Consider the following 60,948-nt stretch of genomic DNA (forward strand, 5'->3'; position numbering starts at 1 on the left):
ACAACAATATCACCTGGAACTCTTATTGTTCCTTTTGTCTTTTGGAAAATTGCTTTTCGTTCGGCTTGTTTATGTTACATGTCCTCCATTGTTATACATCAGGGTTGCACATTTCTGCTTTTCTCCTTAGCACTGTTTAACATTAGAATTACATCGGCTCGTAGGCGTAGGGAAGTTGTGTGTGCATGCCTGGCTTGTTTTCTATTTAGCTGCAGCAGAGGAAAGTTGAAGCTAATGCGAAGCAAGAGGTCAAGCGAGGTCAGGGTTTTGCTTGCAGCCGTGCGATACAATCTTGCACATGTTATACACGTGTATCATAAGACATAATCTGGTTTGGTGGTTCACTTCAGGACGCTGGTCATCACTTACTAAAAGATTGAAAACTTCCCATGCATCAGACACCGAATGATGTTCACCACAACACTGTCAATGCACATGTTAGTCTAAACCAGGGATATTCAATTGGCGGCCCGCGGCCCGCGGGCCACATGCGGCCCGCCAGGAGGTTTTATGTGGCCCCTGGTCATATTTAAAAAAAGGGGGTGTTTGTTGAAATTTTTTTTTTTTTTTTTTTTTTTTTTTTTAATAATATTTTTATAACTGGCTACTATGGACTAAAATGGTTGTGCTCAATGCTTAATATAATATTCAAATAAGGAAGTCTTGGTGGAAAGTGGTGCTTTGTCATTATGGCGTGTTTTATTAAAAGTAGGTCAATATCAATTTCATTAAGTTTGCACAATGCATGGTTTCAAAATGAACTTGCATTCAAAATAATATTTCTTTATCTGAATATTATATTTAACATTCACAATTACTAAATCTGGAGACAATTAATACATAATTCATATGTAAACTAGATATATTCAAATGTATAATACAAATGTATTATATATACATAAGTCTTCGTCTTTGAGTGCAAAATACATTTTGAAAACCCCCACATTTTCAAATTGTGCGGCCCTCTCCATACAGTCCTTTTGCAGATGTGGCCCCCGGCCGAATCTAGTTGAATACCCCTGGTCTAAACTATACACAGGGCTGGGACAACTTTATGAGCTCATGTTTGACAGATGGACTCAAGTCAATAATACACGGTGCAAATGAGAAGTGTATTCTCATTATTATGAAGTGAATAATTAGCTGTGGAATTTTTGAGGCTCAGCCAAAACCATGCAGGTTGACTTGCTCATGGTCAGGAAGAGCTGCAAAAAAGCTGCAACATGTTGAACCTTTCTCGAATCAGCTAAAAGCATCTAACTTTCTAGAATATTTGTATGTTTACACATGAAACCCACATCTGCAAGCTGCTTTAAGACGTTCTTCTCTTTCTGTCCCACAGCATCTTGAGCAGGTAAGCCTCTGAGGGACATTCACATTTTTATGCATATGTTGTGTGCACTTGCACTGATGCTTGCAACATGTTTAGGAGACAGATGTGTTTATGCAGATGCATTTTGAGGGTCCACCTCTTTCATAGGGGAAAAAGCAAATGAGTAAGATTCATTTCAAGGTGCACTTGCTATTCAGTAAATGTAAGAATCCAAAAATGTGTTCATGGAAAAATGGATGTGATATGTGTCTTTATTCAGTGCAGAAAAGAGGACATCTGCTGCTGTGCACAGCAAAAGCATCACACACACACACACACACACACACACACACACACACACACACACACACACACACACACACACACACACACACACACACACACAAAAGCTCCAGGAATGGTTTATATAAACACAAGTAGGAACACATCCCTTGGCCCTCTGTTTTCTGATTCTTTTCTTATTTTTAATCATCTCGCTCATTCCTTCAATTGTTCACCCGAGAGATAAAAGTCATACTTTTTGCACAATTAACTCAATGTAGCTACAGGCAAAAACCAATGACTGCTTTGGAAGATGACTTAGGCTCTGACCACACATTAGAAAAATGATGTCAGAAGCAGAAAAGGTCAGGTGGGAGAATAGTTCTGGGACCACCAAGGACGAAATTGCGCTGCCAGGCAACTGCACACAACAGTGAGTGCACAAAGCCTGCCTTTCAAACTAAAAGCATCAAATATGTACTGATTCTATATGAGGTATTGAATATTTAACGATAGGGCTGTGGGGCTCTCACAATAGAGGCATTTTAAGAGACAGTTGGTCATATTTCTGTTAGGTTATACAAATAAAGCTAAAATAAGCTAGCACTCTGATGAAAACTGTTACAGATCGATATCACATGGAGGACACGTGATATAGCACACAATAAGGAATGTGCACTATACAGTAAATGAGGTCAAATCTGTCTGCTTTCACATATTTGTGGCCTTTTTGGTCAGCAAAGACTCGGATCTGACAAGTCTTTACTGATCCTTTAAATCGGAATAAACAAATGTAGAAATCCTGCTCGTGAAACAGAAACCCATTGTCTCAATCTATAGGCATATATATTCAAAGTTAATAACTAATGTATACCTATAGAAAAGCAGGTATAGTGAAGTTGATCTGTATGAAATACCAATGCACACTATTAATAGACACTTATCTTGATCAAATACTCTGAATTATAAAATCTCTGTCTAAAGTCGAAATATGGTTTCTGACCATCATGTTTGTGAGGATATGAACCTCAATCAAGCTTAAACACTGAAGATTGAGAATCATGCTCCTGAGTCCAGATTTAACTGTGGCAGTATAATATGACTCTAATCTAGACCGATTTTGAATCTGAAACTTTGTGAGTCTGTAGATTCAGAGTGTTTCTCGCTCACTCCTCTTTCTGTGGCAAAACCAAGATTCAGCTTTGATTTGTGGATGTGCGTGTCCCATCATGTGGTTGATCCATAGACATCACTAAGCTTAAGGGATTGTTTTAAGAAACTCATTGAAATGAAGGGATCATTGAGGTTTTTCTGAAGTGCTGTTTTGTAAAAATTGTCAACAGCTAGAAAACATCATTCATTTTACACAAACATTAATATGAATAAATAAACATTACATATACTGATACATCGGACAAAGCTCCCTTTTTTCTCTTATTTGCATATGTCAAAGTACAGGACTGTACAGAAGAAAACGAGCAGTTACAAGAAACAAGGTGAACCAAGTGATTGACTCTGCCCTTTTACATTCAGGGTCTCCTTGACTGGTAGGTCTGTGAACCCAGGTGAGTCTGTGAACCCAGGTGAGTCTGTGAACCCAGGTGAGTCTGTGAACCCAGGTGAGTCTGTGAACCCAGGTGAGTCTGTGAACACGGGTCATGATTTGTCAACTTTGATCAGCCATTCAAAAAGCCAATAGCACGTTAGCACACCTGAAACACTATTGGTTTGGGATTTGTAAATCTCAAATATAAATATGTAACTTATATTTTTGGGGGGATGAAAGATAGATAAACATACACTAGTTAAATTATATCAAGTGACTGACTTAGGCCCAGTCCCAATACTCCCACTACCCCTCGTTTTCATCCCTACCCCTAAATTTTGCGCGTTCCTGTGAGGGTAGTGGTGTCCCAATCTCTCTTTTCATCTAGGGGGAGTCTACATATCGAGGGCTAGTGAGTATCAATCTAGCCCTACAGAGCAAGTTTTTTCAGATGCCCACTAGCTGACCGAGGGCTAGAAAAATTTCCCAGAATGCTTTTTGTCGTCATTTGCGGACTGAATAAAACAAAAAAACATGGCAGACATTTCTTATTTTTTAGTGAATAAAATCAATATTTTGAGTTAGTCTCTGCATAAAAATGTGTTTTGATTACATTTCTAGCGAGAAATATATATTTTACTTTCATAATATTCACTCAGTGGATGTACATAATCACTCGCTTGCTCGTTTTTCAGATCTCGCCACAATAAAGGCTGATTTATGGTTCCGTGTTACACCAACGCAGAGCCTACGGCGAAGGTTACGCAGCGATGCTGCGTACGGTGCGCGATGCCGCGTACCCTACGCCGTAGGCTCTGCGTCGATTTAAAGCGGAACCATAAATCAGCTCCGAGCCGGCGGCTCTAGATACCCCCTGAAAACATCGGATCAAATTTCTTAACAAGCGTTATTTGGATAAACTGAGCCCAGGTTGGGGATCTTAACTTTTACACCTGAAAAAATATTAAAACTTAATAAAGTGGCATATTAACAGCGCTACAGCGGAAATTAAAACCTGCTTTTAGCTCTCGGCTTCCTGATATTGTGTGACGTATGTGCAAACGTAACTACGCAGTCGCTTACGTACCTGAACGTAAACCACGCAGTGACGTAGCAAGCAAAATGTAGGGGTAGTGCTGAAAAGTAGGGGTAGTGGGTGTTTTGGGACTGGGCCTAGGGAAGATTACAAGCGCCCTAAAATTTGTGGCGTCATTTTTAGGGGTAGTGGTAGTGAGTGAGGGCTGGTGGTAGAAAGTAGGGGGTGTATTGGTATTGGCCCTTAGACTGCCTCACAGGTTAAAAAGAAGAAAAATCTTTTTATAGTTTCACCTGTTCTCTATTTGAATGAATGAAGCTTATTTTAACATATTCCAACTAGAGTTTTAGATGTCATGATTTCTGGCCTGGTGTGACTGATTCAGAAAGCCTATTATTTGTAACTTGACAGGTAAAAACTCTCAGCCTCGACCCATCCCTACCATCCTTCCCATTTATTTTACCTTGTAATTTAATTCAACCTTTTTCCTCTCTCATTCAAAGTCACTTTCCCTATTTCTGTCCCCCAACATAGTGACACATGGTTGCTTGGGCTTATGTCTTTTTTCTCAGTGGTGCAGGACTCAGCAGAGTTCAGAAGTCAAGCATCATGTGGTTCGGACGTTTAATACACACTGACATCCTGCCTAAGCTGCTCAGGAACGAAAGCGTGAGGTCATGGGATCTGCCAAACACATTAATACAATGCACTCACACACAGACACCCAAGCCTTGATTAGATGTGAGCTGCACGTGAGGATTTCGGCTGTAGCCGGCTTAAAGGCATTTGCCGAGTGGTGACACACGTAAGAGTAAACACTTGTGCTTACGCACCAGTGGGCACTGCTGTTTCAAAAGGTCCATAAATGAAAAAGGTCATTTATTTTACTTCTTAACTGTTGATAACTAATGATCACATCTCTAAACAAATCAGGAAAGGTACATTTGTCAATCCTGTAGCACCACCTCTGCTCCACGCAACAGCTTTTATGTTCAAACAAGACCTCTGGTCTCTTTGTCTGAGGGATGTTTTCAGCTCGTATCGTTATACGACAGAGGGAAACGGGTTCATGGCTTTCCTGCCATTCAACACAGTGGGAGACTTTGCATGACAAACGATAAAAGCATCAATTATTATTCACACTCTCTCATGGCAGGGAGGCTCAGACCGCGGGGGAAAGGAACGTCACAGGGATCCAAAAATAGTTCAACTGCAGCTTCAATCTTCTTCTCTGTTTCTGACAAGCCCAAGTCTTACCTTCCATTTAAAGTAGTGAACACTTATGCAATGCTTCTTTTGAAATAAGGTCACAATCCTGAGCCTTGAAATATTCATTGTGCATTAAAACTGCACAAATGTGCAACTTACACAAAAGCTGATCAAGGGTAGATTGCAAACTGATTACAATTAGAGGATTGTGTGTAAACAGCTCGATCACATGACTAAAAATATAATACCTATTTCAGTTCACGGAGCAAAGTATTTAAAAATAAGCGGTCTAAACCTGTAAAATGTCTACACTTGATGGGCTATGACTGCGTTGAAAATCTTAGCATGGCTATGTTTTGCAACTAAGTTATAGCCAATACTTCGAAAAGAAATAAGAGTGGGTGGAAGATGATGAGCGCAGTTCTAGCATTGTCCAAGGACTTTCCACTCTTCTGTCAGTTACGGTTAGTGTAAGAGATAAAATATGTATGGTAAGGCTGGACTGAAATTACAATTTTTTAACATTTACCATAACGCCACCATGTTCTGGACTTGAGAGCAAAATAACCTGTTACGTGTTGTCCTGTGAGGGTTAGGGTTTGTGGGTTTTCATGGGATATGATGACTCTCTGAGGAAACTATTTGACATGAACAGCTCTCAAGTACCCATGGCCCCCTGTGTCGAGCCTGGGTCTCAGTGCGTGACTAATTATGTAAGCGCCAACAATAGTCACATGCTGCAAATGCTAAAACGGTAATACACAGGCACAGGTGCAAGACAGCTAGACCGAAAACACCCAAAACAGAGATGATAAATAAAAATACATAGCTTTTATGTTTTGTATGGGAAATATAATGATTGCTTTGTCTGTAATATTTGATGGTATTTAAAATTTAGAAATGTATCCATGTAATTGCATGTAATGAATGTAATCCCCAGAAACAATGTGATTCCTAAGTGAAAGATATGCTGCAAAGGTAAAGGAGGAGGCTATAAGGAATTATCACTCAATTGTGAGTTTCCTTTGCAAAACTATTCTTGTGAACTCTACAAGCAGCAATTAGCAGGAAAGAAATAAAAAAATGTTTCTACAAGACCACAGAAAGAGCTAAAAGAGTGGGAATACTGGAAGACATATCTGCAAATGAATGATAATCTTGCTCCACGTCAGCTGGATCAATAAACAAGCTCCTGCCAGCTAAAAGGGTAACCACATCAACCATATGAAAAAAACAATTTGTTGTCCATAGCGGTGATAAAACACAGGGTTTTTTTCTTGTTGTTTAAATGTTAAAGCTTTTTATTTCTTGAATTGATCATAGGTCGTTTTTTTTATTTATTTTTTTATTTTATTTTAAGCACTGACTGTAGAAAAGAGCCATATTTGTTACTGAAAATAATTATATAAATAATAGAGAATACCCACCCCGGGTATGTCTTTTCATGGTAACTTAATCTTTTTAATATTCAGGATCACTACAAAAAAACACACTAAAAGACACACAGCCTTCATTTCTTTTCAGTTAAAATGTAGATGAGAAACATCGCCAGGGATGTGTTGTCTGCAGCCCTCATCACAAGCTCAGTTTGGCATTGCTCAGTGTTCTTCACTCTGATTCACAACGATTTAACCTTAAAGTGGAAACTCAAAGTCAACAAACATCGTGCAGATGACTAACTATGTTGGTCTTCCACTCTTTTTGAAAGCCAGCAGTCTAATACTCCCCCCAGTGTCTGCAGAGCTGCACAGCTTTTCAGGAGAGGCTTTCATCCGCCGGTCCCTCTGGTACCACAGCAACAGGGAAGTCACTGCAGCTGTGAGGCTATTTCCAGTCGCTCTGTAGCCGCGTGCTCCATCACTGTGATGAAACTCATGGATATTCTTGACTAACAAATATAGGCTGACTTCATTAAATTGCTTGTGTAAATCATGTCAGAAAATAATGAAAAATGATTTGTCCTTTCTAACATATTACACTTTAGGCTGCAAAGAAAAAGAAGACTAAATAGATTTAGTCTTTTTCAGTTGCTAAATATATATATTTTTTGTCATTTGAATATATTAGATTCAACAAAAAATGCACCATTACAAAACATGGTTGTTGATTTTAAATCAGCTCTTCAAATATCTGTATATTAAATCTTAAATGTGCTGGTTTAATTTCCTCTAAGTACTAATTATTTAGTACTAATTTATTTAGTCTAATGGGACTTTCTCGTTCTCCATCAGTGAAGATGGGACAAGATGCAGCATCACACATACACACAATCCCACGGTATTATGATACCCCAGCATCAGTACCAGTCTGCTGAAAAACGAACCCTTAACTGCCCTTACAGTTACAAGTCACGTTATAAATGTCTTTATCTGTAACTTGTTGTAACTTCACATTGCAGCTTACCTCAAAGTCAGCCTTATTAGTTCAGTCTTAAGAGTGCACATTTGTGAAACGGGACAAAAGAAGGATCAGAATGTTTTTCTTTTCTAGTTTTGTGGGGGTTTTTTCTATGCATGTTTTTTTCTTTAATTTCAAGACTCTTGTCAAAAGTGATCATTTCAGTGTCATTTAAAGCTCCTCTCCTCCCCAGCCCTTCTCTAGAGTTTTCCTCTCTCTTTTCGCATGCGGTCAGTCACATCCACGGTGGAGCTGATCCCGGCTGCTGTTCTGCTGGGTCACTCTAGGACAACAGTCCTTGTACCAAAAAAAGAAACAATGTGAAATCCCCAAACAGCTCTTTGTGATGTTGGCTTCAGATTGGAACATTTTGTCCCAAGCACCCCTTTATCTCAGCACCCTCCCTCTTTCTCTTTTCTTTGGCCCCTCCCCCCCTGTGCTTGCTCCCCTCCCTCCCCTCTATCTCTCTCTCTGGTGTCAGTTGTTGCTTCTCTCTATCCTTCCCCGTTTGACTGCACTGGGGACAAACACCCAATTTTACTTTGCAACCTGCCACACACATTTATGCTTATCTAGATTCCTATGGCAGATCAAAGTAACGGTGTGTGTGTGTGTGTGTGTGTGTGTGTGTGTGTGTGTGTGTGTGTGTGTGTGTGTGTGTGTGTGTGTGTGTGTGTGTGTGTGTGTGTCTGGATCAGCAAGTGTTACGCGATTCAAAACCAGACTGGTGGTGTGACATTTAATTAAAGAGACAGTTTCACTCCTTTCTATGGCATCAGCATATTGAAACTTCACAAACTGAACACCTCAGTAATTGTTTGGAGGGAATAAAGAAGAAAGGAAGATTCGGGAACATGAAATTCCAGCTGATGTTTAACCCCTCAGTATTTGTAGCTGCTCTGCTTTTATAATCTGAGCTGAAAATGATAATCTGCTATTCATTTTTTAACACAAAGTGATTTTATAGCAATATTATACATTCATATACGGGAAATTAAATACAACGTGGAGTCATCTGGATGCCATGCATGTTTAACAGTAAGCAGTGATCAATTTTATACCATACTGTGTTATTTCTGTAGTGTTTCTTCCAATTGTATTTATTCATAAGATGTAACCAGTTTAGCATCAACCAGGTTATCTTCCAAGCAGCCTGTTTATATAATTTTTCATTTCATTTCATTTATCAAGTTTTCTTATCACCATCATAAGAATCCTGTTTCAGATGTTTTAATTTAACTCCAACAGAATCTATTTATCTTGGAATAGTGAGAGAGAGTAAGAGGGGTAACAGGCTCCTCGTCTTCTCCCCCAATTAAAACACAATGAAATATGTCATGCTATGATACAACTTCTTAATTCACTGGGTAATACTTATTAGAGTTGCACTAGATCTTACGTATGTACGGATTTTGTGGCGCAGAAAATAGTTATTGTATAATGTTGTGCCTTTTACTCTGAAACTACAAGCTTTGTAGAGGTCGTCTGTGTCCAGCACCCAGACTGGGAGGTTCAAATGTCCACCTCCCACTCCAGTCCTAAAAATTCTGCGAAACACAAGCAGGCCTGCAGTCTGAGAGTGAAGAGTTCATGAGAGGTCATGAGAGGGACAATAATATCTTTATGCCAGGACGGAGCTGCACCATTAACGTCTTTTTATGTGATTTTAAACTCAATTCAAATCTTTTTCAGACAACAATATAGGGAGATTGATATGTAAGAAAGGGCATTTTTTTCCCAACAGTCCCAGTTAGTCCTCTTGACACAGTATTGGATCAACTGAGAGGATTTTATCTCATTTAGACACACAGCTAAAATAGCATTTGTGGAATCAGGTACTACTGTAGATGGGATAAATGTTTGTACCAGACTGTCAGTGTCATGTTGTAAATGGACACTTTAAAAACTCTAAAGGTTTACTGTTAAATATCAGTGTAAAAAAACTGCTTCTCCAAACACATTACATTGATCCTTGTGCTCATACTATGCATACGATGATTTACATACACAGGGTATGTGAATGGAGTGTGCTGTAATTCCACTGTTTACTCTGATCATCCATGACTTTCTGTCTTTGTGGCTGTTTCTTTGTTTTCTTTCAATATGGCAAATATTAGTCTGCAAAAAGGGGAGATGAACCTCAAAAAACTTCTAATGTGTGAAGGAAATTCATCTTAGAGCCAGGTTACTGTACACATAAGAAAGAAGTCATTTCATATACATAGTTTTGTCTGCCATGCTGGTCCCTTGTTTAAAGAAAAAAAGAAACGAAATCAGTGACAATAAAAAGTCATGCAGTCTCAAACATGCACTGACATGTTTATGTTATCTACCTACGGTATTTGTGATGTCCTGTGCTGCCACCAAGTGGACAAATCTGTTCATTGCACAAAGTCTCAGCTAATGATTAATCATTGTGACTGTAGGCTTCCTGACGTCATAGTCTCTACATGCGCTACAATGCACCATACGCTCAGCTCTAATGACACCCAATGTAAAATCCCAAAATATTTTCTTATTATATGTTCAACCGTTTGACTCTTAATGGCATTAACTATGCCACTATGTCTGAGGGGAGTTTAAATTTAATTCTGTATAGGCTATATATACATTTGCCCCAGTTCACAACGGCATCTCAAGCTAGTTTAAAAATTAAGTAAAATTCAATGACACGCAGCCTAATCCGGTTAAATTATCGGTAATATGTAAAGCAACCAAGATTATTCTTATTTTACAGACAGACCCAAGAGTATTTGGCTTTTTTTTATCATATTTCCTTCATAAACCACCATGATGCAGTTAAAAACAGAAAAAACAAAACTATCAAAATATGATCAAAGCGTAGACTTTTGGCTTTTAGAGGTTTCATTAAAAAAAATGTAGCATTTGCTCTTTAGGAATTACATCTATTGTAAGGAAAGTACCTGCATTTTCAGAGGCTCAAAAGTAATTAGAAAAAGGGACATAATTGCAAAAAAAAGATAATACATTTTAATACTTATACTTTGTAGTAAGTGATTGCCTCAAGTCTATCAGGAGGATGTCATCACTGAGGCCATCTGTTGGGGTGATATCAGGAGATTTGACTTGAGCATTGAAGTACATATATATATATATATATATATATATATATATATATATATATATATATATATATATATATATATATATTGCTTTAATATCACGTTTAAGGTCATTATCCGTGTCTCCTGTGAAGTGCCGTTCTGCCTGAATGTGAGAGTAAAGCTATTTACCTCACATGCCCCTACCATAACACTTCCTCCACCATGTTTGACACAGGATCTGGTATTCTTTGGATCATGACTTGTTTCTTTCCTTTTCCATTTTTTTCTCTTCCCATTATTCTGATCGGGGGTCATGTTCTGGGGGTCATGTTCTGGGTCTCTGGAAAGCGTCTAGAGACAACATCTGTTGTATTAGATGCTATACAAATAAAATTGAATTGAATTGAATTGAATTGATACTACTTCCTATTGGTTCATCTTGGTTTCAGCTGTCTAAAGAGTCAGAGTCCAGAACATGGGAGGCTTTTTTTCATGTCTTCTGGCAAAGGTAAACTTTGCTTTTCTGTTCTAGAATCAAACCAGTGGTTACCATCTTGTTGTAAATCCTCTGTATTTACATGTATGAAGAGGTTTCTTGATTGTGGGTATTGGAATGACACACACTTTCTCCAGACTATTCTTTACCTCTATTTATGCTGTTAATGAGCTTCTTATGTCACCAAGCACAGGATCCTAGAAGTCTGTGGTTTTTTGATGCTGTTGAGCTCACCAGTTCCTTCTTTCTTTTTAGGTACGAACTAAATGGCTGATTTAACCACACTTAAGGTTGCTCTCTTCTATAAATTCATTGTTTATTTGGTTTTTTTTTTTTTTAGCTTAATGATGTTTTCCTTCACTCGCATTGAGCTCCTTTTATTTCATATGCATTGCTCCAGTCAAAACACTGACCAACCCAATACACGATATCAACTCTAGACCTTTAATCTGCTTCATTTATCATGAAGAAATTAGCCACATCTGGCTTATTTACTTACTTTCAGTCAATTGTCCAATTACTTATGAAGGCCTGGTGTTTTCAATTTACCATTATAGGAATCACAACCATTTTAATTTTTTTTACTCTTTGATCACACCTCAATTGCTTTATTTAAATCCATTATTGTGGTGGCGTTTAAAGACAAAGCCATGAAAACTCTCTTAGCGTCCGAATACATCTGGACACTTGCACGTCTAGGCTGATGCATACATCACATGTACGTTATTTTGTTTGTTTTTTGTATAAACGTCTGTTCTTATTTACCATACTGTGTGCACACTCCAGCTTATCAACATGTTAGCCGGGTCAGCTCCCTCCTTTTCTTCTCTGCTTTGTCTCCATTGGTTATGGTAAACCTCAAAGGTTTAAAGGTTCACAGAAGGGACGTCTGAACTGATTTAAATTCAAATGGACATTCTTAGAAAGCCAGTTTCCCTGACTCTTTTTTTTCCCTTTAATTCTACCTTACTATGTTTTTTTTAATGTAAAGTATCTGTGAAAGAGTATTGTTATAGGTTTTCTGAAGGAGCTAAAAAGACTTTGCTATTTGCTTTTTTTTAGATGATGAGCGGTTGGTTATGTATACATAACAAGCTTTTTGAAAACCATGCAACCATGTAAAATGAGTATTTTTGCGTTGCGGTTATCTGGAAGGAAAGTAAAGCAGCTCTCTGAAGTCCATCATTGCTGTGTCAGTGAGGGCATTGTGCTCCTGCCTCGTACCTGCGGCTGTCTGCCTTGTTATTCTGCTCTGTCTGACAGGCTGCCTGGGTGGTGGTCTTCGTGTGAACTTGATACTGAAATCAGCAGCCAGCTGCGACATGTAGAACCTCATGGAGGCTGTGTGGAGCTCAGTCTGGAGTGCAGCCAGTCTCTTTAACGCTTGTCAACAGTTCTAATGAAAGTGACCTTTTCCTCAGAGGCCTCTTTTTCATTAGCAGGGTCAGAGGTCGCCACCCAAGGCTGGTTGTCTGTCGATCCGAGAGGGAGAAGCAGTTGAGAAAGTAGGAAAGGGTGAAAACTTCTCGCCGGCTGCTTTTATTTTGTGTACTATCAGCTGGTCGTTGAGGGCAAGCTTTTAAATCAGGTCTGTTACAGCTTTATTGTCACCCTTAAAGTTGATTCCCAACCAGTGTCGTCAGTGTTGGAGTCTTCAAACATGCTGATAATGTCACGAATTGAGCCATGCTAAAGATGTAAAACCTGTTTAGAATGCATGTTGCAATGCATTGGAGACAATTAAAGATTGAAGCTCATGTCTTGCTCAAGTCGCAGATTACTATTCCCTTATCCCCACATAACTTTTTACTCCCTCTGCTTTTCCGCTCTCTGTTTTCTATTATGTCTCCAAAACGCAGATGTGGCCAACAGTGAGTGAAAGAGAGAGAGATAACAAGCCAGCATCCCTCTCCTCCTCCTCTCTCCCTTCACCCCGGCCTCTTGCACATGAAAGGGGCCGCGCGAGGCCAATGGATGGCCGGCGGGGTGTGTGCTATGCGAGGGCCCCAGACCCAGACACAACACAACCCACAGCTCTGCAGGCCACCACAGCTGGGCTGGAATGTGACCTGCTTCAGACGTTAATGCCAGACGAGGCCTTGTGTGTGTGTGTGTGTGCGTGTGTGTGTGTGTGTGTGTGTGTGTGTGTGTGTGTGTGTGTGTGTGTGTGTGTGTGTGTGTGTGTGTGTGTGTGTGTGTGTGTGTGTGTGTGTGTGTGTGTGTGTGTGTGTGTGTGTGTGTGTGTGAATTACAAGTAGAAGGAGGAGGACATGGATGGAGGGACGTCAACTAGAAAACAAGTACGCTCTGACTGCCAGAGCCTTCGGACAAATTCGGACAAAATCCGAAGGCTCTGGTATTTTTCCTCCAGCAGAGGATAGAGATTGAGAAAGAGCCGGAAGTACTTTCAGAATCATCTTTATTCATCAAATGATATAAGGCTATCATGGGAAAAAAAAGGTTTGTCCTGTAACATATGATTAGATTCACTGAGATACATTCTGTCTATAGGTAAGACCTAAGGAAGAGATAAAGAAAAATAAATATGAAATACAATAAGTCCACATACATATTCATTACTGTAAATGAAAACAGATTCCACAAAAAAGTGGAACCAAAGAGCTTATTTGATTCTGGTAGACAAACTGAGGCGTCACATTGCTTTGCTGTGAGCTCAAGTGCTCGGGACACTTGTCACACGCGTCAACTTTGAGATGTACATCACAATATTAAGCACATACTAATAATATTAGAACACATAGCTAAATGAATATTAGTGTATTCAAGGTAACATTTTATAGAGGAAAAATAATATTAAATAATTAGCATAGGATATACACTTTTTTGACAAAAAGTTCTTCTGAGAGCTTGTGAGTGTTGTACGAAACATGAGAGGATTGAAAACAAAACCCCTGTGAAACAGACAGCAAAGTTTCCAACAATACTGATGAGTTATTTTGGTGTTCCTGAATAGTGAGGTTGCCGGAGTTTTCTGAAACTGACGGAGTCTTGCTGACTTTTTCGTGAGTAAGTTTCCAACAATACTGATGAGTTAGTTTGGTGTTCCTGAATAGTGAGGTTGCCGGAGTTTTCTGAAACTGACGGAGTCTTGCTGACTTTTTCGTGAGTAAGTTTCCAACAATACTGATGAGTTAGTTTGGTGTTCCTGAATAGTGAGGTTGCCGGAGTTTTCTGAAACTGACGGAGTCTGGCTGACTTTTCGTGAGTACGAGAGTTTACTGGGCTGCAGAGAAATCTTTGAGGAAATCACAGGTTTTCTTCTGGACAACCTCGCGCAGCTTCCGGATCCTGCGGGTGCTGGAGGAGCCCACGAAGCTGTCGGGCTGCAGGACGGCCATCCCGTTGTGAACGTCCCCCATGATGATGAGCTGCCCTTCAGCTACGGTGATATTGGGGCAGGGGCAGTTCCAGTCCATGTTCAGAAGAGTCATCTCTAGTGGTTCCTTGCCAAAGAACCTCAGGCCCATTTTCTCATCCTTCAAGATCTCCTCCACTGTCACCAAAGCATGGCCAGACTCTTGCTCCTCCGTCAGCTCGGTCACACGCCCAAGGATCACAAAATCACTCTTGCAGAAACTGGTGACCATCTTGCCTCGGGGTTTGCATATCTTGCAGTTGTGGTTTTTTGGAAAAGGACACATCTCCTCACAGGCCTCTTTGGACTCAAAGTTGTTCTCATTGCCACCGCAGCCTCCATACACAAAGGACTGGCACTTCTTGAGGGTGTTGCTATACGCCCAGCGAGGCTCATAGGCCTTGCAGGGACCCTGTAGGCTTGGTAGGCTGCAGGGTGCCGCCAGCTCTCCTCCACATGACAGCATACAGGCTTCATAGGTGTCGAAGTGGTTTTGGTTCCTATTACACTGACTGTAGGTAAAGGTGAAACAATTGTTCCGCTTTGGCTCGTAGTACCAGCTTATGCTCTCTTCTCCACAGTCGTCTGTGTCCGGACTCTTGAGGCACTCTGCAGCTGGAAAAGGCAGGTTGGTATTGTTTCCTTCTGCGTTTTTTCCGTTTGGCTCTCTCTTGATGACCGCCAAGGGAAAGTGTGACGACACACTCCCTCCAACATTTCTGGCCGTGCAGGTATAGATTCCAGCATCCTGAAGTTGGGCGTTGTAAATCACCAGCTGGCCGATGTTGGTGACCACGACATTCCCTTGTACGTGATTCGGTCTCATTACGACATTCTCTTTGCCTTTCAGCTGTTTCTCCCAGGTGATTTCCGGTTGTGGCTTTCCAGACACTTCGCACAAGAAACTAGCGGTCTCCCCGACAAAAACGGTCTGTCTGGTGGGTCCGCTGTGTATGGCAGGGAGCTGAATGTCAGTTGGGATGGTGGTCTGGAGGGCGGTGGTGGGATGTAAGGTGGTCTCTGCAGGAACTGGACTGGTGTTGGGCCATGTCAAGTGATACCTGTAAGTGGTCCAAAGAAGACAGCAATTAATCCTTGACACACAATGTCAAAAGCATAATTACTATATTACCAATTACACTCAGAATGCATTTATTTTGCAGCGCTGTAGCCAGGTAATTGTCTTGATTTAGAAGATTGAAAGAGGAAAACTTTACCTCATCACAGCAAAATCAAATAGAAAACATCTAAAATACTTAACATGTTACCTGCAGGTGACCTCAGTGATTGAGATACCCTTGGAACAAGCCTCCGCATCCATGTAGCACTTGTTATAATAAGTCATGCCATCAGACGCACACGTGAAGTGGGGTTCTCTCTCACAGCGGTCTCGGCACTTACAAACGGGCTGGCTGTCCCAGATGTCGCACTCGGAGCCTTGCTGGGAGCACATGAACTTGTCACAGCTGGCTCCCTTTGGCATTCCAATCGGACCCTTGTTGCCCTTAATGTCTATGTAGCGTGATGCCACACAGCTCTTGTTACCACACACATTGGGGCAGCACTTCTCAAAGGTCTCACAGTCCTACAGTTGGGAAAAGAAAATACAAGTTTCCCTTTGATTTGTCAATTAAAATAGGTGAACAGCACAAAACAAACCTCCCTGTAGTTTTCTTGTGAATAACTTGTGCTCATGGAGCTTTTTTAAATGGAGATTGTGTGCCTGGATTCTGGATTAGTGCCCCCCTCACACTCACACCCTTCAACATTAAGCAGAATATAATTGATAGTAGAAAGTGTAAAGAGAAATATCAACATGTTTATAATTATGTACATTCTGAGATTAATCTATTTTAAATTTCTGCAGCATCCACTTTTAAGGAGTAAAGAAAGCAAGAAAGCTATAACAGATGTTGGAAAATAATTATGTTTATATTTGTGTACAAAAAGCTAAAAAAAAAAAAAACACGGAATCTATACTTTATTCTGCAGAACACCAGTTATTTTTCGAGATTTTATATTATAAGCACTTGGTCTGATCCTTCCTCTGAAATAGTTTAGTTTGTAGTTTAATGTGAGACTGCATTATAAGATTTTTTAATGCATTTATTTTCCTTATAAGCTTTGACTACACACTACAGCGTTGACTGACAGGAGAACTCACCTGGTCAGACTCACACTCGCGCATGCAGGTGCTCATAGCATCCACCCACAGGTTGGGGTTCAGGTCATTCGGGCACATACCTGCGTGAGAGTACACCACCTTCGCCGCGGACATCAGTGGCATTGCTCTCACGCGGCAGCTGCCCATGTAGAGGAATATAGTGTAACATTGTCCAAGAAGAAACCAAATCCATCGGGGAAACAGCATCCACCACATATCGCAGCGGGGCAGACACCGAAATGCTGCAAGTCCAACAGGTTGTTTTTTTTTTTTTGTTTTTTTTTTTTTCAAAAATCCGTAAAGATTTGAAATGAAGAAGAAAAGAAATTTAAAAAAAAAAGAGTTCAGACGATCCACAATCGCGTGATGAATTTTGAAGCAGCCGTGTGAGAGTGAAGCAGCGACCGGTCTGCAGAGCTGTCCAGGTTAGTTGCTGCACGGTTTAATAGTAACAGGAGTTCAGCGCAGTGGTGCGCAGAACCCCGTGGCTACATGAATTACAGTGGCCTGTCTGCTCGGACAGCAAATCCCAGCTGAGTTACAGTCTTGATCAACTTAATTAAAAGGAAAAAAAAAGAAAGAAAAAAAAGTTGTCCAGCAGTTTGCAGGCGCTGTTTCATAAAGGACTGGTGAGACACCTGTGCGCGCTGCTCCATTAACCCTTAACGTGCAATGTCCATGCAAGAAAAAAGGAGAGATTTGTTAGTCTAAATCATCTTCAAGTTTTATGCACTTAACTTGTTCTATGAGGATGAATTAAAACAGTCAGTTGGAATATCTTCACTCCTAAAAGTGACAGGCAGGCAAGCTGAAAAAATATTCTAAAAAGTCCTTGTCTGACATTTTTGTTCAAATTAGGCAATATTAGATAGTAATCCAGTTGTTAAACGGTGTATTATTTTTGTATTTCGTACTGTGCCTCGGATGACTTTGTAATCAAACTGTCTTCTATTCCCGTCTTTAATTATGTCACATTAAAGTGCAATGTTAAGGAAAAACTGATAGTCTGTTCAAAATCCCTCCAGCAGATGGCGCCAAACTCACCGCTGTTCCTGGTATATGTTGTATTTGTAGATTCTGTTGTGGTTTGACTTCTGCACTGAAAGTCTACCAAGACTGCCAGCTCCCTTTTTAAATGATACAGAACCTCTGTTGTGATTTACCTAACAGAATTTGTTTTTTTGTCTTTTAATAGTTTTCCAAAAATGCAGAACTTCAGATATGGTCAGTGCAGTTTGATGTTGGATGGTGGATTTTATCGTTGCCGGTTTAACAAAACACGACACAGACACGTAAAAATGTACATTCATTTCAAAGGGGATTGATAATACAGAAAATCATTAATTTCTTATTTCAGACAATTTATAATTAATCTAAATAACAAAACGTGTGTCATTTAACCAGTTATTTTGATTTCTTGTATTAAAGCATTATTTTAGTTTTGCAGCACAGTATGTACTGGTGCTGGAAGAAGTTTTGTCAGAGCTTACAACAGTCCAACAATGGACATACTGCAGACACACTGGGCTGCCACCTCAACACTGACCCACCAGAAGTCTCACAGAGTACATACAGCTTGAAATCATGCTGGGAAAGACCGTGTTGTTCCCCAAATGGCAATTCCTGGAAGTGCTGCTGAGGAGAAAGCTTTGAAACAAAACAAATAGGAGGAGGAGATATGTTCAATGTAAGCACTACAGAAAGAAAAAGAGGATTTGGGTTGTTTCTGTCGAACATTAACACTGCCCATGTGTTTTGTTTTGTTTTCCTCTGATAAAAGCGAGTCTTTGTCTTTCTGTTTTGTGGATGGCGGGAAGTTCAACAGTTTAAAAACGTTACTGTGTGTGTGTGTGTGTGTGTGTGTGTGTGTGTGTGTGTGTGTGTGTGTGTGTGTGTGTGTGTGTGTGTGTGTGTGTGTGTGTGCGTGTGCGTGTGCGTGTGCGTGTGCGTGTGCGTGTGCGTGTGCGTGTGCGTGTGTGTGTGTGTGTGTGTGTGTGAGAGCAGGAGTCTGTGCTTCCCAAGCTGAGTCCCCGCAGAGTCTAATGAGGCCCAGAGCTCTTCAGGCCAAACCCTGCAGCCCCAGTCTGGCCCGGTGTCTGTGAGCCCTCTCTGTAGGGTACTCACATTCATGCAGGCAACACATCCGTGCACATACACACTCAACAGTAAATGTGGACAAAAAAAAATATATTATTCAGCCAGTGGTACAAAATACTTACAAGGAGTTCATCAGAAAAAAAAAGAGGAGGTCTCTCCAGATCTATAAGTTAAACTGAATGTGCAAATGTGCAAACATAGTCAAGCTGTGTTTGCTCTGCCTGCTCAGCCACTCGCCCCTCCACCCCTAACCTTCACCCCTCAAGACCCTGCATTCCCAGCATAGTCGGCACTGGGGCTACAGGGCATGTCACATATTGGATAAAGCTACATGCAGGACCCCATGCAGCGCGCTCCACCATTCCATCTCCCTTCAGCACATGCATTGTCTGCAGACAGGCCTTGACTTTGACCGTCTCGTTACACTTTCACCATCTATGTTTGACGTGAACTGTAACTCAAAGGGACATTATTGCGGTATTTCCCTCATAATGCAAATTCCAAATCCCCAGCACGGGATTGTCAGCACAGCGGGCGTCAAGGATTTGTGCAAGTAAACATTTTTATTAAATAGCAATTAGCCCTGTTTTCTTCATTTTGGAAGAATTTTAATCCAAACAGAGCAATTTCTACTCTGGGATTTCCTAAGATGAACTGTCCACCTCAAATCTCTCCACATTATTTGTGTGGAATTGAGAGAAGGAATCTTATTTAACTTTTCTTTCGCCTTCCTTAAGAGTTTGCAGGTATTCATTGTTCCTTTAAGGATGTTAAATCACCTGGCCCAAATTAGACAAAAGAAGCTTAGACTATGATACTATTACCAGCGTGCTTTAGATATATGATAATCTTCTTGTACATTATTACATCTCTTATTCAAATGAAAACTAAAGGTATTCTTCAGTGCCTTTTCTTTTGTTTTGTTTGTTTTTTTAACACATATTATTGTTAACATCTTCTTTAGCATCGGAAAACCCGGGACCGCCTTGAAAGAAAATACACAGTTCCATCCTATAGTGCTTTGAGGTCAAAACATTAAAGTGACTCACAATTATTTTCATGCAGTTGTATTTCCTGTGACTCATGTAAATAAACATGAGAAGAGAAAGTTGAGCAGTGAGCAGCTGTGTCAACAATATATTTCACTTTATGGCTTCTTCTTTCTGTCATATGGCATATGTAGACAATAAATTGACATTTTATATTAAATTGCTAAATACTCTCATGACATACCGTATATGATATAGAGGAACATATAAATGAAGTACCTATTTTGAAAAATATAGTTCTTAAACTTGTGTTATTGTCATTGCTGCAGGCCGACGTCTTAATTAAGTGTAAGTGTAGCTGGATTTTTGTTCAGTACAAGTGAATTTTCTTACAGCTTTAGATGTTTTCCTGTCATCTCTTTCTTATATGCTAAAGAAAATATGACATTCTGGACTCATGTCACGTTAACCAGGCTCAATGGCTTTTGGGAAGGACTGTTGCAGAGAGGAAACATATTTTTTATTTATCCTTTATTTATTCAGGAAAGTCCCATTGAGATACAATATCTCTTCTGCCAGGGAGTCCTGGTCAGCATATATATTATGGTGCCATGCACGAGTATTCCAGATCATTTTTGATCAAATTGAAAATGAGTAGTCTTAATGAGAAGTCGTAAAGCCAGGGTCTGTGGTGGTCTGGACTTATATTGGTATCTTGGCTGAGATCATTTACACTTCCTAATAGCATCAATGAAGAAAAAAGTTCATTGAGATTTTAGAGCAGCTTATGCAAGACCAAATCTTGTCCAGGGACATCCATGTGCTCTTCAAAAAAACGGCCTCTCAGAGAAGGGCACAAACCAACCAAGAAACATCCACAAAGAGTGCACCTTCGAGTAACGTCGGCTTCTGCCACCAGCTTTAAAATGCTCTTAGGCGTTCTTGACCATGCAATCTATAACTTCTCCGGCCTGTGGCTGGGGCCTGGGAAGCTAATACAAAACAAAGAAGGTGTTATGACTGTTCATACTAAGCTTATTATGTGTGTCTCATTCCATAACAAAGGAGAGACACACGTCCAGCCCCAGCAGGACCCTAAGCTGATTCCTCAGCCTCAGTCTAGACACACCACATAAACGCAACAATGATGATGGACAGGCATGCAGGCATACATGCACAGATGGATGTCCAACAAAATGTAAGCATCCTAATAACCATGCATTGCTCTGTTCTTTGCCTTTTTTCTTCTTTTCTTTTTACACACGCACTTAACAAACACCAGTCTGCATAGATTATGCAATATTTGTGCTATTCTGATAGCTGTGTCTGAACATCTGGTCACCACATGAACACCATTGTATTCATTTCACTAAAGAGGTTAAGGATATCACAGATACAAGAGCGTCAGTATGACTGGAACCTAGGTGCTGTTTATGTTCTTTATATCCGAGTGGGAACATAACAAAATCTCATGTTTGTCAGGTTCGTAACAGAGTGTACGACAGCGGCTGCTTATGCAGATGCAGGTCAAAAGTGAATGGACAGGCCACAAACCAAACTACAGCTGGATGGTACAAAAATACGGATATATGCAACTACACAAATCATAAACCATAGTTGAACAATATATTTAAATGAACGTAAACCTTTTGCTTTTTTACATGTTTTATTTGCGTGCTGCATATACTGAGACTTTGCACCATGACGTATACCTCAAAACACAACAAGACTGAATTCCAAGGTTTTGGTAAAGTTCATCCAGTCCACATTACATCTTTTTTAAATTGTTTGAAATTAAAGCATGGGAGTGTAAGATTTTCTGTTCCTAAAGTGTCCTTGTGGACTTTTCGGTTCATCTAGAGTGAAACCGTCATCATTAATTCTAGAGATGGAACCGATCCGAGCCATTATCAATATCAGGTTTTGCTTCTGATCTAATTCACTGATCAGTAATTAGACTGACAATACCGATCAAAAGACTCCATTTAGGCCAATTTAATGTATCCTGTCAAGATGAAGCATTGTTGTTTTTGCCTTATGTAAAGCTTTGGATAATGTAAATGGATATTATTGCAACAATTTTTGCACTTTTATCACATATATTCAATTTAAACACAATAACCTTACTTTGATATCAGAATCAGTATTTTCAGGTTTATATCAAATTCAGATTGCAGCTCAAACAAAAAGTGGTCACTGCATGTATTATATTCTGATACATCTATCCTTTTATTTCTGCACTTGACGTTTCTCAGGTGACTTTCATAAACCGTGGGGAGTCATGACATTCGTCCACACAGCCACTAACAACTCTTAAAAGATGACAGAGCCTGATCCATTGATGATCAAATACAACAATCCAAATATTATTTACTTTATTAGAATCAGTGTGTAGGCCAAATTCACAATGAATGGTTCTGTAATTTTCACCACATTCCTCCAAATTCATCAGGGAAGTCATTTATGCAACAATGGAATGGAAATAATTATCTCCAGGACATTAAAGAAATAAAAAATTCTAACATTTTGTGAAATTGTCCTCATTGATATTAGACCTGAATGATAATTGCCTGTTTTCAATGATCAATAAGAGTTTGGTACTGTAAATCAATCATTCTCCAAAGTACTATGGCTCTCCTGTACATAAACTAAAAAATGTAATTATCTTAACGCGTTTAGAGTGAAGAGAAATGTTGCACATAAACTCACAGACTCAGAGGAAACCCCATTTTAATCCCCAACAGTCCTCAGATTGCAGCTCATCCAGTGATATATCTGCTCTCGTGCTCCCTCATGTGGCTTTAAACGGAAACATTTCGTTACACTGGAGAGTTGCACACACCATTACGTGCAATACTCGATACATCTACATTTTACACTAAATGTAAAGTGTAAATTAACTAGACATGAGAACAATATGCTTAAATATTAATTTAGCTGAATTATATCACTTGGTCAGCACGATGTTTGTGTGTATAGGACACATGGACAGTTTACCTTAAAAAGAAAAGAAAATCCAGGGGAATATCAAGTAATTCACCATGCTTTATCAAAGAACAGGTAGAGGTCTCCAGAACAAAAACAACACAATTTAAACAGTGCTAAGATTATTTCTACAAGTATTCAGGAACTAGCATATATAAAAATATCAGACTCTGAATGCATAGGTTTATTCAACTGTTTTTTTTTTTCCAGGAGCAATAAGCAAGAAGCCACACACTTTTCCAAATAAAGAGTCTTTAAAAGCCAATTGCAAACATGCAGCTCTAATTCACCCTGGGCACAAAATTGCACAGGGTTTTTTTTTTTTTTTTTTTTTTAAACATTTTTTTTAATTAATTTTTATTTTCTCTCTACATTTTCCAACTTTGTTAATCAAACTTTTGCCTTCCACATGTGCCACTTCACTCAAGAGAACATTTATTATAGCAAGGAAGAAAAAAAAAAAAAGAACTCTTGGTTGCTCCGTCACACCCAAACTCTGTTGAAACACATTCTTCTTCCTTCACATTGCACTTGAACAAAAGCATCTCAGTACTTTCCTTCACCACTGCTGAACTCTTGAACATTGGACATTTGTGACACGAAACCAACAGGCCTGGCTGGTTAACGTATCCAAACTGGAAGAATAAAAAATGAGAAGAAAAAAAAAAGTCGATAATAAAACACAACACAGCAAAACTCTTCTGGTGAACATTTGAACAGTAAACTTTTATCTCTGATTGTAAGACGGTGTGCAGGGTCTTCTGACTGGAATGGTAAAAAGAAAAGTCCCAGCATTTGTATTAATGAAAGCAGCATAAGACTCTCAGCCACCACAACTGTGCCTTTTAACCGGTGTATTTTATTGTTGGTGTTAATAATCATGTCAGTATCTGTGTGAGCTCTCAAATTTGACGACCAAATAGAAAATATTAGTCAAAACCTACTTTAACTTTAATACACCTGCAGCACACAGGTACTGAATGACAAACGGAATACCTAATCTTTATATTCTCATCTTCACTTGTTATACAAGTAAAACCTGGCACTACACAGTGCAAAAGAGAAAATTAATAGATAAAACTTCCACAAAACTTGGAAAACGAGGAAGCACTCAATCAAAACGCCTGGTTCAATGTTTGTTTTCCCATCTTATATCTTTCTTTTTCATTAAATGGAGAAAAATAAATCTGAAAGTTGCATTTCTTTCAGAAACAGCAAACATTGTGTTCTGAAGGTATCGTCTTTGCTGGCAAGTTTGTTCGTTTTTTATTTGGTCTTTGTTTGAATTAAAGTTAAACTAAAAAACATTAAACAGAAGTCTTTACTTGCAACTTTTAAATTGGAGCCTCTAACAGAACCTTTGTTGAGTCATTAAAACGGAGTATAGGGTCTTGTTTTATTAGTAAGAATCAACATGACTCAGAAATTAAACATGAATTATTCACATTTGTAAGCATTGTAACGTAATGACCCTCGGCAAAGCAAAAGTGATAATGTATTGTAGTTATTCAGAAAAGAAAAAAAAATCTTGCTTCAAGTTGCTTAATGGTTTTTTGTTATTCTAGCAACATAATTTTTTTTCATATCACATGAAAAATACACAGAAGACACCTATTTAAGACAGAAGGAGTTATTCCCTTTCCACAGTGAATGACTTAACTTTAAATTTCTAGGGGGATGGATACTTCTATTCAGCAGTGTCCATCCATGTGGGGATATAGATTAAAGCATGTACTGTATGTGGCCAGGCAATAAAACTATGTTTAGGCCGAGGATACCTAAATCTCAACTAGTGTGAGATTAACTCCACGATAAAAATTAGGCTAATAACGGATACCTGCTGCAAGTAAAGACACTAAGGTTTATGCCAAGAGCACATATAAAAGTGTGTAAGCAGGAATATCTGATATCACTGTAGGTCAATTTGTTAGAAGTCCAACTTGTGTGCAAGTCTACTTTGCTGCAACTCGTCCTGCTCTGTGGTCTGATGAGCTCATCGGGAAGTTATGTAAATCCTTCCGTTTGTCACCTGGTTTCTGCCCTCTCAGATCATTTTTGTCTTTGACCATAGTCCACAACCATGGTAAAAATGTCTCCATATAAGGTGACTGCAGAATCCCAATCAAGTCCAACCCATCAGGAAGACAAGCCAATGCCCCCCCCCCCCCCTTTGACCCACTGGAGCCTTGGCACAAAATGCAGTGGGAGGAGAGAGTGACAAAGAGAGGAGAGAGGGGGCCAAATACTTTCACACGTAATCAAGGATACCATGCATTAGTAATCTCTTGGAACTGGTTGGATACCCTAAAGCTGTGGAAGGACCATAGAAGGACGATAGCTACAGTCTAAATAAATCCCAGATGGGGTAATGGAAAGACATTAAAGCTGATCAAAACTGTAACAAGGGACTGGGCAGGCAACTAGGTATGGTTTCTTGTGGGAAGCTACAGAAGCCCATCAGAATCAGAGAGCGCTCAGGGTTTGTCGTAGCTCTAGTAGGTGAGACGGGAGGCCTTCATGTTGTAGGAGGGTCTGTCTGTCAGACCCCCTGCCGAAGAGAAGAGGGACAGACCTTCTGCTTTCTCCAACACCACCTCCAGCTCCTGGAAGTCCTGCAGCCGCGCCACATCCTTGTCCTGGAAGGAGTAAAGGAGATCAAGATATTCTGCGACTTGTTTGTTCCACCTCAAAAACAGTACATCAACCAGATATGTTTACCTCGACTCACACCAATACGAACATATAAAAAAAAACAAAAAAACACACCATCTGAGTGAAGGTTAAACATTTGACGATTCCCAGGGCCATCGCATCTTTATTTTGTTTGTTACTTTGTACTTAGTACATTATTTACTGTACCTTTCTTAACATGGTGTTTGGCAGCTTGCGAATCTTCTCGACGTGCTCAGCACTGATGTCCAACTCACGGCAGCAGACTCTCAGAAGAGAGCGGTAGGTGAGCTCCTGACGATCCAGCTCCACTTCAATGAAGTCGTTCTCTCGTGTGTGGGGGTTCTGGATGCGAACCTTCAACACCAACTCTATAGCAAAGAACCAGAGTGGTACATCTCTGTTAACAATGTGCCAATAGAGGCTCCAGGGGGAGTCGCTGATCTCATATGCTAGTTTTATTTTTTTGAAGAAAATAACATTATTATTAATGTTGCTCATTTATGTTTAGTTGTGAAAGTGGACAAAGCTATGGACGTCTCTATGATAGCATGATCTCCACCATCGGGAATGATGTTTATAGCTATGAAGAGCTTTTTCTAGTTCAACAAGTGGGATGCCACATCTCCACATGACAGTGTTGTCATAGCTGCAGGATCTACCCTCTCACTTCACGCAAGTATCAAAGCTGCTGACACAATCTAACATCTGCTGAGACTTGCTACTTTTATCTAATCAAACGGAGTTCAATTGTACTAGTAAGCTGATCATATATCTGCAGACTGACAAAGCAAAGTTTTATCAATCAAATTGAACCCACCTTGTACATTGACAGGGAAAGTACTGGTGAAGAAGAAAGGCTGGAAGGCCGGCATGGGCCCGCTGGCCTGTCCATAGCTTAGTTGCTGTGGAATAGACTGCTGTCTGTTCATGGTGGGGTTGCTGCTGGCCACAGGGGCTTGTACGTGGCTGCCATTATTGCTTGCCAAATTAGGACATGTTGAGGCAAGCGGAGGCGAGCACATGGTGCCATTGTGTGCCACTGCATGTGGATGGTCAACATGGTTCACCAGGTGAGGCTCAACTGACAGGTCCATGGGCACTGTGCAGTTAACAACAGTGTGATTGTGGAAAGAAGTCACACCAGGTGACACACCATTTTGCTCTGACACAGGAATGAATTCACTGGCTGGGGCGTGGCTGTGGTTGACTGTGGGATTTGGGGGAGGAGTCGGGCCATCCGAGACCGTAGTCTGTGATCTCTGAAGCTCGTCTGTTGAGGAGATGGAGGTTGAGTCACTCGTGTCTTCAGCGTGTTCTCCAGAACCATTGTGAGTGATGTTTTGGGCAAGAATAATCTCCGACTTGTTGTCCATCTTGGAGTACATGAAGGGCGGGTTAGACAGGTAATTTGGGATGATTGGCAACTCAGGCTCCTTGACTTCAAGCTCGTCCTCCACCTCAACTGTGGTCACAGGATAAATGCAGAATGATTTACTTTCAAAAAAAGCTTTGAATAAATAAAGTTTTTTTCTGAGTTAACTCAAGCAGCTAAAATAGCCTTATTCCAACAACACTCAGTTAAAACTGAACATGGTAATCTAACATTTATGTAGTGCAATTAACTGATATTGCACATATCAATACCTTCAGCAAGTAATACAGAATTACGCGACTTTCTGGAGACAGTGGAGCAAGAAAGATGCATTTTACCTCCCAAAAGTCTCTTGATCTCTGGTTTGGATGTTAGCTGTGAAGCCAACTCGTCCTTGGCTGTGAGGATTTCTTTATCTGCTCCACAACTGAGTAAGTAGGACACAACATGCTTATGGTTCCTCTTGCAAGCCCAGTGCAAGCATGTCCTGTTAACATTGAAAAGAGATGGTTTAATGGAAAATAATAAAAATAATAAATAAAATGACAAGAATTGCAAACAACATAAAACACAATCAACATAATAATACCACGTCATCACTAGGAATGGGTGATATTTTACCGTTCACGATAGACCGTCAAAAAAATTCCCCACGGTAAGAATTTGTCATTTTGCGATGATATAGCTTATTTTCTGACAAATTGACTTGAATGTTTTATTTGCGATTTGCACAAATTTTTTGTTATTTGCGCAACTGTCAACCTCAGTGGAAAAGTCTGCCTGTTACTGTCTACATTGTATTAATTGCACAGTGTATTTTAATTTAATTGTTATGCAGGAAAGGGATATTTGTTTTATTTTATTCAAGAAGCATTTTTATTCTATATATGCAGGCAGTTTATTTTTATTTCATTTGTTTTATACATTTTAATATTGTGCAGACCTCTGTTAATAAAGGTACCTGTGTGACATTTGGCACGAGGCTTTGTATTAAAACTGATTGTTTTTTTAAGGGTTTGCCTCAGAAAAAAATGAAGCTAACAGAAGCTATGCTATAATGCTTTGGGGGAAACCCCAATTAAGGCACAGAAAAAATATCGAGATATATATCGAGTATCGCCATTCAGCTAGAAAATATCGAGATATGACTTTTGGTCCATATCGCCCAGCCCTAACAGGTGTACTAACTTAATTGGTTTTTAATAATTCAATTTAATTGGTGTACTTTAGTAGCATTTAGTATTCTTTTAGAGCAGTGTTTTGGGGGCTCCAAAGACTGAATGTGGTGATAGATTTATAGTTAAAAAGGTGGAGTTGAATTGGTATTTGTTTTATCGGGATAAATTCCAGAAATTATCGTGATACATTTTTTAGTCCATACCGCCCATCCCTAGTCATCACCAGGCTGTATACTAGGAATGGGCGATATTTTACCGTTCACGATATACTGTCAAAAAAATTCCCCACGGTAAGAATTTGTCATCTCGTGGTAAAAACAATAAATTACCGTTGATTACATTTTTGTGTAAAGCTGATTTATGGTTGAAAGAAAGAAAGAAAGAAAGAAAGAAAGAAAGAAAGAAAGAAAGAAAGAAAGAAAGAAAGAAAGAAAGAAAGAAAGAAAGAAAGAAAGAAAGATTCCCGTTGATACGTTTTTGTGTAACAAACATGGCAGAACGGGGATCTTTTATCAATTCAATTTAATTTAATTGGTGTAGTTTAGTAGTATTTAGTATTCTTTTAGAGCAGTGATTTGGGGGCTCCAAAGACTGAATGTGGTGATAGATTTATAGTTACAAAGATGGAGCTGAATTGGTTTTTTTTTTTTTTTTTTTAATCGTCATTTTTATCGTTATCGGGATAAATGCCAGAAATTACCGTGATACATTTTTTAGTCCATAGTATACCACCCATCCCTACTGTATACTTAACTAAAAAGTTGGCGTCATACATCATCAGAGTCACTGTCACACTGAGTGAAATGCCCAACATGACAGTTTAACACACTTACTGGTTTGGATAAACAGGGTCAAGTCTGGCTGATGAACAAGCCCAGTTGTCGCTAAGAGGATAACACTAAGCATTTTAATCCCTGCAAGCGTCTCACCACTCTGTGACTGCTCAGGACTTCTTCATACAGTATGTGTAGAACAATCCTACTTGTAGACATATTCTGAATGCATAAAAGCCTACAGTCAGTCAGGGAGTGACACTCACCAGCCATTGATCTCGTTCTGTGAGTTGACGTTGACCCCGCTCTCCACCAGCGACTTCACTTCGTCCACGTCCCCGATGGCAGACGCCTCTCTCAGCCGCTCCTGCAGCTCCTTATCCAGCGAAGTCGTGGACATCTTGTCATAAACAACTAGCTACTCCCGGTCATATGGTGTGTCAAATCCCCGTGTAATGATTAAACTACCATTGCCGATCCCCTAGTGACCCCCCACTAGGTCCAGCGGTCCGGCCGTGATTAGCTTCCCCGGCTAAGCTTACCTGCCAGCTAGCTCTCCGAGCTGCTAGCTGTCGCTGCAGCTGAGATAACTTCGTAATGGTGGCCCCTTTAGAGCTTAGACGTCAAGTTTTGTTCTTCCTCTTTATTTGTCCTGCTACTTCGAGTTGTGGTGCCACTGTTATCACCCAGAACAAACATTAAATGCAACAGTAGTGACGGAGCTCCGTCGGGGTGCCGTCACGCAGAACACGCAGAACACCGCCTCGCTGGGAGGAGAGATGTGGGAGCAGTGCGCAGGAATATTGTTCCCCCTTCAGGGCCCCCTTTTTTTCTTTTCTTTTCTTCTATATATATATATATATATATATATATATATATATATATATATATATATAAAGGTTTTGACACACCTTCTCATTCAAATAATGGGGAGTGTGTCCAAACTTTTGGTCTGTACTGTATACATATATAAATATTTATACACACACACACACACACACACACACACACACACACACACACACACACACACACACACACACACACACACACACACACACACATACCATACATACATACATACATACATACATACATACATACATACATACATACATACATACATACATACATACATACATTGCGTGTAAATGTTAAGTGTTGATGTGTCATGTTACTGTTGTTTTTGTATTATGAGACAAAAGACAAATCTCCACTTGTGGACAGATAAATTAACTAACTAACTAACTCACATACATCCATCCATACACATAGTGCTCAATGCTCAATGTTTATATCTCTTTTATGTAAAATCCAATTTCCAATGTCAACGAATAAAGATAACGTTTTTCTTATTCACCCACAGGTTTTGTATGGCCGCCAATCTCTGCCAGAGTGGTCTCCTCACTGCCCCAAGGAGTTTTTACAAATTAACAGTAGCAAAAATTTGTGTGACCTATTTATGTTGCTGGTTTAATTTTTTTATCCAAGCTAAAGAACTTGTACATATTGCATAACTTTATTTATATTGAGTGTGTGATGTTGTCATAATATATTACAGTTTCCAAATTTTACCACTGGATGGCAGTAAACAGTAATGGCAAAAAGGTAGTTTACAGAAATAACTAAAAACAACATTGCTTAAAACACAACCTAAAGGAAAAGTAGAACTAAGCGTGACACAAAATTATTAAATGGGACAAAATGATGAAAACTGTACTAAATATAACATAAAAACTCCTTTAATACATTCCAAGTGTCTAAGGTAATTGTGAAACTGCACAAAGTTACTGCAAAACACACTATTGAGAGAGAGAAAATAAAATAAATGACCACCCATCCCTTCTGTGAGATGTCATTTCATGTTACTTTTGTGCCTCTCAACTGTCGCCTCCAGTCTATGCTCAGGACAGATGATTGAATTAATGCCAAGATTCAATATTGTTAATCCCAACATTCCTAATCGCTGTATAAAATGTAATGGTTGTGTTGGCACTCTGCTGCACTGCATGTGGGAATGCCAAATAATTCAGTCATTTTGGATGGATGTAACTGACATGATTTCACGTATGACTAATACGGTGGTTCCACTTGAGGCAAGGCTCTGTATATTAGGTATTTATCCTGATCACTATGTACCAGACCGCAAAATAGTACCCTTGATTGATCTGTCCTTACTTCAAGCTAGGAGAGCGATTGCATTGAGGTGGAAAAGTATGGACGGCTCCACACAGGGAATGTGGTTACGGGAGATGGCGTCATGCTTGGCACTGGAGAAATTCACTTATGTTGTCAAACGGAAACTAAACAAGTTCACAGAGATATGGGACACTTTTATGCAGTTCCTGGAAAGTGATCGGACTGTAATTATTGGGGCGAGGGTGGGGTTATACATTATAAGTACTATTATTATGATTTGATTTTATGTCATGTATGTTTATATTTGTTTTAATTCATCTTTGAGTGCTTGTGCTGTTGAGGGTGGGGGGAGGAGGGATGTTCGGGATGTTACTGTGCTTGTGACTGTACAATAAACATATTGTTAAAAAAAGATTCAATATTGTTAATTTCCTTCTTTATGTTTGCTTATTGTCACCATATATATATATATCTATCCATCCATCCATCCATCCATTATCTATCCCCCTTTATCCTTTGCAGGGTCATGGGGGTCTGATGGAGTCTATCCCAGCTCATTTTTAGGCGAGAGGCAGGGGTTACATCATGGACAGGTCGCCAGTCCACCGCAGGGCCACATATACAGACAAACAACCAAACACACTCGCACTCACACCTACGGGCAATTTAGAATCATCAATTAACCTAGTATGACTAATACGGTGGTTCCACTTGAGGCAAGGCTCTGTATATTAGATTAGATAAATAGTTTGTCCAACTACAGAACCATAAATCCGGCTGCACGGGTGTCACAATGGGTGTCCCCCAGGGGTCAGTACTAGGTTCACTCCTCTTCACCATCTACCTCCTACCCCTAGGTTCAATTCTCCGGCACCATGGGATCCATTTTCACACTTATGCCGATGACACACAGATATATATCTCCTCCAACCCCACCGCTGCCATTCCTCCCGCTTCCCTCACCACCTGCCTACACGACATAAATACCTGGATGAGCAATAACTTCCTCAAACTCAACGGCAATAAAACTGAGGCTCTTCTCATCGGCTCCAAATCCACCGTCACCAAGTCGCAACCCTCTCCCGCCCCTCCCATCATCATCGATGGCTTCCCAGTACCCTTTTCCCCCCACGTCAAGAGCCTCGGCGTCATTCTGGACAATACACTCTCATTTGCACCTCACATCCACAACATCACCCGGACTGCATTCTTCCACCTCCGCAACATCTCCAGACTTCGTCCAGCACTGTCCCAATCCAGCACCGAAATTCTGGTCCACTCATTCGTCACATCCCGTATCGATTACTGTAATGCTCTCCTCACTGGCCTCCCAACCAAACTCACCAACAAACTACAACTCATTCAGAACTCGGCCGCCCGGATCATCACCCGCATCAAGTCATCTGACCACATCACCCCCGTTCTTATCCAACTCCACTGGCTCCCAGTCCAATACCGTATCATTTATAAAAACCTCCTCCTCACCCACAAAGCCCTTCACAACCTAGCCCCCACCTACCTCTGTGACCTACTGAAAGAATACACCCCCTCCCGTACCCTCCACTCAACCTCTGCTGGACTTCTTTCCACTCCCACCTCACACCTTAGCAGCATGGGTGCCCGAGCTTTCAGTTGTACGGCACCCAGACTCTGGAACTCCCTCCCCCCATACATAAGACAAATAGACTCCATCACCACATTCAAAACGCAACTCAAGACTCACCTGTTTAAACTTGCCCATTCACTTTGACCGGTCACCACACACTACCTCCCACCATACTGTTATCTGTACTGTTGCTCCTTGATTGTCTATTGTATGTATTGTGTATGTGTGTATGTATTATAATTTCTACTGTATTACTATTATATTTCCTGTATTGTATTGTTTGTTTTTATTCTGTAAGGTGACCTTGGGTGACATGAAAGGCGCCGTTAAATAAAATGAATTATTATTATTATTATTATTAGTATGCATGTTTTTGGACTGTGGGAGGAAGCCGGAGTACCCGGAGGGAACCCACGCAAGCACGGGGAGAACATGCAAACTCCACACAGAAAGACTCCTGCCGGGCCTGGGAGTCGAACCGGGGACCCATATATATATATATATATATATATATATATATATATATATATATATATATATATATATATATATATATATATATATTATTATATATATATATTATTATATATATTATATTATTATATTTAGGAGACATTAACTGGAATATCACTTTATTATTGTGGTATGATGGGTTTTTGGGACCTGACCCTCAGCATGAACAATGAGAGTTCAAAAACTGCCACCGTTGTCAAACACACAGCAATGCATAATAATAAACTAGAGAACCGCATTTTCTAAGAAGAATAAAAAGGAAATACATAATGAATAAAAAAAAAAATCAGTTTTAAATCACTGCTAACATTAGATAAAATTGCTAACGCGTGAAAAAACATTACACTTCTTTATCTGCGCCGCAAAGAACGCTGGGAATCAAGCTCGAAAGAACTGTCTAGGACACTAAACTATAATATTTTATTAAATGAATAATTTCCTTTGACTTTTGAATGCCCACACTGCCCACACTGCCCACACTCCTGTCCACTGAGTGGTGCTACAGCATAAGCCGTCCGGGCGAGCACAGCTGCAGTTCGGTTCCGGGGCAGCGGCAGCAGCAGCAGTAGCGCGGCGGTGCTGCGGAGTCTGCCATTTTGATCACATGAACCTCGGTGTGGCACAAACTGGCTCCCCGGGAGACGTCGTTGTACCGTGAATAAGGGTTATATTCTCCAATAAGAAAACATGCTTTCCGCCGCCCAGTTACTCGATGAGTTGATGGGCCGGGACAGAAACTTGGCCCCCGACGAGAAGCGGTCCAACGTGAAGTGGGACGACGAGAGCGTAAGTTAGCACGGCGGCTAACGGCTAACGGCGCCGCCGCTCCTGTGATAGCAGATAACGTGATGTGATGTGACCGCATGCAATGTATTGTAATTCCCCCGTATCGTGTGGTGGCAAAGTCGTCAATCTAATGTGTCATTAGATAAAGTTTCACTGGCTAGTGGGAGCTGGAAGGCTAAAGCCTGAATTATGGTTCCGCGTTAAATCGACGCAGACCCTACGCCGTAGGGTCTGCGTCGGTGTAACGCGGGACCATAAATCAGCTTAAGTTTCCACTCGCAGTGTTGTGTGGGCACGCTTGTTAGCGGCTAACGTTAGCCGCTTTGCGAGGACACAATGAAGCCTGTCACGGTGTCATCTGGACCCACTGGCATCAGTCCTACTAGTACCTCTTACTTTCTACTACTTAAACTCGGACTGATGTTATGTTTTCACGTTTAACATGTAAATGTAAGATTACATTTGATTCACCATCTCTCAATATTTGTAAACTACTCTATGGTGTAACCACAGTTGATCTGGAATTAGTGTAATGACATCTTACAGTTCCTAAAGGCAACGCAAGTTTATTTATATAGCACAATTCAACACAAAGTAATTTTAAGTGATTTACATCAACATTAAAATCGGCAAGACACAATTAAAGTAAATAACGAATAAAATGATAAGAAAAGAGGTAAAATAATAAAAAGTAAGGGCAGTAGAGTACAGCAGGTAAGTATTTAATTTAAGAGTAGCTTCAGTAAACAGTAATGTTTTTAGGCCTGATTTAAAGGAGCTGACAGTTGGAGCAGACCTCAGGTCTACAGGAAGTTTGTTCCACCGGTGAGGAGCAGAATAACTGAACGCTGCCTCACCTTGCTTGGTTCTGGTTCTTGGGAACCACAACAAACCAGATCCAGATGAACCTCAGGGGTCTGGGAGCTTCATAGGAACTAACAGATCCAGCATGTATTTTGGTCCAAGACCATTCAGGTCTTTGTAGACCAGCAGTAAGATTTTAAACTCTATCCTTTGACTCACTGGAAGCCAGTGTAGTGATTTCATGACCTGTGTAATATGGTCCAGTTTCCTGGTATTTGTAAGGACTCAATCATGCTTGGCATTCTTCAAAGTTTTCAACATTTTGACACTCCCACGTAAATATGTTTCACTTTTGACTTATTATAAAAAGTCAACAGCATTCACATGTGATGAAGAGATATTTAATGTCATCGTCTTGCGTAAAGAGTACAGTACTAAGGATGAACATCTGTCTTCACAAACTCCAAATAATCAGGAATACATAGGAATCTTTATTACAAAAATGTATCCGTTTAAATCAGCTATCTGATCCACTGTAATGCAGTATTTAAGACAGAAGTACCCAGAGGCATCAAGTTTGAAATGTACGCCTATTTTCTCCCCCTCTTTTTAAGGTATGCCGATACTATTTGTGTGGCTTCTGTCCAGCTGAACTCTTCACAAATACACGTTCGGACTTGGGTAAGTTAACATGTTGGAAGATCTGTACACAATTCTGTTGAAATCTAGGTCCACTTGATTTGTTTTATAATAACGAAATGTTTCCATTATTGCCCAGGTCCTTGTGAGAAGATCCATGATGAAAATCTTAGAAAATTGTAAGTTCTATATGGATTAATTATGTTTTACTCCTGAGTCTTGATGTTTCACTTAATGAATCACTTGTTGGTCACAGGTATGAGAAAAGCTCTCGTTTTATGAAAGAGGGCTATGAGCGAGACTTCCTGCGATATCTACAGTCCCTCCTAGCAGAAGTGGAACGACGGATTCGAAGAGGTCATGCCCGGCTTGCACTTTCCCAGGCTCAGCAGAATTCAGGGGTTTGTGCTTTGATTTACAGTTTATCTTCACATAAAAATGTCACACTGTCCCCTCAGTCAATTTTTGGGGTAATGTAAAATTTGCAGAACAAACTTAAAAGAATGATATGGCTTCTATATCTAACATACTATATGTTTACTTCTACAGACACCTGGTCCAACAGGAAAAAATGAAGAAAAGATCACAGTTCTAACAGAGAAGATCGAAGACCTGGTTTTACAGGTTGGCAACACATTTTTTTGATAAAGTTCCAAACTTGTATTGTGAATGAGTTGCAGCATTGCACTTTGAAAGCCACAGAAAAAGCCACACTGTTTTGCGAATATTTTTTGTGTGCATTTGCCTGATTGTATCACACTTGAAAATAGGGCAATTTCCTTCTCATGTTTAGATTATTTGTTTTTTCATTACATTAATGAAGCATGAGGTACATTGTAATACTTGTCTAGTAAGTAGGTAACGTTTATTTATAGAGTGCTTTTTGCAGATAAAAATCACAAAGTGCTTTACAATAACAGATAGAAATCAGAAAGACAACCTCTTAAAAACAAAGCACCATTAAAAACAGAATAAAACGGGTAAAATAACATAAAAAGGATAATGATATCAAAATTGTTGGTGAACCATAGGCAGATTTAAATAAATGGATCTTGAGCTGGGGCGTAAAACAGTCTACACTGTTAGCAGATCTAATGTTGGCAGGGGGAGCATTCCAGAGTCGGGGGGCTGTAGAGGCAAAAGCTCTCACCACAGGCTTTCAGGCCGTTGTGTGGGACAGACAACGGGTTCTGATTATTGGATCTAAGTGTGCATGAGGTGGTATAGATGAGAATTATATCTTATAGGTCAGGCACCAATCTAACAATCGTTACAACATTTTGACATGGTGGGTTTTATTTTTGCCCAGATTGAGGAACTGGGCTCAGAGGGCCGAGTGGAGGAGGCTCAGGGAATGATGAAGCTGGTGGAGCAACTAAAGGAGGAGCGGGAGCTGCTCAACTCCACCCCCTCGGTGAGTCAACTAACCTCTGCTTATGTACCGATTGACAATGATCAATGTAGTAGGTGTTTCTCAGATTTAAACAGACTGCAACACTGGAAGGGCATTTTGTGTGTTTTTTTTTTGTTTTTTTTTATACTGTTTATTCAAGTTGGATTACCAGAAACTAAAGCTTTGCATTCTGGCCAAGACGAATACAGTTTACTACTATCATTATTATTACTATTATCATTATTAACAAAATGAAATTCATGTTTCATCCAGACCATCGAGAGCTTTGCAGCTCAAGAGAAACAGATGGAGGTGTGTGAGGTGTGTGGAGCCTTCCTCATCGTAGGTGATGCACAGTCCCGGGTGGATGACCACCTGATGGGCAAGCAGCATATGGGTTATGCCAAGATCAAGTCCACTGTAGAGGAGCTTAAGGTAATGGAATCACATGTTATATGTGTGAATGATTCAAATTCTGTTGCTTTGTTTTTCCCTGTATTTGTGTTCAGCACTTTGGCCAACCATTGGCTTGTATCGTCTGCATCCATAGACTTTAAAAGGGGTGATGTCATATGTTCCCAAAATTGAATAGTGGGGTGCATGGGTTCCTTTGTTTGTGTTGCCTCCGTCAAAAATTGGTTGATTTTTACCCCTCCATGTAAATGCATGTGCAGCTACATAGCTAGAGACGGGCCAATTAACTTGTACACAAAGGCCGCTTAAAAGCAAAAGTACTTCGTTTGATGTTGGGTTCTGTTTACATTTGACTGTTTTTGTTTCAGATTACGTGATGAACAATGTTTGTGTATTCTCAGGAAAAACTGCATCGTCGGTCTGAGGACCCTCAAGCTGAAAACCCTGTGGTCAAACGAGACAGAGAAGAGCGTGAGCGCGAGAGGGAGGAGAGGGAGAAAAAGCGCAAAGAGGAGGAAGAGAAGGAGAAGGAGCGAGAGAAGGAACGAGAGAAGGAGCGAGAGCGGGAGCGCGAGAAGGAGAGAGACAGAGAACGGGAGAGAGACAGAGACCGCGACAGGGACAGGGACAGGAGGGCTCGCCGAAGCCATTCCAACAGCCGTCACTCCAGCCGAACGTCCGACAGGAAACGGAGCAGATCTCGTGATCGTCGGAGGTCCAGGAGCAGAGACCGGGACAGAGAACGGGAACGCAAGCGCAGCAGGTATGACCGATTGACTCTCGACTGTATAATCTAATCTATCGTATTTTTACCGATATATTGTTAAATGAGCTTTTTACATGGTTTGTTTTGAGGGTTCCTAATTTTCTTTCATGCCATTGTGCCAAACACAGATCTACTCTGAAAGTGCCTCAGAAATACATTCAGGCAAAGTGCTGTTTCACGATTTGTACTTACCACAATCAGGCTTTAATGTTGTAAATATACTTAATTTTCAAGTAACCGTTTTGAAGATACTAGAACATAATCACAACAAGTTTGAACAACAAATCTTCTTTACAATGTGTCCTTTTTATTGTCCTCCCATAAACTGTCAATCATTTATAGTATGCAGCATTAGTTGCTGTGATTCATCATCATCTATCAGGATCACGTTTAAGGCAGGAATCTACTGCAGAAGAGGCTGACAAGGCAAAACGTAATACTGATAATGCAGCCTACCATTGGTAATCATTATATCAGAAAACAGTGTTTTTATGACTGAAATGACAGTTTTAACTGTAGCTGTTGATTGAGCCATGTTAATGTTTGGAACTTTTGGCTTGTTGCTGAAAAATGGATACATCCGGATTGGTTCTGATGGTGTTAATTTTCTATACAATTGTACAATAAGAAGCCATTCTATGACAATGTATATGTTTTAAGATCTGAAGATGTCCTTACAGGGCTCCAGACTAACTTTTTTCACTAGGAGCACAGTAGCCCCTAACTGAAAATTTTTAGGGGCACAATCAGAAATTTTAGGAGCGCACATCGTTTATCGACACGCTAACCACATTTTTACATTTCTACTACATTTCAGTGTATTAGTAATACATATTTCATAATAGATTAATGAATTACCACAATGTGCTGTTTCAAATGCAGTGTTACATTTTATTGTGCACTTTTAAAGATGCCGCAACATAAAGTAAACTGACAGCACCATCGCTGTCATTATATATTAAAAAAACATACATTCACATGATAAAAAAGTGCTTGGTAACAAAGTGCTTAGTAACCTTTCAGCCATGAATGTAACTGTTAAACACAGTACTTAACAAATGTACAAATATTGGGGGTACTGGCCAATAACATTTCCCTACTTAATATTCTTATTTCTAACCTAAAAATGCCATTACACCTGATAACACACATCACTTAAAAGGTTAGGTGTTTTTCCCACGTGTTAAAATTTAACTTACATTTGTTTCAAGCAAATTTTAAGTTCTAGTTACGTTTTAAGTTAGAGTTTTGGCAGTGTTCAAAATAAAATTATGAGACCTGCTGTACTGGAGCACATTTTCTTTTTTTTTTTTTTCTTTACCGGGTGAAGGCTGATTTATGGTTCTGCGTCGATTTAAGGCAGAACCATAATTCAGGCTTTAGGGGAACATATCGGAGAACAACCAGAAGAATATAGAGTGGATTAAAAATAAAAGTTAAGCACTGAGCTACATGTGTCTCCCGTCTGGGCCATTGCAGACTCATTGCCTGAGCATGATGTTACTAAAACCAAACATACCCTCCGTCTCTTTCTTCTAACTTTATGTGCACGTCGGCAGCGCGTTTTGTCGCAAAATGTGGTCCGGGCGTAATACCTGCTTTGAGCTGGTGAAATTAAATGAAAAAAATAAATAAATAAATAGATCCCCCGACTCATTCCCTTTCACACTCATTGGCCTGCAAATATGGGGGTTCATTGACGCACCCCTTCCATGTTTAACATGTAAAAAAAAAAAACTGGCAAATTTACTGGTCGCACGTGTGCGAGCGGACATGAAATTCAGTCGCACATACTCAAATTTTGGTCGCAAAATGCGAGCATTTGGTCGCAGTCTGGAGCCCTGCCTTACACCCAAAAGCATAGACTTGCCTCGTTTTGCACGAAACATCACTAATGCAAGCGGAAGCCATGAATTAAATGAGCACACCAGTGGATTAAACCTTTGCCTGCCCATGCCAGATGTGTTTGAATAGTCCTCATTGTGTTGCCCTAATATTCTATGCTCATTTAGGAGCCGTGACAGGGAGAGGAGGCGCAGTCGTGAACGCTCCGACAGAAAACGCCGCTCCCGCAGTCGGGAAAAGAGGAGGTCCCGCAGCTCAGAGCGCAAGTCTCATCGCCACCGCAGTCGAAGCCGCAGCAAGGACAGAGACAGAGGAAAAGATAAAAACAAAGAGCGGTCATCAAAAGACACAGGTAAGGACATTTTCGTTTTTCTTAGCTCCATGTGTAGGCGTATCATGTTTTCAACAGTAGGCGTCAGAGGAGGATTTTTTTTTTTCTTTTTTTTTTTTAATATATGATTTTTACTGGCTTCTTTGCCCTTTTGTGAGGGAATACTTCACAACTAAGAAGTTGTAACCTCATTGATGCCAATTAGAGAAGCACCAACTGATGGGTAAGCACAAGCGATTGGCAAAAACTTCATAGTGGAAGTTGATCACAGTGCATAATCCAGAAATAAATCATCTTAAACAGGCTGTGTCTAAATCAGGAAAACAAAATCCCTGGAGGAATAACAATTAAAATGTTTGGGACAAGCCAATAGAGCACGCAGCCAGCACTGGTTGGAAAAACGTAATGGGAGGTTTTTTAGAATGCTGGAAATAAAAGTTGGACAAAATGTTGTCAGTTCATCTCTAATCCAAATATACTGTATCTGTTGTGTGTTAGACCGTAAGGTGACGGAGGAGAAGAGCAGCTCTAAGAAAGAAAAGCATGCTGACAGTGATGCAGCAGCTGTCAAGGCTTCATCAGAAGCGGAACCGATGCAGACCGAGGCAACTGCCTCCTCCCCTCTGCTTAACGGCCAGCAAGAGCTCCTCCATTCTGAAGGTGACACTCAGTCCAATTAAAACTGATCTGATAGGACCTCAGATCAGGCTCAGGTAAGTGCGTCTTCCTCTTCACTCCTTCCCGGTTCTCAACCCACCCTCACACGCTCCCCCTCCCACCCTCCTCTCACACCCTGTTTATGTTCAGTTCAATGCCTATGATTTTTGTGTTATGTACTCTATGCAAATATCTTTATCCTGTTTTTGACTAGTGCATCGTAAGTATGCACTGAAGATGAAGGACTAGGCCCGATGAATGAGAAGAAGGTAGAAAACATTCACACAAAGCCAAGAGGGAAAGGCCAGTGTAGCCCTGAGCAAACATGCCCGGAGGTACCCCTCGTTTTATATCGGTTTTTGATCCTTATAGTCTTTATACATCTTTGTGGACAAGATGGCAGAAATAACAGTAAATTATAAAGTGGAAAAAAATTCCTGCCTGTATTTACCTGTTTTTATTTGATTAATTTTCTTATATTGAAATAGGAAAATGTAATAATTGCTGTTTCCTTTTTTCTTTTTTACACATATCACATTCCCTTTAGAGAGGAAATTCAGTCACTGTGTCTACCTGTTTACATGTATCTTGGGAATTTCTCCTACTCAAGTCTGAACACACGGACACATTTGGCTTTCGTCTGAAGGTGTATCTGACAAACAAGCCTTTTATTTTGCCGTGATCTTAACTCAATTGCCATGGATTTGTTGTCCAAGCTTACTGTGCCTGATAATGCCATGCACTCTGTGTTTGGGGGGATGTTATAGCACCGGGGGCCTAATGACACTAACTAACTGGAGGGTAGGGTTTATCGAATGAATTGCAGCTGACTTCCATACCTCACACAGCGTTGGTGTTGTGAGCGAGACCACATGAGAAAAAGGGCAAATTAAAAATCATGGATACTCTCTGACTCTCAAACTGTGCAGGTACTCACCCCAGGTACTCCTTTCTCTACCCACATCCATTTCTGAATGCTGTTGCCTGTCAGAAAAAAGCAAATGCACTGCTCTAGAATATGAATTCAAAAGCTTGACTGTGTATATTTTAATGTTTTTTTTTCTTTGCATCTGTATTGAATATGTGGGGGGGTCATTTGATTGAATCATCAGAGACAGAGACAGCCTACTTGATATTCTTGTTTTAATAACTGAAATTCTTATTGTCATGTAATTGTGTATTTTAAATTCATTTATGCAGCCGGAAGAGTGTCAGAGTCAATTATGCTAGAAAACAATGTCACACATTCATTCAGGCAAAGGAGATGTTAAGTACTTTTGGCACTCAGTTTAGAATTAAGGAGTACAGCTTTGATCAGATCTCTGGTTTTCATTAATTTTAATGAAGTTAAAGTTTTTTTTTTAACATACAAGGATGCTAATGCCAAAAGCATTCAGGACTTAAAACATCTAATCTGAAAGTATTTAAGACAGTTTTAGATTACATGCAGTGTCCCTCCACGAGTTTACACTGTAACTAAATCGAGGTTAGGTTTGAATAACGGTTCTCAGTGAGCAGCAGTGGTTGCTTCAATCACACGGTGTGGCACCTTTGCTAACATTGTGTTTTGTGGCCATTTTTCTTAACAGGGGGGAAGCTGAGATAATTGGTGGAGGAAGAAGTGGAAGAGCACGGCCATCCTTACCCTGAACCTGACACCTCGCTGCTTAAAAAACAAGGTGAACCACAGAAGTGTAGTGGCTTATTTAAAAAGTGATAATAAAGTACACATGTACAGTAATTCAGGAGAGGGGAACAATAAGATGTTTTTTTTGTTGTTTTTTTTTTCTTGTTTCATTGCCTGTCATTGTTTTTGGCTGGATGACGGTAGTTGTGGTTCATCTGATATTAATCTGATTTATTGATCTAGATGGCAGCCAGGCATCACTTCAGAACCAAACTTAGCAAAGTTCATGTTTTATTCATTTTATTTTTCCCTAATACTATGAAAATCTTTACACATCCTCATGTTTCTTGGCATTTAGTACAAATGAAATAATAAAAAAAAAAATCAGTACTTGTGGTTTGTATTGGTTTGTCAGGTTCTATTTCTCTTCCTGACCTCCTTTTTTTAAAAAGTCACTTGAAGCGTATGTACAATGTAAGATCCTTGAAAGGCAGTGTCTCTTTTCTCCTCCACCCAGAGCTCACGCTGACTGCTCTTGTCCCATAACTGTAAAATATTCTGATTTGATTTTCAACAAATGCTTTGTTTAATTTTGCCTTCGTTCATGTTGTCATGTTGAATAAAAAGTAAAATCTCATGCATTATGGTTTTTTCTTGCCTTCTGTCTTGCTTGAATAAAAGTGAAAAGGTAATTTCATAAGTCTTCTCAAACCATTTTTTAGTAATTTCAATGATTTAGATTTTTTTTTTAATTTTCATTCAGACCATTCTATTTGATCATTCTGAAACAGTAACTCCTTTCTTTGACCACTGACAAGCTGACAAGATTGAGGAATGAGAAGCTCATTACACTCCAAATATTAAGTATTCCTAAAACTGCGTGGGGCGCCTGTTTTGACTGCGACCTTTCCAAACCAGATGCCTGCGGAGATGATGGCAGGAAAAGGTTATGGTTCATTTGAGTATAATTCCTTTCGACATGAGATCAGTGTATGAGCAGTGTTTTATCACCCACACTCGGAATAAGTTCAGAGTAAGCCAAATCCAACCAAGAAGCATTAATCAACCTTCAGCAAGATAAAAACTCAAGCAATATAGGGAGTTAGAATATTTTATTAGTGTTAGAAATGTGGGGATGTTCCTTTTCTGGTCTTAGCAAAAATACTAAACGACAGACGACTTGAGATCAATAAACTGCACAACCATCTTAAGTCTGTAACAAAACTGCTTTCTATGTACAGAAATGGTCCATCGTGGCCAAATTATGACATCTTTGTCATATTTTCACTGCTGAAAAACTGTCAATGAAGATGCTCCCTTCTGGTTTAGCTCATTTTTGTCCCGGAGCTTATTGCTCCTAATTGTTCATCCACACATAAAAGTATCCTTTTCCTCATTCAGGTAGTCAGTATTTCCTCTTCTTTCCCCCCCCCCCCATTCACCAGGTAGCCTACTTGTAACAATGCTGGATATCACATCCCAGCAGCCCACCTGTCACCTTTCTGATCCCCTCTACCTTAGACAGCTGCTCAGTCTCACTTTGAAGATCTGGAGTTAAACACAAAGATGCAGGTGGGTTTCAGATGACCTCAGACTTCAGGAACTGGAGCTAAAATACCTAGAAGAGCTGCAATCTGACAACAGCCACTAGACAGAGAATAAGAACAGCTTAATTTTGTTACATTACCTTTTCTTTTTCAAACCATCTTGAAAAACTGATACTACTGTGACACTTGGCAACTGCCTAAACATTTTTGCAGACCAGTCAAACACCCTGACATAAAGAAACTAATTAAGGTGGACATCTGCCCTCTAAATTCCTTAGATGCCAATATGAACAAGCCCAAAGAGCAGTGACCCCACCCTTCCCCCCGAGGGACCCTAAAGGCTTATTTATGGTTCTGCGTTACAACAACGCGTAGCCTACGGCGTAGTGTACGTCGTAGGCTACGGCGTAAGCTCTGCGTCGATTTAACGCGGAACCATAATTCACAATTCAGGTTTAAGGATCTATTGCAAGACAACTCAGATTGCTTTTTGCCACCATCCCCAATGGTAAAAAGGGCTTTGCTGGTTTAGGATTATAATCAGTACTCGAGTTGTAAAAAGAAATCAGGGGGGATGGTGGATTTTATCATATGGGGACAGATCATTTATGCTGATTACAAATAATATAATATATTACAAATAATAGCACTGACCAAAACACCTGCAGAAATACTGCAGGAATGACATAGCAACAGTTAAATGCAGCCTTCTGTAAGCTTTAAATATCCACTGGGCTTACATCAAATACATCAAAACACAACAATAAAAAACACTTTTCTGAACTTATCAATATGACTCTGTCCTTCACAGGATAAGTATGATGGATCACTGCAAAAACTCAAAATCTTAACAAGAATATTTGTCTTATTTCTAGTTAAAATGTCTCATTTTAGTAAAAAAAATCTCATTACACTTAAAACAAGACTCATCAATGGAAAAAACAAGTTTCAAGTAGATTTTCACTTAAAATAAGTAGAAAAATCTGCCAGTGGAACAAGATTTTATTGCTTGTAATGGGAAGATAAACCTTGTCCCACTGGCAGATTTTCCTACTTATTTCAAGTGAAAATGTATTTGAAACAGGTGAAAATTGTCAAGTAAGTTATTTTTCTGGTGATGACTCTAAATGTTGAAATAGCAGTAATAACACATTCATTGATGAAATGACATAAGGGATTAAAGGGGGGATGATTTTGACCATTTTTATTTCAGGGGGGATGCCATCCCCCCTCATCCCCCCTCAACTCGAGTAGCCTACTGATTATAATGTGTGAAGTGCAATCTTGTTTCCTGCCATTCGTGGCAGTCTTTTGCAAGACTGAACAGCAGGGGGCGCTATATACCTAATTATCAGCTGAAGTGCTCGGCCCAGCTGCAGAGCGCTTGTCGGTGATGCCACGGCGGTGCAGATGCAGTATTTCCTGACGCATCTCGTGCCATAGCAACTGGGAGGAACTTTGAGAATAGTAACTCCTTGTACACGTATTGCACTCAGACAAACATGGACACCAACTCCATGCAACACACGACCTGCACTCGCCATTAGGACAGCAGCGTTCAACAGAAGGGAGCAGGAACGGGGAGAGAGCGAGCTGGAAAGGCGCGGGGAAATAAAAGGCGACAGCGCGGGAAACGAGGGGAGAGGTGGCGGGAAGAGTCAGCGTTCCCTGGTGCTAAAAAAAACCTGGGCCAAAAGAGATAATCGAGATAGATTGTCTTCTGCTCTCTCCTCTTTCACTCTGTTTTACGCAGACACCCAGTGAATCTCAAGCCAAGGTCAAAAATGAGAGCAGAACGTAGATTATGCATCAGAGTAGACGATTTATCAGGGCTGTCTGGGTATAAATCCAAACTAACACGTGCTCACAGTTGATGTCAGCTGTCACTCAGTTTCTGATGAAGAAGGGGTAATAATTTCTCCCCCGAAAGAACCTATCCTTTGTGCTGAACTAATGCCCAGTGCTTTGCAAAGCTGTAACACAATGTGTTTGGACTATCTATCTATCTATCTATCTATCTATCTATCTATCTATCTATCTATCTATCTATCTATCTATCTATCTATCTATCTATCTATCTATCTATCTATCTATCTATCTATCTATCTATCTATCTATCTATCTATCTATCTATCTATCTATCTAATGTTTTATCTGTGGATAGTGTGCAGGATATAATTATATTAATATTACTTGTTTTTTGCATCAGCTGGAATGTTTTATTTTTCAGTCAACAGTGCCTTGCAGAATAAATTTACCACGTTTACTTACCTCCTTGAGTGGGACGTCATACCCTGTAATGTTTGAATTATGGATGGATGGATTGATCAAAAGAACTACTAAATCAAGATTTTGTGCTGCCAGATACCTTTACAGATCACATAAATATCTTATGCTCACCTGCCTATACACTTGTTGTCTTTAACACAGTCAAGTGAGCAGCACAATAGAGACAGACGAGGTATCCAAAACATATGTTGTGGTCATGTTGCCTTCTTCCAGCAGTTACTGAGGCGGTTTGTTGCTGAGTGTGAACCACCTGGAGTGAGATCAACACCTCCAAGTCCGAGGCCACGGCCCTCAACAGAAAAAGGGTGGATAGCTGACAGGAGAGCCTCATTCACACTGACAGTTTGTTATACCTCTGTAGAGTGTTACACCTTGTTGGGCTGAGTAAAATCCATGGTGTAACATTTCTATCCAGCTCTGTGCTAGTTTAGGAGACAGTAACAGAGGCATAACAAAGAGCAGATAAGCTCTGTGTGCAAAGGCACTATGGAAGACGCCCCTCTTATCGACAGCACTCCTGTCTTTTCAGATGACTCTGTGATACTAGCATGCTGTGTGTGAACACAGGCGGATGCAGTGCCACCACAGTTTAGTCTGTAGGAAATACCCAAATATCTCTTGGAGATGTTCACAAGTGGGGCTACAACAGAGTGGGAGATTGACAGGTGGACTGGGGCGGTACAGAGGGTCAGCTGTGAGGAGAGAGCTGAGCTAAAAGGCAAAGCTTTTTATTAGACAGTTGGTCTACATTTCAACATTGACCTATTGTCGCATAGTCTTATAACTTTTAGGATAAATTACCAATACAAGCTGCCAAAAGGAGCTAGTAGTTCAGTCATCTGGGAGGGGGTTAGTGTCAAAGCTCTCTACATTAAAATAAGCCAGTTGATGTGGTTTGGGTACCTGCCAGAGCTTTCCTGGAGAAGTGATTCAGACCCAAACCTCTCTGCGGGGATTTAGTTTAGTCTCTCCCGGGCAGAGCAATAAGAGTTGACGGGAGAGGGAAGTCTGGGTTCTCTGTTCAAGCTGTTCAGATTTTGGTTAACAATGGAGTAAGTTCCTTCCCGAAAAGGGGAACCTTGGCTGCAGAAGCTGGGTCTAAGCACATGCAATGTCACCTCTCTGGTAGTGAAGGAGCCTGAGCTGGTGCATGAGGTCCAGCCAATCTCCTTGAGAGAGGTTGTTCCACTCTGGAGTTGCCAAATGAGAGGTGCCACTCAGGGGTAGGCGTCAAGGCAGAAACACTCAAGTTTGGTTCTATTTCACAAAAAATGACAATAGTAGGGTCGGCTGCAACCATAGAATGTATAAAACAATGGACAAAGCATTTGGTCATTTGACCCATTGGTTTCTGAAGACCGGGTTTGAAGCCTGTTTTCCTTCGTACAGAGCGCAGCCGTGTCACTCACGAAGCCCTCAGGAACAAGCCCACTGCATGTCAATCACAGTTAGCTTTGGTCCCAGCTCCTTCAGCTGAACCTCGCCAACATACAGAGCTGTCGTCAAACCTTTGCAGCAGGATACAATGAAAAATGACCGTTGCGTCTACCCGACGCTGGGTTTGTACAATCAATCCGTTTGTACAAACCTTTTTCGTCCATTAATGAAAAGAGGAGCAGGCTCCACTTGCCTCCTCCTGAAGGTCCTAAAATTGTGGTGATGTACATATCCATTCAAATGACTGAAGCACCTCATCAGGAGTAATGTGAAATAGTGTGGAGACAAAGAAGCCAAGGTCAAATTTTTTTTTAATTTTTTTAATTATGGGGGCTGGTTTTTCCCGAGGTTTCATTGATGCCACCTCTATTTGTGTATAACCATGAGTATCACATGAACAAAGAAAGAGAAAAGTGAAAAGAAACCAAACCAACACAGCTTTGTCTCCATTAAATAATTTCAGCTTCATATCACATAATGTCACCATAGCTATATGGACCCAAACTTTCTAACCTAATACATATGTTAGTTTCATGCAGTTTAGTAGATTTGTTCTGTTGGGTTGCATTGCCCTGTCCTGTGCCCGAACTGCTGCTTTAATGTTTGCACTTCACACCATCTTCATTATTCCCTCAGCAGATGGCTCCACAACAGGAATGGGCTCAGAGCTGACAAGTAACAGCCCAGCAGCCTTCTTTGTGTCCTTCTTTCTGACCATCTCCTCCTTCGTGTTCTCTCATTTTTGTTTCCCTCTTGTGTCCTGCAGTGTTAGCAGCTTTGGCACTGGATGAGCCACCCAGAGCCAGGGAGGCAGCCAGTTGGACTGTTCAGTCCTCCCACCTGATCTTCAAAGTCCTTTTGTGGGTAAAAGAGTGAGGATAAACGTCTCCTCTATGCATGTCCTCCGAGAGCTCAAGAAAGAATACTTGGTTTGATAGTGATGCAAGTAAAATGCTGTTAATAGGAGGATGAAATACTTTTGGAGGCTGGTATTGCATTATTTTTCACGAGGAGCATAATGGATTTCTAAAGTCACTACAGAACACTGAGATAAATATTGGTTATGTATATATGAGATATCACAAGGAGAAGCCATTCTGTCAAGAACAAGTGCTATAAAAGCATTTAGTTTCAGGCTGTTTATGAGCAAATTGCTGTATCTGATAAGTGGATTCTGTTTCACCTCCTTACAAGGAGCACATTCCCATAAAACAGCCATAAAGAGCACATTTGCAGACACACATTTTTGATACAGAGTAATATCACATCATTCCCTGATGTAACCCTGTCTCCATGGTGACAGCTCAAGTTGACCCTGCCTAATGTGTACCATAAAACCTGACATCGTGCAGAGCACAGAAAATGCGCCAGGTGGAATAGAAATAATTCTGCACACAGAGCTGACAGACCTCCCTCAACGCCTCACCACATCAGGGGAGAGAAACCTGGAGAGAGCCACGGACCCGCTGACTGCTACGACACAATGAAGCATCGTTGTAGGGGTTATAGGTAAAGTCAAAAACAAAAAAGGTGAATAAACAAACAGCTCCAATTCTGCATGATGAACAAATGTGTCAGTTTAGCTCATTTGTTAAGCTCTCACATTATTCAATTACAGTCAACCTCCCTATATTTAGTTATTGACCTCAGACTATGGCACCTAAAGGGTTCTCAGTGTCCGTTGAATCCAAGGGGCAATTTTAAAATCTTTATCTATCTCGATCAATCATCGTCCTAAAGGCTCATTGATATTTTCTCTTCCATTCTTTGGTGATCAATTAATTCAGTTTCTATGAGAATAGAAGCCACATCAATCCCACACTTAAGGCTGGGTGATGTTAAGATCCTTGAGGTATTTGTTTCTTGCTTTAAGTACAAGGTGAACATTTTTAGTATGCATAGAAACCCTTTCTCAATATGTAATGCTTAATTACTTAGCAAGGGGACAGAAAAGGGATTTTTTTAAACTTAATTTGCAGATATTCATGATGTGTTTGGGACATTTAATATATATATATATTTATATTTATATATTTTTATGTATAGATCTGCATACATCTGCATGTATACTCAATGAGTGAAAACATTTTAGGTTTATTTAAGACACTGAGTGGAACTTCAGTAGGTCCTTTCTTCAGCTTGTCATTTCCATGTAAGAAAACATGTTCCATGTTACTAGAAACCGCACTCAAAGTGTGGTTTCTAGTAACATAAAAAAACTGATGAATGTAAAGATACATTTGTATTTTTGGCATGTTAAAAAAACAAAAAACCTTATGACATAATAATATTTTACAGTTGGAGTTGACCAGAGTGGAGCCCAAGTTAACAAATTAAGTGTAATTAGTATGTCTATTATTTTCATGAGCCTTCTGCTTATTTTGTTATTTAACAACATTTTGAATTCATAATGATTCTGAGGAAAGCCACTGAATTCACTAATTCCTTGATAATATTTGCTTTCCCTTCTGCAATGATCCACATTTTTGAAACTGATACAGTAGAAATATGAAAGTGTGAATCTCTTTTTAATCTGTACGTGAACATTATTATCAATGAACAGAAATGATCATCAATGATCAGAAAACTCAGTCAGTTAAAAAAAAAAAAAAAAACAAAGCAGAAAACCAAATAAAATGAAACAGAAGAAAAAAAGCAATTTCTATTTACTTATACTGATTTCTTTGTGTGTGGAAGATGCTTATCGTTTACTTATTCTTGTTTTAAATTGAATTCCTTAAATTCCTTGTTGTTTGAGGACATGTTTTGGCCATACTTGCTTTTTATTTTGTTGGAGTGTTAATGAACCACATGCTCAGCATGTTGGTTTCACACAAATACACACTCCAGCATGTTGTCTGCCATCTCCTCCTTTTCCAGATAATGCTGAGGGTGCACATCTTCAACGCAATCCTCCTCTTTCACAGCACACTTTTCCATCTTATGAATTATGTATCTGATTAATTAGGCTCATCATTACAGTATATGGTCAACTGGAATCTCCCCTCTCTTCTAGTTTGAACACAAATGGACATTTTTGTCTTGCTCTCTCTCTCTATTGCCTTCATTGTTGTCTGTTGTGAATTAGAGGGAGGGCCCCGGGTATTTGCTGTACCTCTCAGGGTGTTGCATGGCACTGCACCAGGGAATACAATGAAATAGCCTGATAACAAGATAAAAGCCTTGTGTTGGACTTCAAAGGGGTGCGGCTGCTTCAATAGCAGCAAAGTGAAACACAGTCTGCACCTCCGTGATTACGACAAAAAAAATCTGCATTCGTGGATGCCAAGAGCAATGTGCACTCGATGTTGTCTGTATAAAAGCCCTTCTACACCTCAGAACACGCCTCAAATCCCACAGTTCTTGAGTGGAAGCAGCCACACATTTATTGCTGCCGTCTTTTCATACAATATTATGCCACTTAAGCTTACCCTCACTAGAATGATCAAGTTAAGCCTTATTAACTAAAGCCCCATTTGACTGCAATTCATTTCCTATTCTATGCTGTTCTTTTGCCCCACATAATGTTGCATGCATGTTTAGCAGTAAGTAACCTTAAGGTGTAAAACTCCAGTAAAACACGTAAGCCTTGGCAGGCTGGGGTGCTGTCTGTGCAATAAATTTGCCCATTGCTTATTGATCTGTGCTGTGCATGAAGAGGGTGGGCTGTTCTGGCACCTTGGAGACAGTTATGCTCATGCTCATGACAAGAGGGGGAGGATATTCAGTTTTATACTCATAAGGATGCTATAAGAGAATCTGTCTTATTCTCTCCTTTGTCAAGTACACACACACACATAGACACGTTTGACAAGCTTCAATGTACTGCTCTCACAGTATAAAGTAACGGGAGGCTGTTCGGAGGAGGCTTCTGCATTGTGAATCCTTTGGCCTTTTATTGATCCAGGGCTTCAGTAGCTCTGTATTGATTGTCCGTCTTTCCTTGTACAGAGATCAGTCGTGCTAGATCACTGATGCACTGTGGACAGCACTGCTGTCCTTTGTGGTTTCACAGAGGTGAGATTAGACAGTTAAATTAGGGATCTAGGTAAAGTTAGACAAGCCAGGCTACTAAGCTAATTGTTTCTCCGAGTAATAGCTTTCTGAAATTCCTGGAGATTTGGGCGCCTGTAAGCACAAAGCGGTGAGACGCTGCATGTGTATGTGTCACGAGGGGAGTTATCATCCCTGCTGGGGCTCAGCTGCAAACACCGTCAGAAGGCACTGCTCTGATGTACAGTATTTGCCTCTCCGTGTAGGTGATTACGCCTGCGCTCGTGTGTATGTGTAGCTTCACTCATTTCCCTGTAATCATCCTATGTGCGTCTGCGATGAGTAATGAAGCGCTGGCTGTCTGGCGGATGCTGTTTAATCATGCAAATCAGCACCAAGCTCATTCCCTGCAAGGATATTACAGCAAGTGCCGGCCACTGAGTGAGGCTGACCTCCTCCTGGCTGATTTACTCGGCCCTCTTCCCACTGCCCCTGTGAATGACACTACGGTGCTAATGTAAAAGATGACAGGGAAGGAGATAGGCACAAGGAAGGGCAGAGAAGTGTGGGGGCGAGGCTGAAGAAATTTAGCACACACATACACAATAGAAGAAGAAGCAATTAACAGCAGCTCTATCCACGCTCTGCTTTTTTTCAGCATGTCCACTCAGCAGCTGGAAAACATGGTTCGTGACTCATTGATATGGACTCTTTATGCTGCAGATTTTCTTTTATCATGCATCATATTGCATTTTATCTTAAACATGGGTAGCATAGGTTATCAATTGTTTGCATGCTGCATGGCTATAAAAACAGACATAAGACTAGAAATTATAATGTAGGTGATAATAGCAGTTTTTCTACAGCTGCTGAGTTACTGTACTCGAAAGATGGATTTGTCGTGTCTGTGGGTGTGTGAGTTGCGTTTCAAGCCAGTTGTAGCCAAGTGTGTGGTTTTTGGGGGATTGAAGTCGATGAATACTGACATTTCCACTGATGTGCACTGATATGGAAAATTCAGCAGCGACTGACAAACACCTGACTCTCACCTCAAAACCTGCGGGAGCAGGTCCACTGCTGCAACGCTACACACAAATACAGACACCATGCACATGCCGGGGCACATGGCATGCAACCTTTTCTTTTGATGGGGTTGTAAGGATTGCTGGATATCTCCCACCGCTACCTTTGTGCTTAATAGCCCAGTTCAGGGTTAAGTTATGGGATGCACCTCCTATAACAGACCAATTAAATATATTCCTTTATCATAAACAGGAATTGTATAAGTACTAAGTCATGTAATGATATTCCACTTCATGACAGATTTGAAACCAACAGCAAAATACTCAGTAGAAGCCTTTTCTTTACAGACTTTACCAACTTTACATTTAATTTCCTCATGTATGGCAGGGTTAAAAAAAACAAAACACGAAACACTTTACCTCATCATGCCTCAGGTAATTTCTGGACTTCTAGATGACTTGTGTTTTCTTAGAAAGCAGAGGATGATTAAGTTTACTGCTGTTGGAAATCAAAAAGAGTTTTGTGAAACACAACTCTGAGTGATGAAACCACTTTGAAGGTATTTTGATATCCAGTCTTGAATTGTATTCTGCTGTAGAAAGGGTTGAAATTTAAAATGTCTTTTGCCGTGACTATACTGTATGTAGATGTGAAGTGTTGCTAGGCAGTGGCATTTTGTATTGTATTTGTCCAAAAAACACACACATTGGCAAACGGGAGATGGACATGTACCTAATTCTTTTTTAATTGAGTAAGTACGTGCACAAGAGGGAACATCTGACCCCAAAACAGAAAGAACGCAAGAACAACAGATCTGCAGCCAGATACATCTATTAAACCAAGCAAATGAGCGGCGCTGTGGAACTAATAAAACTGTCCAAAAACAGTCCGTCCCCCTACCACTGAGAAATAATGGGGCTTTTTGAAGGCCAAATTGGATTTTATTTGGATTGGAATTTATTTAAATCATCAAGGTAAAGGGGGCTTGACTTTTCATGGCAGAACCAAACATGCCAAATAAAATAAAGTAAAATCTGTGGATTTTGAAGCCGTGGAATGATCTTTCTCAGGGGATTCACTAAGAGAACTGGGCCAAAGTTCAGTTACAAATTTCAGCAACATAAGGGAGGGATTTAGTTAAATGTTTTAAATATTTTTAAACATGAATAAATGGTTAAAAGTGACAATAAAGTCAAAAATGGTAGGTAACCCCATCATGTAGGAACTTGTAAATGAAGATGTGTTTCCGGGAAACAACTAAATAAACATGAGAATGAAAGTAGCTGCAAGTTAAAAGCACAATTTTAGCAAATGTGACAAATAAAACATTTATTAATGATGCAATGAGAAGGAAATCAGTTTTAATTGATGGCCCAACTGTAAACACAAGTAGAAAAACTAACAGCTTAAAGGAAAAACAAACAAACAAAAAAACTGATCTGCAAGTTTGGAGTAAAGGATCTCAAAAAAGTGTCTGTTTCTAAGTGGTCCAAGAAGCAACTATCAGATGGTGCAAGAAAATTAGAGTGACTTCCAATAACTCTTCCTTTTAAGATGCCATTAGTAAAGCTTTCCAGCACTGGCATCCTAGCTGAGCTCTGTTACACAAGGCTGCATTTATTTATAGCTTCCACAGTCATTTATTCACTCATTTTCCATACCTGCTCTGTCTTGTTCAGCATTTTGGACGAACAAACACCTATAAACACTTACACATGGCTTACACATGGTTATATATATATATATATATATATATATATATATATATATGGTTTTATGAAATGTAAATCTACTATCAACAGTTAAGCTAACCTCCACATTTTGATCCAATGCATTATTAAATATAATGAAGACAGAAATCATTATGTACATCAGACACCATATTGACCGTTACATCATGACTATCTGCTTAATATTGGGCATGTCCTCCCAGACCAGTCAAGATCTGGATAAAACAAAACATCTGAAGATGTCCTGAAGTGTGTGGAGGTACAGGGGTGTTTGCAGTACATCCTGGTCCCTGTGGGTTGTAGGCCGGCATCTGTTTGGCTTACAGACTCCTTCTCACAGAAGCCATCGGGTCCCGTCAGACTGGTATCTGAGATGTTTGGAGTCCAGCCCAGGCTCTTTGTTGTACTCTGTGAGTACTTCAGAAAAAAACTGTTGCAACTGCTAACCTGCTGGTGGAGACAGTTGCCGTGGGGAAATGATGTTGCCATGTGCAGTGTGTACAGTCTGGAAAGATTTCTTGGTTGGCGAAAAGTGCCATAATAACATATACTGTATGTGAATGGTGCAGATTTTCTTAGTGGAACATTGGATTGTAAGAAAATGAGCAGTGTTTACCTGTCAGTTGTCATAATGTTATGGCAGACTGGGGTACATTTTCTTGTCAAAATACTTCGTGTATGGTGTCATTTCTTTCAATTTCCTCTTCTCCAATTCATCTTTAACGTGTTCCAAAACAGCGCATACGCATGCTCTAAGGAAGTCTGCACATCCTCACTGCACATTATGCCTTTATATAAACCAGTTAGCATGAAAAGAAATGCCTGTTTTTTGCGAGTAGCCATTTCTATGTATCTGACCCAGATGTGTCAACACATGGTGAAACCAGATTGAGATCAATGCCTCATTTACACTCTTCATGACATAAAGTAAGAATTTCAGTATCAGCTTAACTTTTCCTCATGTTGTATAAGTGGAACTAAACACGCAGGACTTCAAGGAAAGTCAGTGCAATAGTAATTCATTTGAGTTAAGATGGACAAGAAAAAGTATGTTTATCCCTTTTCTTCTCTTTTTCATCCTTCCATTGACTTATTTTCTTCTATATCCAGCATAACAAACAAGCTTTCTGTCTCCTCGTAAGGGCATGGAATCCAAAAGCTGATTTGTGAAAAACACAGATACGAGCCTGAGGTAACATTGCTTTTTTATACAATCAATCAGTGTGGCTTTTGTTTTATGCTTTCTTTTGTGTATTCAATTCTTTCTGTCTATTATCTGAACTTTACTCATAAATTAAGTGCCAAATAATCCAAAGTGCGTATCCTTGTAGTGTGCTGTAATAATACCTAACTGCTCAATAATGCGACCAATAAAATAAAAAAAGAAAAAGAAATCCTCTGATCTCACATTCAATGATTGATCCTAATGTTTCAATACTTACATTTTATAAGATTATCGCCTCAAAGCAGCTCTGCATCTGATCTTTTTGTCTTTCTGTGAATATTAGTATTCATCCTCACTCCGTCTCTCTGTCCTCTGCGTAGGCATCAAAGCCACAGACATCAAAAGTGCTACACAGCCACTCATTTGAATGCACCTTCTGATTTGTTCACACTGTTAAGATTAAAACAAAAAACAAATCTGTACATCTACAAGACAACTATGTCATCAGACTTTGAAGTGGTATGGATCGACTCCCGTAAACTGTCAGGAATACGTGTGATCAGAGAACGGGGATGTTCTCTTCTCACATGCACTCATGTACCTTTGAAGACACAGGCCGTGTCAAACACCTGCTCCCGTTTGTTAAAGAACAGAACAAAAGGGAGCTGGAGGAGGACAGTTTGTGAAATCATCAACCAAGTGGATGAGACAAAAACAGAAAATGTGCATCTCACTGCATTAAAAACAGGTTTACAAAGGACAGATGATTAGGTTTGTGTTTTTAAATGTGCATCTTTCCGTTTAATAGAAATTCAGACTTTTAACTACAAAGATTTTAATGGAGGGAATAGTCTGCAGCAGTAATCAGATTCCTAGCAAACCCACATTTTGAAAGATGGAAGGTCTGAAAACCACCCGTAGGGCCCCGGATCCAAGGCATGCTTATCCACGTCCCTTTTCACGCAGTTGGTTAACACTATGACCAATCAGAGGAATGGGCAATGTTACGTATTCAGAGCAACGGAAATTAGTAAACAGGATGTACTGTATGATGGAGAGAGAGAAAGAGAGAGAAAGAGAGAGACGTTAATGTAATATCAATATAATCCAACAATTGTTGCCGTTTTAGCGAGCAGCATTTGAACACAGATGGCTACAGCTAACGTTAGACAGATTTCTTCTTGAATAGTTTACTTTATTGCTCTTATATATGTTTTTAGCCCAAGATAAAGAGGACAATTGTCAATTTGTCTGTAAAAACCTGTGCATGCTAATGCGATGCTGACATCAGGTGCCCCTGAGCAAGGCCTTAACCCTAATTGCTCCATTGTGTGTCTCAGATGTAAGTCGCTTTGGATGAAAGTGTCTGCTAAATGACAGTAGTAGGTTTTAGCAGTTTGATGTTAAAATTAAAAAGATATATTAAGTTTTGTTTGTACAAGATCTGGGATATTTAGGGGTGTTATGACCGGCTCGCAGGCCACAACAAATGAGGGAGATGCACGGGTATTTTAGGAACAAATCTAAAAGCAGATCTTGGCAGTAGCTGTTCAGTGTTTATTTGCCTTTTCCTTTATGACTGGAAATTTTTTGTCCACTCTGCATTTTTCTCTTGGCTGATTCGTTCTTTTCCTTTTGCTCCCTTCTCTTTCTGCTTCTCCTCCTTTACCCCTATATGCTCAACTTTCACCTTGCTTTTTAATGCAGACGTGGCAGAGCGAAATTTGGATACATCCTGTCAATGAAGCGTTGGCTTCAGTTTCACTTCCCGAGTTCCTGTGGATAAGCAACATATGCTCAGCAGCTAAATTTGGCCTTTCATTTTATTTATTTATTTATTCTAAGTCTGCCAGAAAAGTTTGCAGTGCGGCAATGTGACAGGCTCTGCTTTCCTTTGTCTTGCTGATGCCTTCTTAAACGTTCCAGGCGTCATTTATCCTGCGCTTTCGCCCGTTTGATTCAACCTCATTCATCTCTCCACCTGCGCTTTAGAAGCTCCAGTCTGCAGCACTTCCTCCCTGCCTCTTCCTTTGTCTTTCCCCTGCTCTCTAAACTACCTCTGTGTGTCTGCGATATTGTCACTGTACATGAGCACAGACCCAGAAACAGTGAGGACAAATGACAACATTTGCTACAGAAGAAGCCCTGAGTGTGTTCTTGATCCAAGCTTTAACAAAAGACAGGAGCACTTGACAATCAACGGGTGCTCAGAATTCCATGAGATGGCTTCGAGACACACACACACACACACACACACACACACACACACACACACACACACACACACACACACACACACACACACACACACACACACACACACACACACACACACACACACACACACACACACACACACACACACACACACACACACACACCCAATGATGGCAGTACTCCTCCGTGGGTCATGGTTTTTTCTCCAGGCGCTCCAGTTTCCTCCCGTTTCCACAAAAAAAGTCTGCATGCGGACGTCAGCTAGCTGCTCAACTTAACCAGAACAGAAGCAGCTGCAAGTCATGAAGTCACACATAATGTGTCTTTTATCTTTCTATCTGGTGAAGAAACAGCGGACATCAGTACTTCCAGGTGGTCGGGTCAGTTTCACCAGTTGATGTTTTCATTTGTCAGCGGACGTGTTCGGAGCTTTAATGACACCTGGAAGCAAACATGCTGGTAATGAAAACTTCCTGTTGAACAAATGAACCCCGATGAAATAAAAGAAAGTTTACACAATACATAACATGTGGTTCCATCAAATGATGTCGCTGAAGTTGAGCGATGTCGTTGTTGAGAAGTCCCGCCCTCGGAGAGTCAGGTGATGAAGGTGACCAACCTGTCACAGAGTCCGTTTGAGGTACTGAGGCCTCACAGCTGCTTTTCAAACACGCTGTTTGCCCTCTAGTGGGTCATTTAAGCATTAAACTTGAACTTAAACTGTGCTGGCAGCTATGAATAATTTAGAGCAGGTGGAGTTGGATATTGCATTGGCTGTGATTTTCAATGTGTCCAACAACCACAATGACTTGGAGGCTTTAGCTCCCAATGATGTGTTTTTGTCAAAGAGCAAACCTTGTACACCGCCAGGCCTTTTCAAGGAGGAGGACGTCTCCTCCAGACGTCGATGGTGGCAAGTCCAGCACATGCAGAGTTGTTCTGAAAGCACTGGAACAATGAGTACGTACCTGAACCCAGACAGCCATGGTTGCAGCCATGGCGCCATGTACTGGGGACATTGTTCTTGTGGTACCATTCAGCTCCCAGATGGTCCTGGATCATGGGACGAGTCTCCAAAACCTTTGAAGACTACAAAAGGGGATATTGTCCTAGAGTCTAGGTCCTTGAACATCATGGAAAAGTGTTGCAGACCTTTCCTGACACACAAGGACTTAACCCTAACCCTAACCCCTAACACTAACCCTAATCCTAACCCTAACCCCCTGACCCAGTGCTTTAAGTGGGAAAAAATAAGTGCCGGTACTCTCCCCCTCCAGTCATACAAATATGGGACTATGTAAATTTGTGTGTATATATATATATATATATATATATATATATATATATTAAAGTCTCCCCCTCTGTTAAAAACCTCCTGTGTTTACCTTCATATTTCCGTTTGGCCGTGCATTTTGTCCCTCCAAGTTATTTCCGTCACAACCACGAGCGCGCCCGTATAGCTCAACGGGATGAGCAGGCGACTTGCGTACAGCGACCGCATATTTTGCACCCACTTCCTACGAGTCTGTCTTTCACTGCACCTATCAAATAAAGTTGCAAGAGCCGCATGACACCGGCCAAAGAGCCGCATGCGGCTCGCGAGCCGTGGGTTGGCCAAGCGCGCCTTTACGTCTGTACGGCAAGCTTTGAGCATCAAAATACCTTAATCAACAAATCCAACCTGTAGACTTTGGGGAGATCGGGGGGAGTTACTGACTGATGGGGAATCTGGGAAGAACAGTACCGGTACGTGCCGCACACAGTAAATAATTTCCGGTACGCTGATGGGTACAATTTAGAAGTGCCGGTACTGCGTACCGCTCCGTACCGGCCCACTTAAAGCACTGCCCTAACCCTAACCCTAACCGGTACGGTCTGTTAACTCCAGACCAAATGCAGCTTGGTGAAGTGACCAGTGATGTCTTTTACAGGCAGCTGAATAAAGACTACCATCTGATTATCTTGTTCATCCTATTCATCTGTGTGTCTGCATGTACTCTGGCACGGCTGATTTCATAATTTCGCCTGTTCACTTGCTATTTTAATTTTAATTTTAATGCACAGAACGCACTTCGAGTTTATGTGGTTTTTTCAGTTCTTTTCCATCTTTGTGGTTGTTTTCAGAGCACACTGCTGCAGCTCCATCACCTCCGAGCAGATGTCACAGGCCTCTGATGCGTCCTGTAACGGAGAGGCTGTGGTCCGTCTGCAGGCAGGTTCTGGTTCTGATTTACAGATGGACAATCACACTCTTTCACATCACACTTGTTTTTCAAACTAGAGTAACGAGTAACCCCTAGAGCTTTTCCTTCATATACCACAGCTTTTATTACAAAGTGCTGTTTGGACACAAACACGACTCACAATGCAGTCGAAGCTGGTCAACATACACCTGAACTCTGCAACCAGCCTGCAGGAGAACACCATCTTGGGAACATGGCGGCCCATGCCCACTCTTCTCTACCAACCACCAGCCCACACCTGACTGATACGACCTGTGGTCAGGGGATTGACAGGGAGAGGAAGAGACGGGCCAACTGCATGCCTCTAACTAAACTGGGAATCATTAATGACAAAGAAGACTTTTAGAACCTCATCAGTGTTTGGTATTCACATCGCAAACCAAATAATAAGAGTCACCTTGGTCTGGGAGCCAGACTTGAAGCTAAACACGCTAAGGTCCGCCATCTTCACCCAGCACTCACGCGAGGTAGATGCAGCTCCGCAATGCAGCTCCGCGATGCAGGAATCCATTGGCAACAATGAGTTTAGATTTTAGAATATTAATGAATCTGGTGGAGAAGGTTGTGCAACGTTATAAGAGTCTGATAAACTCATGTCATGAACCACAGGTGTCGTCAGACCCCGTTTACGCCAGTTAATGAGGTCTGCGCCCCGGTAAATACAGACCAATATCTCGGACTGATCTGTACAGTCAAATACAGCAGACTGATTAAAATACCAGCTCCAGTGAGCTCTAAACGCTCTGCTATTCTATGAAGATTCATGCATTGTGCTGTGCAGCGTGCACATAGCGAGCACACACAAGCTGCACGGATGCCGCCCAGAGGAGAAGC

General features: G+C 40.5%; 3 protein-coding genes across 5 annotated transcripts; 1 reads left to right on the forward strand and 2 right to left on the reverse strand.

The window, feature by feature from the left end:
- Positions 1–13,754: 13,754 nt before the first annotated feature.
- On the reverse strand, positions 13,755–17,437 carry wfikkn2a (info WAP, follistatin/kazal, immunoglobulin, kunitz and netrin domain containing 2a). Its single transcript, XM_061711588.1, has 3 exons — positions 16,884–17,437; positions 15,988–16,304; positions 13,755–15,780 (listed from the first exon to the last, which is right to left on the reverse strand). Exons 1-3 carry the CDS (start codon positions 17,097–17,099, stop codon positions 14,580–14,582), a joined length of 1,734 nt encoding a protein of 577 aa, XP_061567572.1. The 5' UTR covers positions 17,100–17,437; the 3' UTR covers positions 13,755–14,579.
- A 4,892-nt stretch (positions 17,438–22,329) lies between these two features.
- Positions 22,330–29,713, reverse strand: ankrd40 (ankyrin repeat domain 40). Of its 2 annotated transcripts, XM_061711331.1 has the most exons (6): positions 29,217–29,713; positions 27,338–27,486; positions 26,445–27,089; positions 25,814–25,995; positions 25,527–25,590; positions 22,330–23,589 (listed from the first exon to the last, which is right to left on the reverse strand). In XM_061711331.1, the coding sequence occupies exons 1-6, from the start codon at positions 29,348–29,350 to the stop codon at positions 23,576–23,578; spliced, it is 1,188 nt and encodes a 395-aa protein (XP_061567315.1). In that variant the 5' UTR covers positions 29,351–29,713; the 3' UTR covers positions 22,330–23,575. The 2 variants fall into 2 exon arrangements, with proteins under 2 accessions (XP_061567315.1, XP_061567314.1); XM_061711330.1 differs by having other exon boundaries at positions 22,330–25,590.
- Positions 29,714–33,768: 4,055 nt separating this feature from the next.
- Positions 33,769–43,107, forward strand: luc7l3 (LUC7-like 3 pre-mRNA splicing factor). Of its 2 annotated transcripts, XM_061711121.1 has the most exons (11): positions 33,769–33,994; positions 35,413–35,479; positions 35,577–35,616; positions 35,694–35,838; positions 35,987–36,061; positions 36,747–36,851; positions 37,104–37,265; positions 37,646–38,007; positions 40,023–40,207; positions 40,685–40,899; positions 42,433–43,107. In XM_061711121.1, exons 1-10 carry the CDS (start codon positions 33,896–33,898, stop codon positions 40,864–40,866), a joined length of 1,422 nt encoding a protein of 473 aa, XP_061567105.1. In that variant the 5' UTR covers positions 33,769–33,895; the 3' UTR covers positions 40,867–40,899; positions 42,433–43,107. The 2 variants fall into 2 exon arrangements, with proteins under 2 accessions (XP_061567105.1, XP_061567104.1); XM_061711120.1 differs by having other exon boundaries at positions 40,685–43,107.
- Positions 43,108–60,948: the final 17,841 nt, after the last annotated feature.

The sequence above is a fragment of the Cololabis saira genome, chromosome 21 (assembly GCF_033807715.1).
Source record: "Cololabis saira isolate AMF1-May2022 chromosome 21, fColSai1.1, whole genome shotgun sequence".
Taxonomy (NCBI): Eukaryota; Metazoa; Chordata; class Actinopteri; order Beloniformes; family Belonidae; genus Cololabis; species Cololabis saira.

Coding starts and splice junctions, on each gene's coding strand:
- wfikkn2a (XM_061711588.1), bottom strand. CDS start 17,099: ATGTGGTGGATGCTGTTTCCCCGATGGATTTGGTTTCTTCTTGGACAA. Junction 16,305..16,883: donor GCGAGTGTGAGTCTGACCAG/GTGAGTTCTCCT, acceptor TCCCAACTGTAG/GACTGTGAGACCTTTGAGAA. Junction 15,781..15,987: donor ATCACTGAGGTCACCTGCAG/GTAACATGTTAA, acceptor GACCACTTACAG/GTATCACTTGACATGGCCCA.
- ankrd40 (XM_061711330.1), bottom strand. CDS start 29,350: ATGTCCACGACTTCGCTGGATAAGGAGCTGCAGGAGCGGCTGAGAGAG. Junction 27,090..27,337: donor GATCAAGAGACTTTTGGGAG/GTAAAATGCATC, acceptor CTGTGACCACAG/TTGAGGTGGAGGACGAGCTT. Junction 25,996..26,444: donor TTTCCCTGTCAATGTACAAG/GTGGGTTCAATT, acceptor TCTTTGCTATAG/AGTTGGTGTTGAAGGTTCGC.
- luc7l3 (XM_061711120.1), top strand. CDS start 33,896: ATGCTTTCCGCCGCCCAGTTACTCGATGAGTTGATGGGCCGGGACAGA. Junction 37,266..37,645: donor CCACTGTAGAGGAGCTTAAG/GTAATGGAATCA, acceptor GTGTATTCTCAG/GAAAAACTGCATCGTCGGTC. Junction 40,208..40,684: donor GCGGTCATCAAAAGACACAG/GTAAGGACATTT, acceptor GTTGTGTGTTAG/ACCGTAAGGTGACGGAGGAG.